Consider the following 58,594-nt stretch of genomic DNA (forward strand, 5'->3'; position numbering starts at 1 on the left):
TGACAGAAAATAGGTAGTGAGTACTAGGAAGTAGGGAGAAGGAGTTGACCATAAAGGGGAACTGGGGAATTTTTTGAAGTGATGGATCTATTCCATATCTTGATTATGGTGGTTGTTACACAACTGTATGCACTTGTCAAAACATGCAGAAATGCACACTAAAAAGAGAGAATTTTACTATATGCAAGTTATACCTTAATTAAAAATGAAAAAAAATAATCCTAGCACACACAGGCATACACAAACATACACACTTAGAAATGTATGAGAACAAAGGAACAAGAAGATTTTGGGGGGTGATGGACATGTTTGTTGTGGTGATAGTTTAATGGGCCATGTACATATGTCAAAACTCATCAAATTATATCCTTTATGCACAGTTTATTGTACATCAATCATACCTCAGCAAAGCTGTTTAAAAAAGGAGGAAGATATGTATGAGAAGAAAATATAAGTGACTATGTTTAAAACCTTGAAGTAGGGACAGCCTTCTTAAACAGACAAAAAAAGCAAAAGCCATAAAGGAAAAGAATGATATATATTTGACTACATCAAAATTTAAAGTTTCTATTCTAAAGACGTAAAAAATAAATACAAAAGAAGGGTAGATTGGGGGAAATGTTTGCAACATACATAGACAACAGATAACTAATATCCCCAAAATAAAGAACTCCTACAAATCAATAAGAAAAAACAACTCAATAGAAACATGAGCAAAAGATATAACAAGCAAATAATACAAGAGGAAATACAAATATTAATAAACATATGAAAGGAAGACATATAATTTGTCTAATAATCAGAACTATGAATCAAAACATCAGCTTTTGCCTTACAGATTTTTAAGTTTAAAAAGATTGATATCAATTGCTGGCAGGGGTATGGGGAAATAGGTGCTCTCATACACTGTTGTTGGAAATATTCAGCCTTTTGGTGAACAATTTTGTACCATCTATGAAAATGTAAAACGTGCATACCCTCCAACCCAGTAATTCTATTCTTCATTACCTACCCTAGAGAAATACTTGCATATGTCCACAAAAATATAAATTAGGAGTTTGTGATTAACATATACACAATACAATATATAAAATAAACAACAAGGACCTACTGTATAGCACAGGGAACTATACTCAGTATCTTGTAATAACCTATAACAGAAAAGAATCTGAAAAATTACATACATATATATGTATGTATATACATATGTATAATATATGTATTATACATATATATGTATATGTATTATACATATATATGTATGTATGTATAACTGAATCACTTTACTGTGCACTTGAAACTAACACATTACAAATTAACTATACTTCAATAAAAAAAGTTTTTTAAAGCCTTAAAAATGCAATATGCTTTGAGTCACCAGTAGCAGTTCTAGGAACTAATTCTAACAAAATAATCAGAGATGCAAAAAAAAAAAAGATCAACATACAGGGTGTTTATTACAGTATTGTTTACAATAACAAAAAATTCAAGTGTACATCAATAGGAGACCATGAGATAAATTTTAGACATGGATAGAAAAAAGATTGACATCTACATAATGACATGTTGTGTTGCTATTTCTTTTATTTTATTTGTATTTTCTTATTTTCTACAATAAAGATGTGTTATACTTCCATAAGAAAACAATATAAAAATTTTAGTAGTAAAATTTTTTTTAAAAGAGTTAATGGGAAAAAACCCAGAAAACTAGAAACTATCTCTCAGTGATTCTCAAACTGCATGTGGTAAAGGACCAGTAACACCTGTAACTTATGTAATATTGCACATCAACTACATTTCAATTTTAAAAATGAAAATAATTATTAAATGGTAAATGTTATGTTTATTGTACCACAATTAAAAAAAGGGAAGTGGGGCTTCCCTGGTGGCGCAGTGGTTGAGAGTCCGCCTGCCGATGCAGGGGACGCGGGTTCGTGCCCCGGTCCGGGAAGATCCCACATGCCGCGGAGCGGCTGGACCCGTGAGCCATGGCCGCTGAGCCTGCGCGTCCGGAGCCTGTGCTCCGCAACGGGAGAGGCCACAACAGTGAGAGGCCCGCGTACCGCAAAAAAAAAAAAAAGGGAAGTGGGAAATGCTATATGCATACTATAGAATACTATGCAGCATGTCTTGTATCAGAAACACTGATTTACCTCATTCCCTTAGGTATATTGCCAAGTGGAAAAGCAAGCTGTGGAACAGTGTGGAGTATATCACTTATACAGGAAAAAATAAACAAAAAATATATTTCTAGTTTTAAATACACAGAAGATGATCTGGAAGAACAAACACCAACCTGGTAACATTGGTTTCCTCTGGGACAGGGACCTGCATTGCAGGGGCTGGAAAGAACTATCTATAATGTTGACTTAATAAAAATATATTCATGTATTACTTGAAGAATCAAAATGCTTTTTATAAAAAATTAAAAGAATGGGTCAACTACAGAAAATATATAGTATGGTAAGGAAAAAAGGCACAGGTGCTGTGGGGATACAGAGAGACCTAAGTTCCCAGCCTGGGAAAACCAAGGAAGGCCTCCAAAAGGAAGTTGAAAGGAAAGCCTGAAATGAACCTTGAAAGATGAGTAGAAACTAGCCAAGAAAAGTGTGAATGGGAACAAAAAGATGGAGAAGGTATTATAAGCAGAGGGAATTGTATGTGTGAAGGCATGGAGGCATGAAAGAACATAGCTTTCTCTGGGAACTGGAAAGAGTTCATCAGGCTTGAAGCATAGAATCTATGTAGATGAATATAGGATTTGACTTTTACACTGAAAACAGTAGGGAATTTTTAAAGCTTACTGGAGTCACCTACCTGTTTTAGAAAGATCACTCTAGGTGCTGTGCAGAAAATAGATTGGACAGTAGTTGTAGACACAAAAAGGCCACTTTGAAAGCTACTTTAGCAATCCAGAAGAGAAATGATAAAAGGGATTGGGAGTTGATGAAAAGGGGCAGGCAAGGAGCAACAAAGTGTTATTTAATAATGGACATTTTAAGTTTGAGAAGGATTTCCAAGTGGACATGTTCAGTAGGAAGTTGGATTATACAGGTCTGGAACTTGAGAGAGAGGTCTGATTAGAACCACATTCAGGAATCAGGTTACTGAAACCATGAGAATTCAGTCCTTTCTGTATCATTAAACCTTACCCTCTCAACTGGGTCCTTTCCATCATCATTTATAAGTAGATGCAAGTCACTCACCTTTAAGAGGGGAAAAAATCCTTTCTCAACTCCATCGTGCCATTCTCTACTGTTTCATAAAAATATTTGAAAACTTTTTTATATATAATTTTTTAACTTTATTAATTTTAATGATTTTTTTTCTTTTTTGCGTGGGGGGCCACACCGCACAGCATTCAGGATCTTAGTTCCCTGACCAGGGATAGAACCCGTGCCCCCTGCAATGGAGGCACGGAGTCTTAACCACTGGACCACCGGGTAAGTCCCTGAAAACTCTTAAATGAGCTCTGTACTCAATGTTCTTCCCACTTCCCATCACTCCACGGAAATAGCTATTGCAAAGGTCACTAAATCTAACAGATGCCTTTCAGTCCTCGTCTTACTTTACTCTCTCAGCAGCATTTAATACAGTATTAAATGTAACCCCTTCCTTCCTTTCAATAATACTCTATTCCCTTGGTTTTCATGACACCTCACCCTCCTGGTTTTCCTCTTACATCTCTTCCCATTCCTCAGCTTCCTTTGTGAGCTTCTCCCTTCTACCTCGTACTGCCTCTATAATCCAACCAAAGGCAGATAGTATATGACTGGGAAATTATTATGGGAGGGTTACAAATTCTGTTGCGTATAATCCTGCAAGCCTAAAAGATGCTTCTCTACCCACTATGAATCAATATCAAATGAATAAGCATAGCCTTCTGCTGAAGTAACCCACTGTGGTAGGCTAAATAGCCAAAGATGTCCATGTCCTAATCCCCAAAACCTGTGAATATTTTACCTTACAGGGCAAGAGACTTTGCAGAAGAAAAAAACTTTGATGATGTGATTAAGTTAAAGATTTCAGTGATTTAAGTTAAAGTTAGGGAAATTATCCTGGTGGCCTCTACATAATCACAAGGGTCCCTATAAGTGAAAGAAGGAGGCAGGAGAGTCAGAGAAGGAGATGAAAAGACAGAAGTAGAAGTTGAAGTGGAGATTGCTGGCTTTGAAGATGGAATGGAACCATGAGCCAAGGAATGCGGATATCCTCTAGAAGCTGGAAAAGACAAGGAACGGATTTCCCGGAAAGCCTCCAAAAGGAACACAGCCCTGCCAACACGTTGATTTTAGCCCCGTAAGACCTATTTGGACTTCTGACATCTAGAGCTGTAAGACAATAAATCTGTGCTGTTTTAAGCCATTGAGTTTGTGGTAATTTGTAACAACAGCAATAGGAAACTAATATACCCACTTTAAAAGGAAAAAAAATAGAGGAACAAACTGAATCCTAAGGAAAAGATGGCTGACCCCAAGAAACCTCTTAGGACTTTCTATCATGACAAGAAAAAACTCAAGGAACCTCTTCTCCAGAGTAAGTCTAGAGAGACCACCTGGTGATTTTTCTTCTATCTTGCCTTAAGGGCTGTTTGTCTGGATAGGCTAGGTACTCTCCCACTCCCACCCTCCAAAAGATACCTGGAACTGGGCTGCTTCTTCCCTTCCCTTCATCCCAGATGAGGATTTCTCTAGGAAGATGTTAGCTCACCTATAGACTACCTCTTTCCCAGCATGAGGGTAGAGGCCAGGAAAGAGCCACTGCCATATAGGAAGTTCCCACTGATTGGCAGATGAGAGCTGGGTGTGGGGATGCTGGACTCTGAATAGGATCCTTCTTTACAGGAAATGACCCCCTCATCAGGTGTCCCATTGAATGCAGCCAACTACTAAGGTCAGAAAACATCATGGGGCCTCCCTGGTGGCGCAGTGGTTGAGAGTCCGCCTGCCAATGCAGGGGACACGGGTTCGTGCCCCGGTCTGGGAGGATCCCACGTGCCGCGGAGCGGCTGGGCCCGTGAGCCATGGCCGCTGGGCCTGCGCGTCCGGAGCCTGTGCTCCGCAGCGGGAGAGGCCACAACAGTGAGAGGCCCGCATACCGCAAAAAAAAAAAAAAAAAAAAAAAAAAAAAGAAAACATCATGGACAAGACTTCAATTGAGGAACCCTGGAGATTCACAATCCTAAATTCCCTTTATTCTTTGCTGTATTCTCTGCTGTATTCTCATCTATTTTCAAAGATGGTCCTTTGAAAATAAAGAACAAAAAAATATAAGTCACTCACACCATCCACAAAAATAAATCCTAGCTGTATCAAAGATGTAATCAAACACACAGAAACCGCTGTACAAGAAAACACAGAGGAATGTTTATGACCTTGGCATATGGAAGACCTTATTAAACAAAACACAAAAATCAAAAGCCAAAAAACAAAAGATAAATCTGACCTTGAAATTTAAAACTTCTACTCAGTAAAAGATACCATAGGGCTTCCCTGGTGGTGCAGTGGTTGAGAGTCCGCCTGCTGATGCAGGGGACACAGGTTCATGCCCCGGTCTGGGAAGATCCCACATGCCGCGGAGCGGCTGGGCCCGTGAGCCATGGCCGCTGAGCATGTGCATCCGGAGCCTGTGCTCCGCAACAGGAGAGGCCACAACAGTGAGAGGCCCGCATACCACAAAAAAAAAGAAAAAAAAAAAAGATACCATAAAGTTAAAAGGCAAGAGATTGAGAGAAAATATTTGCAATATATATAAAACAAAGGACTAATATTTTTCTTTATTTATCCTGGATAAGAAAAAGACAAACAATATAGAAAAACAGGTACAGGATATGAGCAGGCACATCACAGAAAAAACACAAATTGCCAATAAACATATGAGTGGATGTTCAACTTCCCTCTTAATCAGAGTACTACAAATAAGCAATGAGATTCTATTTTCTACCTATCATATTGGCAAAATTTAAAGTTTGATAATATTCAGTGTTGGGAAGAGTAAAAAGAATTGAGACCTCTTACACTCTGCTGGGGGGAGCATAGACTAGTACAGCCACGTTGAAGGGGCATTTGGTAATATCTACTAAGATTACAAATGCATATAGTTTACGATACCACTCCTAGGTATATGCCCTAGAGCAGATGTTCAGATGTTCTCAAAAGGTGGTCCACAGATACGTGGAAGCTCTCAAGATCCTTTCAGGCGGTCTATGAGATTCAAAACTATTTTCATAAAAGTATTAAGATGTATTTGCCTTTTTTACTGTGTTGACATTTGCACTGATGGTGCAAAAGCAAAGGTGGGAGAAATAGAAAAAGCAAAGGTAGGTAAAAGGCAGTAGCACCAAACTGTACTAGTAGTCACTGTATTTTTTCACCACTGCACACTTAAGAATGTCCTTGATGAAGCAGTAAAAATTATTAAATCTCTATTGCTGAATACATGGCTTTCTAATATTTTACCATGGCTATTCGGACTTGTGTTCTTGGCAGGCATTTTCTCACAATGGACAAAGTGAATCTGTCACTTCAAGAAAAACAACTGACAATATCCAGTGCTGATAAAATCTGAGCTTTCAAGCAAAAATTAGAACTTTGGAAAACTTGCACCTCCACCATAGGTTTGACAGCTTTCCAATACTTAAAGACTTCTGATGAGAGCAGTGGTGATATGAATGTGATTTTTTGACACTGTGTCAACATTGGAAAGACCTGCATAACTCAGTGAAACCAACATTTTCTAAATTGCCAGTGCAGGGCTTCCCTGGTGGCGCAGTGGTTAAGAATCCTCCTGCCAATGCAGTGGACAAGGGTTCGAGCCCTGGTCCGGGAAGATCCTACATGCCACAGAGCAAATAAGCCAGTGCGCCACAACTACTGAGCCTGCGCTCTAGAGCCCATGAGCCACAACTACTGAGCCCGCGTGCCTAGAACCCATGCTCTGCAACAAGAGAAGCCACCACAGTGAGAAGCCCACAAACCACAATGAAGAGTAGCCCCTGCTCGCAGCAACCAGAGAAAGCCCGCGCACAGCAGTGAAGACCCAACGCAGCCAAAGATAAATAAATAAATGAATTTATTTTAAAAAAAAGACTCTTCAGCAAAAATAAATAAATAAATTGCCAGTGCATGTTATAAAATCATGCACCCGATAAAAATCTATTAAAGTACAGGGTAGACTAATGGATTTTAATGCAACAAAATATGAAAAGTTGACTGATATGGTTTCAAAATCCACATTAAAGTAATCTTTAAAAATGTAATCTTTAAGAAACTACCACTTGTTGAGGATTGATGTAGTATTAAAGAATATCCACAATTATCTGAAAAGGCTATTAAAATACTGCTTGTTTTTCTAATTACATCTGTGATATACTTCAATGAAAACATCATAATAGATCAAATACAGAAGCAGATATGAGCATCCAGATGTTTCATATTAACCCTATTAAAGAGACTTGCAAAAAATGGAACACAATTTTACTGTTCTAATTTTTTTTGCTTTGGCAAAGTTATTTTTCATCTAAAAATATTTATGCTAACATGTAATGGGCTTATTGCTGTTATTTTTAATGAAAAATTTTAAATTCTCACTATTAATTTCTTTTTTGCGGTATGCGGGCCTCTCACTGTTGTGGCCTCTCCCATTGTGGAGCACAGGCTCCAAACACGCAGGCTCAGCGGCCATGGCTCACAGGCCTAGCCGCTCCGCGGCATGTGGGATCTTCCCGGACCAGGGCACGAACCCGTGTCCCCTGCATTGGCAGGCGGACTCTCAACCACTGCGCCACCAGGGAAGCCCACTATTAATTTCTAATACATTGAATAGTGATAGATATAAACCCACATAAATTCTCTTAGTAGTGTAAAGGGGTCCTGACATCAAAAAGTTTGAGAACAGGGCTTCCCTGGTGGCGCAGTGTTTGAGAGTCTGCCTGCCGATGCAGGGGACGCGGGTTCGTGCCCCGGTCTGGGAGGATCCCACGTGCCGCGAAGCGGCTGGGCCCATGAGCCATGGCCGCTGAGCCTGTGCGTGCGGAGCCTGGGCTCCGCAGCGGGGGTGGCCACAGAGGTGAGAGGCCCGCGTACCACAAAAAAAAAAAAAAAAAAAAGTTTGAGAACCACTTCCCGAGAGAAACTCTGACAAAAAAGTCATGTCAGGAATGTTCATAGCAGGACTCCTTGTAAAAGCAAAAAAATTGGAAAAATCTAGTAGCCTATCGATAAGGAATGGTTAAATAAACCATTTAGTAGCCATTCTATGGTGTATTATGCCACATTTAAAAAAATTTTTTTTTAATGTTTTTTATTTTTTTACTTTTATTTATTTTTTTGCTGTACGCGGGCCTCTCACTGTTGTGGCCTCTCCCATTGCGGAGCACAGGCTCCGGACGCGCAGGCCCAGCGGCCATGGCTCACGGGCCCAGCCGCTCCGCGGCATGTGGGATCCTCGCGGACCGGGGCACGAACCCGTGTCCCCTGCCTCAGCAGGCGGACTCCCAACCACTGCGCCACCAGGGAAGCCCTATGCCACATTTTTTTAAAGTGAAGTAAATCTTGATGTAGTGAAATTAAAATGTTTCCAAAACATTTAATGAAAAACTTTCAGGATATGAACAGTATGGTATACTTTTTGTAGAAATAAAGACACGACACATTTTCTTAAAGAAAAAAACCTGGAAGGCTACCAGGATACATACCAAACTGCTGACCTTTGGGAAGGGGAAGAGGACTAGGATTGTGGGTAATGGCCAGCGTGTACTTTAGCACTATCCTTGTATAATGTTTTGAGGGTTTTTTTCCCCCCAAGGAAAATGTACTAGTGTAATTAAAAATTATTGGGGAAAAGGAATAAAGCAACGAGGTCAGGTCCATTGACACTGAGAAAGAAAGGGCACTGGCTCTGAATCCAGGCTGAGAGGGCCAGTGTATTTGCTACAGGGCTTCTGGAGCTGATGAGTCTAGGAAGAAGCGACGAGGGGTGAATCAGGCGACGGAGGGAATGGATGGTTCAAACGGTGGTGACCGCCTGGATGGCGGAACTTTCTGAGTCAGGCACCTCCTGCTCCCTTCCTGGGATTAATTCAAAGGCCTTCACCGCCACACAGCCCAGCCTCTCCCGCTTCCGGCGTCACAAACCTCTTCCTGTTGCCAGCAAATTCTTGCCCCAGTCCGGGTCCCCGACCCCCACTCCCTGGGCCGCATCAGAGGAAGAGCTCCGGGCTGGCGGTGGTGGGAGCCCTGCAGGCTAAGTGCTATACATGGAGACTACAGCCAGAGTCGCGGCGGCACACCCGGAGACACTCTAAGACGCCGAAGCGTGACAGGGCCTGGGGTGATGGGGTGGGGGTGGGGATTAGAGGGTAGCTAGGTTGCGGGGTGCAGGCAATTACCAAACAAGCCGAAGGAGCTCCGAGGCAACCCCGCCGACTCTTCCAAGTGCCGAGAGGAAGGCTTTGCTTTCGAAAGCAGCGCCACAGGGTCCCCATTGGTCTTCCATTCCAGCCAACCAGCAGGTCTCCCTCTGGCCCACCCCCTCGATTAAGAAGCCAATCAGAGGAGAGTATGTGCTTCCCGTTGCGTAAGACCAACTAAAAGTTTGCTCATTTCTGACTGACGTGTGGGTAGCCAACCAGAAGAGCCAAGGCCTGGTAAGTCGGCTTCCTATTTCAGTCGCCGTCTCGATCTACGTCACTGTCCTTGTCCCGTCCCTACCTGTAATCTAAGGTTTGGATCTGGGAGAAATAACCGAAAAGGAGATCCAAGCTGGAGGAATCGTGGCCCAAGAGGCAAAGTGATATCTCCCCGAGTTTCCAAGAAGGTTGGCCCTGAGGTCAGATGAGCCTGTGGTTGAGCTGTCAGTGCTCCTCTGGGATTGGCCTCAACGAGTGCCAGCCTGAGAAAAGTATTGGTCATGAGAATGCCTCAGATATGTTGCTTTGCCACTGGGCTGGTTGTTTCATTTCCCCCAAATTTAGGTGGGAAGAAGGCTAGGAACATCCAGGGCCTTTAATTGAGATTATTGGTTTTTCTATAGCGAGAAGTGTAGGGATACTCAATTAGCAGTAATAAATACTGCTTCTAGAACAACTAAAATGAAATGTGTGGAGAAATTTTTGAAAACCTGATAGTGGTATCATTACAACTAAATATGCCAGAAAATGCAGATTAAAACTAAGAAATACCACTTCCACCAACTAGTTTGGATAATTATGAATTGTTTAATATTTTCCCACTTTTGGCAAAAAAACTATAGGGAAACAGGAATTTCTCCACTTTTGGGAAGAAACAGAAATTCTCATTTGCTGTAAGTGGGAATCTAAACGGCACTTTTTTTTTTTTTTTTTTTTTTTTGCGGTACGCGGGCCTCTCACTATTGTGGCCTCTTCCGTTGCGGAGCACAGGCTCGGGACGCGCAGGCCATGGCTCACGGGCCCAGCCGCTCCGCGGCATGTGGGATCTTCCCGGAGCGGGGCACGAACCCGTGTCCCCTGCATCGGCAGGCGGACCCTCAACCACTGCGCCACCAGGGAAGCCCTAAACGGCACTTTTCAAGAAAGTAGCTTAGTAGTACCTATCAAAATCTAAAATGCACACATCCTTTGACCCAGGAATTCCTTCTCTCAAAATCTATCCTACAGAAACACTTAAAACACACGAGCAAGGTTATATGCAGCGTTACTTGTAATAGTGGCTGATGATACAACTACACTATGAAATGTTATTTAAAAAATGAGGTAAATTTCCATGTACTAATGTGAGAGGAAGTCCACACTATATTACAAAGTGATAAAGTTGCAAAATACTACATAAAATATCCCATTTTGTTTTCAAAAAACTATATTCGATGATTGTATGTGTGTATGAATATACGTATATATTCATATACATATATTTGTGCATAGAAAAAAGTCTAGGAAGACACATACCAAATTAAGTTATTCTTGAGGAATGGGAATAGGATTAGGGAATAAGGAGAAATCTCACTTTCTACATATTTATATTTTGTTTCAATTTTGTCAATTAGCATTAATTACTTTTGAACTTTATCACAATAAAACATTTTAACAAAATAGGCACTTTTATAATCAGATCAAGTTATAATTTATAATACTGTAATTTTTTGTAATCAGATAAGTTATAATTTTGTAATCAGATCGTTATAATTTATATATTTTAAATCAGATCAAGTTATAATTTATATATTTTATAATCAGATCGTTATAATTTATATATTTTAAATAAGAATAATTACATATAGTTATGAGGTGACTATTTCATTTAAAAATTTCGGCTAGGGACTTCCCTGGTGGTCCAGTGGTTAAGACTCTGCCCTTCTACTGCAGGGGGCGCAGGTTCGATCCCTGGTTGGGGAACTAAGATCCTGCATGCTGTGTGGCCAAAAAATATTTTTTTTAATTAAAAAAAAAATAATAAATAAAAATTTCAGCTAGAAGACCTATGATAAAATTAGGGCAGCTGTAAATCAAATCACCACGGAGATTCAATGGGGGTACTCATGATTTGACACAACAGGATATAGGCAAACAAAATCTAATCAGGATAAGTGAAGAGTCTTTCATTTCTGGGAGAGAAAACTAACTGCACTACAGCAAATTCCATCACACAGGGAAATTGTGCTTTCACCTTTTTGGTGGCATCACCTCCAGGGTTTCTCAACTCCTTGGCAAGGGTTAGAAATCATAAGCATTAGAGATTTAAGGTACCTCAGATATCATTTAGTCAAATCCCCTCACTTTAAAGCTGAGAAAACAGGCCCAGAGTGGTGAAGCAATCTGCCTAAGGTGCTATAGCCAGCTAATAGCATAGCCAGCTCCAGAACCCAGGTTTCTATTCCAGGCCTATTACTCTTTCTACTACTTTTCAGATTTTCCTGAGTCTTTATTCTGATGACGTATTAGGGAATATTTTTTAAGTCTTATGAATATCAGACATCCCTATATTTAAATTTTAGAAAATGCATAACAAAATAAAAAAGTATATCCCTCTACTAGCACAGATGATCAAAAGTTGACTGTATCTAGATGAAAGAAATTATTGGCATAACAATTTTCTTGAAAAGTAATGCATAAATTTCTGTGAATCTAACTATTTTACTGTTCACTTAAGAACTACTGTTTTATCCAATTTCTGATTGTTCTTCAATTGGCAGTGCCTCTTAATCCTTTACCTTCAGTTTCTCTACATTAAGTAGTTGTTGATCTATATACAAACACTTAAAACCACCATAGGAAGCACCTATTTAAAGAAACCCTGTCATGATTTAAAGAATCCTTTATTCTGTATAATGTGAATAATTACCCCCATTTTGTCTGTTTTGTAAGGAATGACTTTCCTGTTCTCAATAGCAGAGACAGACAGATAGATAGACAGGTAGACAGACAGACAGGAGGGAGAGAGAAAATAAAAGTAAAATAGGGAACAATTTTTTTTGTACAAGGCAAAAAAACAGATAAGAAGAATGAGGGGTGGTGGGTGGTCGGGAAGGGAGTGGCAGAGAACCACAAGCTAAATTAGTCACAAAGTGTTTACATTTTAAAAGTAAACTTGAACACTGCGAAGTATAAATGGACTAACAACCACCTAAACTTCAGGGTATAATTAAAGTGGTGTCCAGTTTTAGACTCTATGACTTAGGGACATATGAGGACCTTGGAGAGATTTAAGAATAATAAAGATAAAAGGGTTAAAAATGAGTGAAGTGAGGAAAACTTAGAACTGTTATTGTGTCTAAGAAGAGAAGACCAGAGATGACTCAACAGTCCTCAAGGATGGGAAGTGAGCAGCTGGTCTGCATTTCCAAAGCAAAAAAGTAATTTTACTTAAATTATTACAGCATGTATTTGAAGATGGAAGTGTCTTAAATAGGACACCTCATCCAACAAAAACTCCAGAGAAGCCTGAATGCTGTCCACCTCTCCCACCCTTTACTAGCTCAACTCATCTCAAAGAATGGTTCAGAGGGTGGATAAGGCACCTGTGGAATGTGAGGATTTAGACTTCTTTTGGTTCTAGCTACTATGTTCAAAAATTTTTGTTAGCCTCTGTCCCCCAGGTCCCAGTGAAAGGTTGAGCTGCTTTCTGTGCTATGGATAAAGGGGATTAATTAGTAGTAAATGCCTAGCTGCATGCATAAACTTGAATTCCTTATAAAAGTATGCTTCTCCTTCTCAGTGTTGATGAGCTTGGATTTGGGGTTCTTTCAGGACCCAGTTACATTTGACTCCAAAGAGGGAATTTACCTGATATTTAAAAAGTTTAGACAACTAACTAGATGCATCTGGACCTCTTATTTTGTCTCTAGCATTTTTTTGTCTTGTTTAGATATCTCCTGAACTAAAGTATAAGAAGTATAAGGTCTCTGAAGAAAGAGAATGTAATCATTTTATTTTACCTCAAGCACCCCGCCCCATCACAGCCCAGCTTAATATTTTATTTTACAGCTGCTTTTTCTAGTTACTCTCTATTCATTCTCCAACACTGCTGCCTGTGAAGGTTGCATTTCTCTTATTACTCTTCCTTTCTCTTATCTCACAGAAACGGCTGTTCTTCCCTATCCTCTCATATATCTTTAGTCATCTAATTCCTGAACTACCAAAACCTCTTAACTTCTTCAATTCAGCCCCCACTCTTCTACTTGTACCCAAATACCATTGTTAAGTCATCTTAATTCATAATGTTTTGACCACATCACTTTCTATACCTTCTTTCCACACTCAACTACATGATTAAAACTACCTTGGACTCCCCAAATGTCAAGATTCCTACCTAACCTCTCATCCCAAACCTTTCCCAAAACCCACTTTGTGGATGAAGCCATTTCAGAATCCACTGGTCAAGTGAAAATATCCATCCATCAAAAATTCTCAGAGTTCACTCACCTTTCTGCCTGCATCAAATCTATGTGAAAGAAAAACAGCTCAATTGAGGTAAAAAGCCTATGAAAGAAATAGTGTTTGTAAGGGGTGTGAGGGTGTGTCGGAGGATGAGCGTATGCACAAACGTATTTATGTACACAGATAGCATATACATATACCTATACACACACACACAATAAATATATTTTGCCCAAATTAGCACACACCCACAAGCTTAAAAACCAAATCTACTAAATCTGACCCAAACCACAGTTACTGAGACCTATGGCTACTTCCTGCAAGCAGATGCATTACCTCTGTGACAAAGTCAATTGCATGTTGCAAGAAAGATAGGTAAATACTGCTACAGGCAGCTAGGATTCTGCTTTTTTTAAAATCTAAATGTAAAAATTACTTATCACTTCAGGACATTGACCATGTTGTATAATTTCTGCACAATACCCAGAATATCCTAGAAACTAAAAAATACTAAATTTACAACTTAAGCAGGAAACAGAGGCTTGCTTCACAGTGGTTTAATATGAACAGAGTTGAATATGACATTGTCTGACAGAAGAATGAACATTTTGCTGAATAAAAGCCCCGAGTCAGGATATATACACAGCAGAAATGGGGCCTCAGGCTCTCAGCACTTGTGCACAATGAAAGGAGAAATCTTTTTTTAAAAAAAGTCAATAACAGAGGATACAAATGAAAAAGGCAGCAACAACACCGACACTGGGAAGGTGGGAAAGGGAGCAGAGCCTCACTCTAGGGGCTGCTCAGCCCCTGGCACAGGCCCGGCAGCTGAAGAGCTGATCTGTGTCAGGGAACTTCAACATTTAGATGGACTCCAAACCCCATATCAAAATCCAATCCTAATCTCTCCGATCAGGGTCTTGTCAGAATCAGTAATCCTTTTCCTCAGGACCCTATATAAAGAATTCCAGTCCTTCCATGATAGGGTGTCTAAGCAAAGAGCCCCACTTTTGACCTGACACCAGAGTTAACCTGCTCCCATCCCACCACCTGGGACAGATATCGGGCCCCAGCAAACAAACCACTACATCCCAGACAGAAGCCCAGGAAAGTCGCCAGCCTCAAGAAGCTGCCTCAGACTCTAAGTTTTAAGAAATCTATACCCAGGTGCTAACCCTAGCTCAGCTTCCGGGGAGAATGCTGGGGTTCCATGGGAAACAAGTGCAGGCAGTTCAATAACCCTGTGACCAAGCTGGGGAGGGCAGCGACAACTCTTGCCCCTAAGCCCCATCAATAGCTCAAAGTGCTTAGGAGAAGTCAGAGACTGTGTGGTTTGTTCATGTGTTTTCTGTCTTGTGGCAGCACTAAATGGGATGGGGGGAAGGGAGAATGGAAGGAAGAGAGTGGTGATGCCCTTCCCTACCACTGGGAGGTACCTAGAAAATGATCCACTCCCACCCTTCAGGGAGTTACCTGGCAGTGGTGAGTTTCCCCTAGCCCTCAAGCCTCCAAATCTGCAAAGCTAACCCATAAAAGTAGCAAGGGCTTGGGGAGGGAGAACTGCCGGCCCAGCCCATTCTGACTCACCTGCTGGTGAGCGAGAATAGGCAGCCAGAGTGGGGAGCCACAAAGGAAAGGGGCTAGGCAACAGGAGCTCCCCAACTGCCCTATGGCTTTCTTCTGACTCTGAAGCAGCCATGATGATGGGCCTAGAAAACCCACACACCTTGCTCCACACAACAGACTGCTTAGACTCTAGAATTACTGCCATGAAAAGCAACAAGGGAGAGAGAAAGTACAACAAAAGAAACTCTTGAGAAAACTGGGAACGGGCCTAGAGAAAACGAGAGCTTTTCGGTCTCTGCCACCTTCCCCACAAGGAAAAAAGTTCATGCAGGTAGGAAAGGCAGGGTCTTTCCCTGCTCAGTGTTCCTGGTTAAACCTAAGAGTAAGAAAAATCCCCTGGACTTGCAGCATCAGTATGTACCCAAGTGCCCCACCAGCACAAGACCCGCCCCCCGCAAGGTTAGCCTTCTGGCATGGGTAAATGCCCAAGAAATTGCCTTCCAGTCCAATCCCCCCACCCACCCCCCAACCCCAAGCAAAGGGCATCTGCCTGTGGTTTCCCACCTCTCCTCAGAGGAGAGGATCCTAGCAGAGTGCCCATGGTATAGTCAGGTACCAAGGAACACAATGCCAGACAGTCTATCAGGCCAGGGGATGGAGAGCCAACTTCAGATCAAAGAGAGAGAGAGAGAGGCTTAGTGTAAAAACCAATGTCATTTCAGCAGGAAAGTAGAGGGCAAGTGGTGAGAGGGGCTCCTACTGGCGCACCTTCCCAGGGACGTAGTTCCTGTCAATTGCCTCCTCCTGCAGGAACATGTGTAGGCAGCGTTCGTTCTGAGCCAGTGGGTGCCCAGCAATTCTATAAAGAGACCAAGATGGTTATCAGTTGTATCTGGGATCAGAGAGAATTTGCAGAGGGACAGGGCTGTGGATGTGGACAGGGGAAGAAGGGCAAAGTCAGCCCTGAAGTTCAAGCAAGCAGAGGACAGCAGCAGGGTACCACTTCAACCCTAATATTGCAGAAGGGAAGGGGATAGAGGTGTAAGGTGGGGGAAATCCCTAGACACATCCAACATGCAGCGCTTTCTCAGGCCCTGAGGTACAGGATCGGAATTCTGCTCAAAGGAATGGAGTTTTACTGTCCAGTGAGCCCAGCACACAATCGGCACCACATCATATTACCCATTACAAAAGAGGAAAGAGACGAAACATATAGAAAGACCAAAGTGGCAAAAGTAGCAAAAGGAATCCCCAGGAACTTGGCTTACTTGTTAATGAACTGTTCGAGGCCCTGCCTCCTTTCTTCAATAAAGGACTCCTCAAAGATCCCTTCATCTCCTCGAAAAGGGAGCTGCCGCTTCAAGGCTTTCCCAGGCAGTGGTGGTACTACAATCTGTAGGCAGACGCAAAATATCAGTCACACGGGAGAGCACAGAGACGAAATAAGGTGGTAAAGCACTACACACTTCATTTCCTATTAGGCATAGGGTCCATCCTATGCCATAGTTCAGCAACTTGTAAGAACTGAGGTCATAAGAACAGTCAGGGGGTGGCTCAGGTCAAAAATTAATCCAGTTCTGTTTCTGTGGGAGGACAGGTTTACCATCTCAAAAGAAAGGAAGTAAACTCCAAATATTCTTCACTTTCTTTGACAGTCCACTACCATCCAAAAATTTAGCTACACTTTCCATTTTTAGCACCTAAAGGAATTAAGTTGTATGACTTTTCTAGCCACTAAGTCAACTAATAGCTTTTCTTTACAATTTCTCCTGAACTTACCACTTTCAAGTTTCAAAGGGTATCACCCAGATCCAATATATTGGGATTTGGTAGACAGAGTGTGTTCACCCTCTCTGTTGCCTTCAAGATTTTACAAACCTATGCAGATCTCCTCTCCCAAGGGTGCCACACAGGAAACAGGGCCATACCTTACTATCTCGCTCCAGCTCATTTTTTAGCCACTCGAAGTCACTGTAGCGCCGTCGTACACAGGACTCCTTCAGCTTGAAGATAGGTAGGTTTGTCTACAGGGAAGAAAGAATGTGAGAGAACAGAGATGGTAAGAAATGTCAGCCTGTGATGGCCACCTATCACCACCACTTGGACAGGTCTTAAGAAAGAAACAGCTCCTATGGACCATGTTCCTAGAACCCTTTCAAACACCACCAGGTGAATACCAATCCTTACCACATCCAGCCTTGTCACAGGTGGTGATTAGAAGTCCCTTGCTGCTTAGAATTTATCCACAAATAGACTTGAAGTTGTACATAAATATGTATGTACAAAGGTTTTCACTGAATTTTCTCATTTGTAATAATAATAAATGTCTATCAACAGATAACTGGTTAAATAAATTATGGTACACTTGTACAGTGGAATACAACTATGAAAAGAATACAAAAGATATATATGTCCCAGTATGGAAAGATATTAAGCATTAAAATCAAGGCACACGACAGTATATACAGCCTGCCTCTATTTGTTTTTAAAAGGGATATGTAGATGTATATATATTTATGAATTAAATATTTATGAAAAAATACTGATAACAATGATTGACTTTGGAGAATAAGACTAGACAACTGGAATGGGTAGGTCACATTTTTCATTGTGCAATTTGAATTTATCATATGCATGCATTACATTTTCAGTTGAAAAGTGAATTTAAGTTCCCTGGAAACAACAAGAGATAAGCACCTCCAAAGTATGCTTTCCTCTGCTTTTCCTGTCCAAATCCTCTCCATTCTACAAGCCCAGCTCAAGTCCCACTTCATCCAGGAAATCTGTCCTGACAACACCAGTTTAATTTATTGGTCTCCCTCTCCTCTGAACTCCTATGACACACAGACTTTAGTACTGCCTGACACACCACTGTTTCAAGCATTATGTTAGTCTTGCTACCTAACTAAATTATAATTTCATTGAAATCGGGAGCCATGACTACTGCTGCATCTCCCTAAGTGCAGATTATGCAAGTTACTCAGTAAATACTCAATTGATTAATAGTGGCCCTATGTATCTGTTTACCCTTTCCTTATCCAGAAAGTGCAGCAGAAATAGCACTTACGTTAAGTTGGCTTACCATGGCTCGCTCCCTGATATAAATCGGCTTATTCCCACATCTTAATCACTGAGAATTTTCCCAAGGCTCCAATGGCAACAGGAACCTCCGACAAACAAAAAGCCCTGATCCTTACTCCTATCTACAAGTTCTAAGTAGAAATGGCCAAACAAATGTATTAATACTGACTATATTTCCCACCAGTCAATTCAAATCAGTAGATGGGAAAAAAAGGAGCTAGTTTCTCTCCTTTCTCCACAGCTAACTCAGAGCAGGTAAAGAGCATTGGAGCTATGCTAGAGCTTCACACATTCCTCACTATGTCATGCTTTGTAGTCCTCAAGTCTGGAAACTGTCTTTTCAGGATCTAGCTCTAGGTATAGGGCATCAAAAGCCAAATAACTGGCCAACTTACATTAGTTACAACTCTACTCAGGATCAAGGTCCCAGGAATGTCAATAGGTTGAAGTGGAGTGAGATATATGTAAAGTAATATCTTATTACCTAAACTATTTTTTAGAAGAATAAATAAGAAAATGGAAACAGCGGTTTCTTCAGAAAGGGGAACCTCTGGAAGGCAGAGGGAGAGAGGGAGACTTCATTTTTACAGTACAGTTGACACTTGAACAACACAGGTTTGAACCGCATGGGTCCACTTATACACAGATTTTTTTCAATAACTATAGTATATCATTTTTATACCTTTTGAATTTTGTACCATGTGCACGTATTACCTATTCACAATAAGCCATTATAGAGAACATTCTCAGAATCCTGCACAAAGTATATATGTGTATCAAATCATCACATTCTATACCTCAAACCTACACAAAGTTATCTGTCAATTATATCTCAATAAAGCTGAGAGTAAAAATAATCATTCAAGTAAAAAAGCCCTTCAGTATCATGAGATTCCAGGTTTCCACCAGAGTTCATTACAAATACTGTGATCCTCAAACAGTAGAACCTTAACCAGTAGGCCTTTACAGAAGCCAACAGAAGGATCTAAGAAAAGAAAAAAAGTGCTGAGTAGATTCTTCCAAGACACAGCAAAACCACCCACTGCCATTTTGTGAACTTCCTCCTTTGACTTACAAAAATGCTATTCTTTCCCCACCCCCACAGGATGGTGACAGTAACGGCCTTTCACCTCAGCACCTAGCCATCTAAGGAAGGGGATACTATGTACTAGGATACTCTCTCAACTCCAACCTACAAAATTATATGAGGGAGACACGATTGTGTAGCACAGCATATAGAGTCCTTTGGCTCTGATCAACACAAAATCAAGGGAAAGGGGAGAAAGAAGCAAAGTTCAAGTCCACAGGACAACTGACATTTGAAAAGTTCCATACATATCTTGTTAAGCCACCAGAATACCTCTCCAGACTCCTTATTTCTTGGGGTGGGTATTCCTTCCCTGAGCTATTATACAAAGAAACAAGGCAGTGCCATCTGCTTCTACCATACACAATGCTTAATTCCCAAAGCCCATTCTCTTGAGTCTCATGCTCCCTGTAATGCCTACCGTGATCAGTCACTTAAATTAGCAATTTCAAACCAAATGGTTTCACCAATTTTCCCCAAAACAGAGTTCAAGAAAAATATTAAAAGCCTATATGGCCATACAAAATTAACATAAATACAAATTAACTCAAACCCACAGAATTAGGAACTGCCATCAACCCTATCATCAATCACTATACAATTAGTAATTGTGGAAAAGACTGATGAAAAACTTAGTGGGTTAAAAAAAAATATTGCACACTAAAGTTTTGCAACTAAGCATTGCCAAAGAGACTAAAGTGTAGTGGAAAGAGTATGGTGGGCTTTGGAGTCAGATGGACCTGGGTTCAAATCTCAACCATGACACTTATTAGCTATGTGTACTTGGGCAAATTACTTAAACTGCATTCCTCCTCAGTTTTCTATCTGTAAAATTTTGTTTTTGTAAGGATTTAGAAACTAAAACCTAGCTCAGTGCCTGGCACACAGTAGGCACTAGATGAACAGTTCCTGTTTTATTAGAATGCCTGAAGTAGAGAACAATTCCATTCATAATCCCTACAGCTCTTGGGTAATACATCAAGACAATGTCTCCAAAACCCCACAGCAGAGAGTTCTTACACTGAACAAGTTATGCCCAGGATTCCTCGGGTAATTAAGTTCTCTGCCATTAACAGTTCCCAGCTTTTATCATATTTTGAGGGCTCTAATGTCCATTCTTCCCCAAAGAGATGATTTCAAACAGTTCTTATATAGACAAGTTTTTCTCATTTTTTTCTATTTGCGTTTCTTTCTTCAGTTTGGACTTTGCCAAACTTGGAATTTGGAGATCATCGCTTCTTAATTGGGTTTCAAAGCCCAGGTGGGAGAGCACACTCATTCAATTCATTCATTCAAAAATAAAAGCACATACACTCTTTTAGGTCTTCAAATGCTGTTTGAGCAGCATGCTGTCCATAGAGAATATTCTGGCCCTCTAGTCTGAGAAGAAAACATAAGGAAAATTAGGAAATGGCTCTCAAACTTTTTTGCCTGTAACCACTTCAATGGGGCCAAAGAAACTGCAAACCATGTACTCTGCACATTCCATCCTTGCATCGTGGACTAAGAACTAGAGAATAAAGTCCTCTGTAATGCACACTGGAAGAAACCACTCCTGGGGCAGTCCTGAAATGTCATATATTAAAGTTAACTACAGACTAGGGACTAATATAATGAATCCAAAAGGTTAATCTAGGGCAGAAAGAGCAAATGGCCATTCATATACAGAAATGCCAAATGAGAGCCAGTAAATACTGAAATAAATATTCTGGATACTTCAAATCTAAAGGGTCAGCCCAGGAGGAGGGTAGCGACTGATAATCCGCCAATCCGAGTGCAAGGTCAGGTTTTCCAGTGAGCATGTAGTACCTGAGAAAACTTAAGCATTAAACACTTCTCTCCTTCAGATGTTAATTCTACATAAGTCTGGGAAGCACTCAGTCTCAAGGAGACTCCCCTTCTTATTTCTGCTCCACCAAGCCCACTGTCCTGTCTCCCGTTCCTGGAATCTCTCTTCCCTTTAATCTAGGCTTTGCTCAACTCCATCATCCACAGAGACCTCATTAAGAAGAAGCTCCTCTGGGCCTTCCTGTCCCCCTTCTTCAGACTGACTTCCCACAGCCTAGTTTAGTTATGGGACCCTGCAGCATATCGCCTTGGCTCTCCATCCCCCAGCCCTCTTCCACTCCTCCTTCCCTCCTTCTGTCGCTGCAGTCCTGATTCCTATTTCCTGGGATTCCTCACTCTAATCCTCTCCATCCTTCCCCACCGTCTCCAGCCATGCTTCACTTCTTGCTCATGGGTACTTGTTTTCCCTCACGCCGGTCCGATGTCCCCCCTCAGGAGTTTTCTGTATCCTCGGGCCACAACCGAGTGGGCAGACCTCTCTGCAAACCTATTAAGCCCCTAACCCCCAAATGACCCCTCCAGCGTCTTCTCCACCGTTGGCCTTCCCTATGGCAGCCTCACCCCCCGCCCACCCCCGCCCTCCCCGCCCAGTCGCCCGGTCCTCCCTCAGCTGTCTCCCTCACCCCGTGACTCACCCGCATGCGAACCTCATAGGTGGTGAAGCGCGCGCGGCCCACGCCCACCGTCTGTGGGTTAAAGATGTCGATCTCCAGGAAGTTACTTGGCGGCCCGTAAGCGTCGGTCAGGTCCTGCGGCTTCGAGTTAAGGCGCCGAGTGTCAGCTACTGCCGTGTCCGACATCTTTCCGAAGGAGAGACCGGGACCGGGGAAGGGGGGATGGGGGACAGAGACCGAAAGCAGGAGCGCGCACGGCCCCTCCCGCTTGCAAAATAACCAGCCAACCCACAGACTGCGGCGCCGCGCACGCGCGCCCACGCACGCACGCGCGCACGCGCACGCCGTCGCGGCCCGGGGCCCGGCACCCTGAATAGCGGCGAAGCGGACGGCTGGAAGTCCTGTACCGAGGAGGCGTCATTCAGACTTCCGGGCAGTGTTTGTGGCCGCCCCGGAACCTGCGTCTCCAATACGCACTCCCAGTATCCTAGGAAGCACTACAGGGGAGATCCGCCAATCGCTGCTCCTCAAGCCAAGAAATTGTCTTATACTGTGCATCAATCAGCGGTGGGCACTGCCCCGCAAGCTAGGACCGGACAGTGATAGGCCGAAGCCCCGTGACCTGAATAAGTCCTGGTTTTGCGCGAAAATAGAATGGTGGTTTCCCGACGGTGGGGTTTCAACAATGGTACTAAGAACCTAAAACGCAGCCCGGCCACTTGTGCCACTAGTAGTTTCAAGTCATCTCACACACAATTGAGCACTCAGTGAGCGCTACTTATGGTGTCAGGAAAGCAGCGAGGATGGGGTATACAAAGATGATTTCTCATTCTCACTTTTCAGGAAAATTTGGGCATATCTTCATCCTCCACTTGTTACCACATAAAAGCTAATTTCAGGTGTACTCGGATATTACATTTCTCAGCAAACTGAGGGCATTTATTTCAACACCTTCTGTCGCTACTCTGCGAAACTCCAAATTTGGCGCTGCTCTGAGGTTGCTTACAGCCCATAATGGAGATAGAATATGTGTCTACATGAGAATATCTATAGAAATACTAATATTTGTATGACTAATTTGCACATGGCCCACATGAAGAGGGTAGTGCCCACAGTAAAGGTGGTGATTTTAGGTCATCCTTTCTCCTCCTTGCACCAGCCCTCTTCTGCTCAAAAAAAAAATTTCCCATATCATTGATGCCTGAAATTCTTTCAACGGAGTACAAGGCCCTATAATTTCACAGTTAAGTTATTTAATTCAATTTAAGTGATATCTCCTAAGCAACTACTTACGCGTCAGGCACCATGCTAAACACTAAAGACCTAGAGTTCAATAAGAGAGTCCCCGCCCTCAAGGAGTTAATGTTTTAGAAAAGGAGACGAGTAAATAGACCAATATAATGTGACAAATACAAAATAAGTGAATATTCCAAGCAGCACATAGGACATGAGTAAGTGGAGGAATTAAGGAAGGCTTCCTGGAGGAGGAAACATCTGAGTTTGACAGACATGAAAAGACAAACTGGAATGGAAATGGGGAAAGGTAATTTCTTGCAGAGGGAATAGCATATGCAAAGTCATCCAGATAAGAAACAGCATGATATTTTTAGGCAATTATCACCAATTCAGGTTGTGTAGTGGAAGTGCTTAGAGAGGTAGCCTGGCTGAGGATGGGCAGATGAGGATGATCCTTCTATATTAAGCAAAGGATCTTTGGTTTTATAATGTAGACGATAAGAAGCCACTGAAGGATCTACAACACACACGCACACACACACACACGCAAAGGCATGATCAGATTTGTGTTTTAGAAGGATTATTTTGCAAGCAACATGGAAGATGTACCTGAGTTGAGTGTGACCAATTATGAGTATCTATTGATACAGTAGTACTTGGAATCAGATGATGGTGGTGGGAATGGAGAAAAGGGAAGAGAGAAGGCTGAGACTGAGGAAATAAAATAGATAGGAGTTGTATCTGATAGATATGGTGGTAGTATAGTGTAGGGCTTAAATGTGTGAGCTATGGACTTAGGCTGCCTGGGTTTAGATCATTGCTTCCTAGATGTATAACCTTGAGCATGTTATCCAACAAGTTTTCCTCCTCTGTAAAATGGAAAGAAGACTAAAAGCTACCCCGGGGCTTTTGTGAGAATTCAATGAAATAAAATATGTGCAAATAGTAAGTCCTCAGTAACTATTAGCTATTATTACTATTTGATGGGAGAGAGAGAAAATAGATAAAATGACTCCTAGGTTTCTGAGGTAGGTAACTATGTGGATTGCTGGTATCCCCAATCAAAACTGGAATTACAGAAAGAAGAGTGAGCTTGGGAGGGAAGACAGTGAGTTCAATTTGGATAAATCTGGGGTGTCTGTAGGACATCCAAATGTCCAGGAGGCAGCTGGAAATACAGGCCTGGAGCTCGAGGGTGTGACTAGAATTAGAGATTTGGGAATTACTAGCATACAGTGTAGACAGAAAAATGTGAAGAGGCAAGGACAGAATATTTAAAAATTGATGAAGGCATGCAATGTTGATGAGAGTGTAAATCTGTACAACCTTTCTGGGAAGCTAATTGGCAGTATGTATTAAAAAAAACAAACAACACCTTTGACCTCAGGAAACTTGTAATACTGGTTGTCTCTGGAGAGCAGAACTGGAGAACAGGAGTCAGGGACAGCAGGGAGAGTTGTTTTTCATTTTCATTTCATTTATGTTTAAGTGCTTTTGTATTGTAAAAATATTTTAAATGGGAATTCCCTGGCGGTCCAGTGGTTAGGACTCAACTCTTTCACTGCTGGGGCCCGGGTTCAATCCCTGATGGGGGAACTGAGATCCTGCAATCCATGGGGTGCCGCCAAAAAAAAAATTAATGTTATTTGTCAAAACTTTTGGCTCAAAATTTTCACCTTGATCATAAAACTCAGTGTCTTGTGTAAATGGCCAAATTCAGGGTTCTCCTATGTATCCATGTAAAATAATGTTCTTATATTCGTTGATATGGAATGATGCCCACAAAAAAAGTGAAAAAAAGCTGGTAAAAAAATACTGTACACCATGGCGGTCAGCAAGAACAGGCGCCTTACAAAAAGCAGCAAAAAAGGAGCCAAGAAGAAAGTACCATGATTGAAGCTCACGTTGACGTCAAGACTACCGATGGTTATTTGCTTCATCTATTCTGTGTGGGTTTTACTAAAAAATGCAACAATCAGATTCGGAAGACCTCTTATGCCCAGCACCAGCAGGTCCACCAAATTCGGAAGAAGATGATGGAAATCATGACCCAAGAGGTGCAGACAAGTGACTTGAAAGAGGTAGTCAATAAATTGATTCCAGACAGCATTGGAAAAGACATAGAAAACACTTGCCAATCTATTTATCCGCTCCATGGTGTCTTTGTTAGAAAAGTAAAAATGCTGAACAAGCCCAAGTTTGAATTGGGAAAACTCATGGAGCAACATGGTGAAGGTAGTAGTTCTGGGACTTCCCTAGTGGCACAGTGGTTAAGAATCTGCCTGCCAATGCAGGGGACACAAGTTCGATCCCTGGTCCGGGAAGATCTCACATGCCGCGGAGCAACTAAGCCTGTGTGCCACAACTACTGAGCCTGCGCTCTAGAGCCTGTGAGCCACAACTACTGAGCCCACGTGCCTGGAGCCCGTGCTCCACAACGAAGAATAGCCCCCCACTCTCCGCAACTAGAGAAACCCCGCGCGCAGCAACAAAGACCCAACAGAGCCAAAAATAAATAAATAAATAAATAAATAAATTTTAAAAGGGGAAAAAAGGTAGTAGTTCTGGAAAAGCTACTGGGGATGAGACAGGTGCTAAAGTTGAATGAGTTGATGGATATTAGCTGCCAGTCCAAGAATCTGTTTAAAATTCAGACTTTTAATGGTGACAAATAAAAGATCTTATTTGTGAAAAAAATATTGTAATATGATACCATTTGTATTACTGTATATGATATATATGATAATTTTTAAAGACTAGAAGGATATAAATTAAAATGTTAGTGGTAGTTACCTCTGTGTGGTGGTGGGGTTTCAGTTTTATGTTTTTATTTATAATTTTCTAAAGGACCTGATTTTTAACAATAAACATGTACCTTTTTTTAATCAGAAAAAATAAAACTATTTCCATCTGGGAAAAAAACTAAAGGACAGGCACAGGAAGAGAAGCTTGTGAAGGAAACCCAGGAAGGAATTTTCGGAGAGGTAGAAAGAGAACCAGGAGACAATAGTGATCTGAAGGAGTGGGATAAAAAATGTTTCCAAAAGGAAAGTAGGTGGTTAACAGTGTTTAATACAGTAGAATGGTCAAATAAAACCTGGGAAATGTACACTCAATTTGACAATTACCTAAAGGTGAGAGGTTGGGTAGAGCGCTGGGAGTAGAACCCAGATTGCAGCAGATTAAGAATTGAATCAGGGCTTCCCTGGTGGCGCAGTGGTTGAGAGGCTGCCTGCTGATACAGGGGACACGGGTTCGTGCCCCGGTCCGGGAAGATCCCACATGCTGCGGAGCGGCTGGGCCCGTGAGCCATGGCCGCTGAGCCTGCGCGTCCGGAGCCTGTGTTCCGCAATGGGAGAGGCCACAACGGTGAGAGGCCCGCGTACCCCAAAAAAAAAAAAAAAAAAAAAAAGAATTGAATCAGAGGTGAAGTGGAAACATTTAGTACAGACTATTCTTTAAAGAAGCTTGCCCAAGATTTGAGGAATGTGGTAGCTAGAGAGCAATGCATTGACAAAGAAGCATTTGTTTGTCTGTTTGTTTAAAGAGAAAGGAGGCTTGAATATGTTTAACGACTGGCGTGGGGGGGAAGAATTTCGTAGAAAGAGAGAAGTTGAATATACAGGTAAGTAATAGGAAAAGGCTTAAAATCAAATAGCCCTTGGAGAATTGCGAAAGTTAAATTCACAATGAGGTGTAAATACATGGTCTTTTTTTTTTTTTTTAAGAGAAAGATTTGATAAGGTGGAGAGGAGAGTAGCAGGGTACTGGGCTACTTAAATGTTTTGCAGTAATAATGCAATTGACAGCTGTTATCAGCTGGCTCCTATACACACACACACACACACACACACACACACACACAGAATAGAATAGAAAAGGCAAATCTCTTGGCAAACAGGTGACATCAGAGCATGATGTGAGAGCAATGCGCGTTTTCCTCTCATTGGATTTCTCTATGTTCATTCTTTGCCAAAAGGAGTCCAGTGTTGGGAGGGGAATGAGAGAGAGAGATTTAGGATCCTCAAATTGGAAGGAATCTCATTAGTTCATCCTCCTGCCCACAGGCAATACTGGACCTTAAACATACATCTATCCATCTTTCTGTCTTTAAATTTTTCCCAAAGGAGATTGCACAATCTCCGAATCAGTCATACGCAATCATACTGACAAGAACTTCTTTCTAGTCTCTATTCAGACTGTCCTGAGGAATTGGCAAATCAAGAGCCCCTATAATTTGGAGTGTTTGTGTTCTTGGGAGCAGGGGTCTGGAACTGCAGGGAGGGAGTAGGGGGAGGGTCTGAGTGTAAAAGAGGTAGTGCAGAAAGGAAATCCAGAGAGCAGGGCTCATGACATACAATCTACTCCAGGGAATGTTGATCCAGAGTTTACCTGCCTTTCTATGGAGCCCCGCTCTCTTTCTGCACACATCCATCCAACTGCCTACTACTAGTAGTGACTTCTCCTCTTGAAGTTCCTTTAACTCTAATTTCACCTGGCGCCTCCCTAGGGATCATCTCTACTTTAACTAAATCCCTTCTGAAAGTTGGATGAAATGTTAATGAAACATTTCCAATGTTGATGAAAAGTCCTTTAAATAGTCAACTTGTCTACTTAAGTTGGTGATTGTATTTACTTTACTAAAGAATCTCTCGATCGCCTAAGGGTGAGGGCAATCTGAGGAAAAGTGGTGTGGCCAAAGTGTGTGAGTATCTATGCATGTTTATCAGGTGTTGCTAAAGACCTAACCCTTTAGCTGACAAGAGTTTGGCCTCCAGCTTCCATACAGGTGTTTGTTAATTATATAATGAATCATCTAGCAACAATAAGACCTGGAAAGCTGATAATGTTGCAATTAGCCAGCTTTCTTCCCTTAATAAAAGCTAACATTTATTGAACACTTACTATCTGCCAGGCACTCTTTTAATCACTTTATGTATTTTAACTCAGTTAATCCTCAGAACAATCCTATGACATAGGTGCTATTTTTATAGCTGCATTTTACTAATGAGGCACAGACAGATTAAGCAATTTGCCCAAAATCACACAGCTAATAAGTGGTAAAGTCAGGATTTGAACCCAGCCAGTCTGGTTTTGGAGCCCAGGTTTTCAACCTGCCTCCCAGAGAAGATCCTTTTAGCCCATACAGGGCTAAAAAGGAGTCATCATAAAGGGTGTAAGATGGAAAAAGAATTAGGAAAGGAAAAAAGGAGAGAAATAAAGACCAAAAAAAAAACTGTTTAAGGGGTAGAATGTCACTAACAACAGCTTAGTAACATTCTGCTGTAAGTTGCCTGCTCCTGCCTAGATGTTCTTCATCTGGCCTTTAATCTGAAACTTTTTGTATTGAATTCTATCTTCTTAATACCTATGATAACTTCAAGCCTATTTAATTTCTGCCCATCCTTCAAAGCCCAGTGCAGGTCCCACCTCCTCCATAAAGCCTCCATATTCATCCAGTCTACAGTAATCTGTACTTTTGAAATTTTTTACAGACTTCTTGTCTGTAGTGTTCATTTGGCTCTGACTCGCATTTTTAATTAGTCTTGTGTACATTTATGTCTCATCTTACCAACCATACCGTAAACTCCCTAAGGGAAGAGACTATGACTTTTATTTCTCTTGCATCGTGTATCCCCCATAATGCCTAGCATGGTGCATTGCAAATAATAGGCGCTCAGCAAATATTTGTTGGTTGACTAATTGATTGGGAAAGGTCAGAGACTACATCAAATCTTGGTTAACCCCTGAATCATTAGTGAAGAACTATGCACTCAATGTGTACTCAATAAACATTAATGATGATTACAAAATCATTCAAAGAGTTTTTATAGAGCTTCTACACTGTGCAGAGAATGGTGTGTGGGGATAGAAATTAAACAGAGGATACAGCTTCTACCTTTGAATACCTTAGCTTAGCCTTCTCTTACTACTTCAGTGCACGCTATCTCCTTTCTCTGAATTCCTGCTGCATTTGAAGTCAGGACTAGCTATCACTCAGTTGTTGTCTCCCCTGATTCAATTGCAAGCTCCTTGAAGGAAATGGACAACACTGTGCTGGGACCATAATGGAATCACAGAATTAGAAAGGACTTTAGAGATTTCCCTGTTGTCAAACTTCCCACCCAATGCAAAAATCCCTTTTGCAACAGCCCTGATTCAGCTCTTATTTAATTATACACTTCCAGTATCAAAATTAATCAATATAGGAAGCATAGGAGGAAGAATAGGTTCAGGAGCTACATAATGAGTTGGATCCTGACTACGTGCAGTTTACTGTGATTGTTAGACAACGAAGTGGAGACAAACAGCTGAAATTCAAGTCTCAATCTCAGGAGAGATGTCAGGACTGCAGACAGAGACTTGGAGTCTTGGGTATGTAAGTAGTAGTTGAAACACTAAGATTAAGACTACTAAGGACAAGAGAACAAAGCAACCAAGGACAAAATCTCCGAGAATTCCTCTAATTGGAAAATGAGAGGAGAAATCAATGAGGTGAGAGAACTGGAAGATGAAAAAGAGAGTTTTAAGGAGAGACTGGTCACCAGAGTCAATGGAGGATGGATCAATGAAGTTAGAAAGGATAAGACTGAGATAAGGTTATTTGATCTGGTGATTAAGAAGCCAGACGTTTGATGACCTTGAAGAGAGAGGTCTCAGTGAAGTAGGGTCTATTTTGACTTACTCTTGTTACCTATAATGCCTAGTTCAATGCCTGGTTCAATATATATTTGTTGAATAACTGAATAAATGGTTGGAAGAACTGTAGTTCCTGCTAAAAATAGGAGGTGATGGGGAAAAGTAAACAAGTTAGCCTTTTTCTCTGAAGCAAGAGGAGAATATGGGTAATAATATAGAGAAATGTTAAGGTGAAAAAGAAAGGGGCAATGATTTTCCCCCCAAAATGTGAAGTAAGCTCATCTGAGATTCTCTCACAGGTTTGATGGAATAAACCTGTAACAAATAGGAATAAAGTTGGTAACAACTATAAACTCTGGACAAAATACACACACACACACACACACACACACACACACACACACATGAAAGCTCCAGAGAGTAAACAAAAGTAGGCAGATATTGGATGGAGGTTGGAACTTAGAAGAAGGGAACAGCAGGGGCCAGGGTTCCTATTTTTATGGATTTAGCCTGAGGGCAGGCTGTAGTCATCAGCCACATCGCTAAAACTACAACAGGAAGCCCTCATCTTTCTAGCCTATAGAACCAGAGGACAGGATCTGGGGAAATGACAGTCTCTAGAAAATGAGGGGATATATCAGAAAGACATCCTGAGGAGGAACCCTAAATTATCTGTATAAATTTCTCCCAAGACTTATCCTAAACCATGCATGCGCAGGGTGGACTGAAAACAACTTTCATCTAAGACTAAAAGAATGGAACTGAGATTTGAGCTGCCACCCACCACAGGCAAGGCAGGGTTTTTAGTTTGAATCTAACCAAGTTAATTGCCTGCTGAAACAAATGCATCCTCACTCTTCAGAGAAGATAACAGTATCCAGAGACTCCACAAGATAGCATTCACAATGTCCAGTAAACCCTCTAAAATTGCTCACTATATGAAGAATCAGGAAAATGTGGCCCATTCTCAAGGGAAAGACAATTCATGGAGGCCAACCCTGAGATGATGATGCTCAATGAGGAGAGGAAAAATGCCCTGGTAATGAATGAAGAGATAGGAAACTTCAGCAGAGAAATAGAAAATATAAAAAGGAACTAAATGGAAATTCAAAAACTGAAAAACACAATATCTGAAATTTAAAAAATTAACTAGATGCACTTAATAGCAGAATGAAACACCAGAGGAAAGAGTAAGTGAACTTGAAGGTACAGCAATAAAAACTATCTGATCTGAAGAAGAGAGTTGGTTGAAATAAAATGAACAGAGCCTTATAGACCCATGAGAGAACATCAGTGGTCTAAAATATGTGTGATTAGCATCCCTGAAGGAGAGAAAAGAGAGAATGGGGCCAGAAACAGTATTGGAAGAAAAAATGGTTGAACACTTCCCAAATTTGGTGAAGGACATATATTTAAAGATTCAAGCTCAGCAAAGCCCAAACAGGATAAATATGGAGAAAATTGCACCTATGTGTATCATAGTCAAACTGCTGAGAACCAAAGATCAAGAGAAAATCTCGAAATCAGCCAGAGAAAAACAGCACATTACATACAATGATTCAAATAACAATGGACTTCTCCTCAGAATCTATGGATGCTAGAAGACAGTAGAAAAACATCTTTAAATTACTGGGGGAAAAAATCACTGGCGACCCAGAATTCTATGTTCAGTAAAAATATTCTTCAATAACAAAGGCAAAATAAAGACTCTCTTCAGATAAAGAGAGTCTCTCTCATGCTTATAATCCTTTATTCTTGCTGTTCCCTATGTCTGGAACACACAGTCTCTCCTCTAGTCCCCTCCCTATCTTCAGCCTGCTAACTCCTACTCATCCTTCACAACTAAGCTTAAACGCCACTTCCTCCAGGAAGCCTTCCTGATCCCCCAAGTCCAAGTTAGGTGTCCCTCACTAATACATCAATAGCCCCCCACATTTCTCCAATCTTAGCATTTATCATGCTGTATGTAATTACATGAGTTGATTGTGACCTTCACTAGACTATATGTTCCATTAGGGCATGTACCATGTTTTCCTTATTGGTGTATTTACAGTGCATGCAATAAGCACTCAATTAATATTATTGAATAAAGAAAAGAAAGTCTGATTCCAAAGTATTTTTTCCTTTCTACTATGCCAGGCTGTCATCATCGAGAAGGAGGTCCTGACACTACTATAAGATTGACTACTATTATACTCTCTTAAACTTTATGGAGAAATCTACTGTGCTTTGAAAAACTGAAGCTTTCATTGAACTATAATTTTCCTGTGATTTCATGGGCAATTACTGTTTGGAGGCTATCCATATGTGCTTAACATAGATCCTTGGTAATCAATGCTTGTGAAAATCCTCATTCAATACCACTTCAAGATAAATGATGAGTAACGTGGAAATGATTAAACTATGGTGCATCCAACTTATAGAATATTATGTAGGCGCTAAAATTATATTTATAAACCTGTGTAATCATTTGAAAACACACTTATATGTTAAGTGGGAAAAAGACAAAACCAAAAATACAAAATTGTATGTATAGTGTGATTACATTGTTTTTGTAAAAAAAAAAAATCTATGTGGAAGGGAAAAATAATGCTGGAAAGAAATGTAGCCAAATTATTGGCTGTGGTTTTCACTGGGCGATGGAACTACAGTTACTTTAAACAATTCTTTTCTGTATTTCACAATTTTTCTTTAATAAACACATTATTTAAGCAGCATTATTCCTATAGTGAGTGTGGGGGGACTTTCTTTTTTAAAAAGTTTAAAATAGAAAGTCTAAGGGTAGATAGAGGTCCCCTGATACACCAGACGACAATCACAAGTAAAACAGGACTGTGTTTAAGCCTCCTTTCTCTTTAACTTGTACCTTAATGGCCTGATACCACTCATAGATTAACTAAGTGCATGACCTTGTTGAAGGATGCTATAAGACTGGCCTCAGGAAAAGAAGAAAGGGGATCAGCAGTGGAAACTGCCAGAGGCAGAAGGAGAAAGAGACTAAGCAAAGAGATCAGAGAAAGTAAACATAAAAGAACAGGAAACGGGAGGGGGGAGGGAAAGACAAGAGGATAGGTATATGTATATACATACTTTCATACATTGGCACCCGCATGAAAAAGAGGAGCTGAGCTGGTCATGGATTTTTATTACAGGCATAGCTAGCATATTTTTCATGTTATTTTATTATTATCTGTATTAAGAGTATGTGTGTTTGTGCCTCGTGCCTCACTATTCCCCAGGGGCACACTATGTATTTCTTCAGCCCACATGTGCTGTCATATCTGCCTGATGTTGCCAGGGAAGATCAACTGGACACTAGGTCTGGACATTCTGGAGCCTACTCTGGGAGCAAATTGCATAACCACGTGCCTATCTACGTGAGCTATAGATTTAGCAGACTATGTGGGACAGTCGGGAACATTCTGGGTGATAAAGGAGATCTGGATGGGGATTCGGGAAGTCCCAGAGGCATTTATGGCAAACAAGAAAGTAGATTAGTTCTCTCCGGGTCTAAACCCATTTATGACAAACAACTCGACAGCTCATAGCCAAGATTGTTTTTGTTAAGATATTCGTATTATTCTGTTGACTTTGTGTATTGCTTCCGTCATCCTTGAAACTTTCACTGGGCTAGTGGGATGGCTGATGGGGGGGGGTTCAATTATTAAATGTCATGCGAGAGTGTTGGAATTAGAAGTTAATTTCTACATGGTTTGGTTTGAGTATAGTCATTTCCCAGAAAGGATTTCCAGCAACCTTGTCTTTTCTGTATGATAATCCATCTTTTAACCCACCTGCAAATCAGGAACAAGGAGACTTAAAAGTAGAACATGTAAAGGGACCAACACAAGATCTTAGCATCATTCATTGACCTTTAGAGGGTGGATGCAATTGTCTTAGAGCTCCTGATGATATAATTTGTAAAAAACTGTGGCTTCCATTACCATACGCTAGAGTCTTGCACCATCCAATACAGTAGCCACTAGCCACATGTCACCAAATTTAAATTAAATTAAAACTTCAGCTCCTCAGTTGCCTGGCCACATTTCAAATGCTGAATAAGCACATGTGGCTAGTGGCTACTGTATTGAACAAAGCAGATATAGAATATTTCCATCATCATAGAAGGTTCCATTGGACAGCACTGTGAATCTAGACTCACAGGATGGTGATCTGAGGATCAGGCATCTCTGCGTCTGCATGTAAAGTGACTTTTAAAAAAATTTTATTGATGTATAGTTGATTTACAATGTTGTGCTAGTTTCAGGTGTACAGCAAAGTGAATCTGTTATACACATAATATATCCACTCTTTTTTAGATTCTTTTCCCATATAGGGCATTACAGAGTACTGAGTAGAGTTCCCTGTGCTGTACAGTAGGTCCTTATTAGTTATCTATTTTATATATAATAGTGTATATGTGTCAGTTCCAATCTTCCAATTTATCCTCCCCACCCTTACCCCCTGGTAACCATAAGTTTATTTTCTACATCTGTAACTCTATTTCTGTTTTGTAGATAAATTCATTTGTAGCCTTTTTTTAGATTCCACACATAACTGATATCATATATTTGTCTTTCTTGGTCTGATTTACTTCACTCAGTATAACAATCTCTAGGTCCATCCATGTTGCTGCAAATGGCATTATTTCATTCTTTTTTATGGCTGAGTAATATTCCATTGTACATGTGTACCACATCTTCTTTATCCATTCCTCTGTTGATGGACATTTAGGTTGCTTCCATGTCCTGGCTATCGTAAATAGTGCTGCAATGAGCATTGGGGTGCATGTATCTTTTTGAATTATGGTTTTCTCTGGGTATATGCCCAGGACTGGGTTTGCTGGATCATATGGTAGCTCTATTTGCAGTTTTTAAAGGAACCTCCATACTGCTCTCCATAGTGGCTGTACCAGTTTACATTTCCACCAACAGTGTAGGAGGGTTCCTAAAGTGACTTATTTTTTTTCTTACTTCAGGTTGTCTCTTTGCATCAATGTGCTCCAAGTGACACCAGGGAAACTAAGGCAGTTTAGCAGACCTATTAACCCTCTTGCCACACACACACACACACACACACACACACACACACACATAAGAATTCTCCCTTGGGGAATGGCTAAATAAAATGTGACATATTCGTTAAATGGGATATAATACAGCAGTTACAGGGAATGAGCTAGAAGTATCAATAAAGGTAGATCTCAAAAACATTTTTGTGTGAAAAAAGTCAGTTGCTGAATGTAATCATTTATTGCACACAAAACAATACTACATTTTTCCTATGTAAGAGTATTTTTTTAAAAGGTCTGGAAGAGTACATATCAAACTAATGACAGTGCTAACTTCAAGGAGGGAGGAAAGGTGAATGGGATAAGGGACCAAAGGGATTTTTTTTTAAGGGATTTTTAGATTTTTCTGTAATGTTCTAAAATTTTAAAGAAAAATCTATTCATGTATTACTTGTGTAACTACAATTATTAAAACAGGACACAAATTTATATACATAACGTGAATATAAATATGTAAAAATACGGTGGTGAAAAAATAAGGGAAGTATACAAAATCCTAATGATAGTTGTGTTAAGATGGTGGGTTTGTGGGTAATTATTTTATTCTATTTCCCTATTTTTAAAAAGTTTTTTTTGTTTTATGGCTGTAATGTTAATACAATAAAAATTATTAAATAAAAAATGAATCCGGGGACTTCCCTGGTGGCACAGTGGTTGGGAGTCTGCCTGCCAACGCAGGGAATACGGGTTCAGGTCCTGGTCCGGGAAGATCCCACATGCCGTGGAGCAACTGAGCCTGTGGGCCACGGCTGCTGAGCCTGCACTCTAGAGCCCGTGAGCCACAACTGCTGAGCTTGTATGCCACGACTGCTGAGGCCCGCGTGCCTAGAGCCCATGCTCCGCAATACGAGAAGCCACCACAGTGAGAGGCCGCGCATCGCAACGAGGAGTAGCCCCCGCTCGCTGCAACTAGAAAAAGCCCCCGTGCATCAACTAAGACCCAACACAGTCATAAATTAATTAATTAATTAATTTTAAAAAATGAATCCACCTTTAGTCTGCTGACATAGTATTATCACACATTAGATGTAGTTCTTAAGAGGCAATGGGCTCTGGTATACAATTAGTGCCAGAAATAACAGCTCAATCTCATTTATGTAAAAAATTTCAATTGTCCTTGGTGACAGTCTCCAAGATTCAATTGGTCAATATAAAACCCCATTCTGCAGCTAATACATACTGGCAGACACACTGGGACCCTACAGTTCCTAAAAACAGAGGATCCATTGGAATATTTACGAGAATTCCCTTCTTATGCCCAGGACACCTGACTGGTTATGGGCTTTGAAAATTGTTCAGATCAAAAATGCCTCCTCTGGGGACTTCCCTGGCGGTCCAGTGGTTACGACTCTGCACTTCCAGTGCAGGGGGTTCGGGTTTGATCCCTGGTCGGGGAACTAAGATCCCACATGCCATGCGGCACGGCCAAGGAGGTAAAAAAAAAAAACCCTCCTCTGTGGTGTGGAACTCAGTTCCAAAAGCTGTTTCCTAAGAAAAATCTGGCTTCACCTGCACCCTACTTCCATGGGGATGCAAGGTCAACTTCCACGCAGGCAACAACACTGGTCAAGCTTCTCAACTTTCAAGCCAGAATGTTAACCCTGTCACCCAACCACCTGTTCATCTGGCTTCCAAAACATATGGATCCTGCCTCAGTCAACAACAGAGCATACCAACTCTTCTGAGCTTCATCAGAGAATAAATGTAGTCAGCCTCTGAGGTCCTGTCAAAAGCCTGGCTGTGAGAAGAGATATTTATGGAATATATTATAAGGGACATTCTATCCATCCACTTCTTTAGGTGGCATTTTAAGTTGTGTCCTCAGATCAAGTTAGAGCACCAGAAGGTTACATGCCTGAACCATATTAGCTCGGCCCCTGCAGAAATGCTCTAATGTTATACCCTTGGCTTTTAGCCAGGGTAGTTACAAGAAAGTAATATGAAAATCTCTTCTGTGTGCATTATAAAACTGTTACTGAGGACATTGTCCCTTATGGTAAATCCCACATGAGAAATTTCTTATGGAATTTAGTGTCAGTGATGAACCATTATGTAGCTGTTAAAAATTGTAATTCTGGAAGACTAAATATGAAAACATGTTTATGATATGTTCATTGAAAAAAAACAACACAGAATGGTACATGGGGTCTAATTGCAGCTATGCAAAATTATTTGTGTCTGTGGACAAGGACGGAAAGCTATAGGCAAAGATGAAAATTGCATGAGGGCGATGGGATTACGAATCTTTTATTTTTTTCAAAAAATTTTGTTTGCTGTAGCCCTGTCTTTTCAAGTGAGGGAAAAAAGAATTTAGTGACGAAAATCTCTATCTCTCTTGAGGAATTGCCACGTGTCTTTCTTTCTGATAAGGAGAATTGTGTAATTTACTGTGTTTTCCCCGTTCCCCTGGGCGGCCCAGAAGATTAATTTAATGTTCAGTCATCGCACATTAGCTGCTTTTTCCTCTACATGCCTCTGATGTTCTACTTCTATAATCTGATGACATTTGTACTGTTTTTTTTTCTGGTAAAGTGCCTCAAATCCCTTATAGAAAGAGCAAAACATAAGGCATTTCCCACATTTTAAAAGTTATACACAAAGAAAATTGGAAAAATATAAGAAAGTAAAAAGAAAAAATAACCACTGTTAACACTTTTGGGTATTTCTTCCTATTTTTTTCTCAATGTATTTTAAACAAAATTATGAGCATATAGCATATAAAGCATCACATCTAGCTCTTTTCATGCAATTTTAAAGTACAAGCATCTTTTTGTGTATTGGAAGCTCTTCTGGTAATAAGCCTAGTAAGTATCATGCCATTCGAAGGTTGAAACCATAGAGGCCTATAGGAATGGTTAATGAGAAAGCTCAAAGGTCAGTTCAAAGAGCCAGAAACGTGAGAGATGAAGCTTTGTGGACCTTATTCCTGCAGGGGACCAGGACAGAATTTGTGTGGGTGTGAGGTGTAAGCTCAGGGCAGTCTAAAGCCAAAAGGGCAATCTGGAGTCTTGTACCCATATCAAACATCACAGAAAATAGGATTTTAGACCTAGGAGAGACTTTAGAGATCACCTAATACAGTATTCCCATTTTACAATGGAAAAAAACAAAGCCAAAGAGGTGAATTGATTTGTGTAGGCTCTGGAGTCAGATGGCCTGGAATTTCACGTCTGCCCTACCACTTAGTAACTCTGGATCTTAAGTAGGTCCCTGTACCCTCTCTAAGTCTCATTTTCCTCTGTGAAATGAAAATAGCAATAGCATTTAATTTACATGCTTATCGTGTGGATTAAACCAGATAATCTGTGTAAAGCACTTAACACGGTGCCTAATACATAATAAAAACTCAATAGATGTTACTTATTAACAGTAGTGTAATTATTATCATTATTCAACTAGTTAGTGACAGAACAACGACAAGGACTCAGATCTCCTGACTCAACCTAGTGCTCTTTTTACTACATCAGACTGACTTCCAGGGTTTGGAAAGGACTGAAAGCTGCCTCGATCTTAGTAGTGGTGCCAACTCAAATCTACTTGGGGCTAAATCTTAGGACTTTAGTCTGGGGTGTACTTTATGCAAAAGCACGTAGCCTGGTGTCTGGAAATGTAGGCTCTTACGAAATGTTTATTAACTAAAAAGATTTTTAAAAACAACGACAGGGTTGGGAGGGTGTTGTTGGCTTCTACGAGAAGAACAAGAAATCTTTCACGGAAACACATAAAAGAAGGATTTAGGGAAGAGGGCTACAAAAACATGGATGTTCCATACACGTCTGTGAAGACCAGGGACAAGCTGAGGTTCCTTGAGCTTCCTCATCGTTATTTTTGTTAACCCCTTCATCTTTCTCTGTAGTTACTAGCAAAATCCCTATGCAAACCCTAGATGGGGGGAGGGGTGTTTTCAAAGCTGGGCAGGGTAAGAAAGAAGTGGGGAAATGTCTATCTCAATTCAAATGAATAAAGCCGGTTTGGCAGCAGGCTTGGGGGGTGGCACCCAGGTAGAAGAGTGGGTGGTGGCGGTGAAAGAGGCAAGAGAGCCAAACATCTTTGACCTTCAAGAGGAAAAAAACACGTGGGAATGGGGAGCCAGTTGAGATCATAAACTCTGGGCTTGCAACTGGGAAAAAGGCCTGTGCCCCCCATATCCTACCATATTTCTGTTTGTAACTTATAACTATAGCAGTTTTCTGGGGGCCTGCTGTTGGTCCTCTTTTTTTTTTAGTTTTATCGGAGGATGGGTGACTTACAATGTTGTGTTTAATTTCTGCAGTACAGCAAAGTGACTCAGTTATACATATACATATATTCTTTTTCATATTCTTCTCCATTACGGTTTATCACAGGATATTGAACATAGTTCCCTGTGCTATACAGTAGTAGGTCCTTGTTGTTTATCCATCCTATATATAATAGTTTGCATCTGTGTTGGTCCTCTTTCATGACCAATGTCTCTTCTATTTTCCAAGGCCACCATGCTGACTCTCTCTCTTGACTAATGTATATTCCAACACTGCCACAGTAATAAAGTGCATAATTCTGACCTCTCTGGATGCATGCTTTAAAGTCTTGGTGTTCTTACCATTCCATCAATCCTTCAGCTCACCCTCCTAAAGCATCTGGAGGTCCTATGGTTTATGGTCATTTTCATCTGTCTGGAGTTACAAGGTATACCCTCATCTTAACAGTAAAGGCTCAATAAGCATTTGTGGATTGACTGAAGAATTTATACTCTAGTTGGGGAGACAATATGCCCTCATGAAATGAAAAGCCATGTAACCCCAAGCACAAAATGAAAGAATACAAACTGCGTTCATAGAGGCTCAGGAGATGCAAAGTTGTTAAGTGATCTGTCAGGTTGGGCTAGTTGGGGAAAGTTTCCAAGAGCATGTAAGTTTTGAGCTTTGAATTGGAAATTTAAGGTGATGGACATGAGTTGGTAGAGAGGAGGACCTTTTCAAACAAATGCACAAAGGGAGACAACACAAGATATAACTCAAGCCATGACAGGTGCCTGCTCCACCCTGCCATTTCCCTGTCTCAGCAGCTCTTCATGATCTGCCACCACACCTGTTTCAGTTAGAAGAGAGCTCCTTGTGACCTAGTGCCCACCAGGCTCCCTCTTCTACCAAATTCACTGCTCGTGCAGCACTTTCTGAGTACTCCAGGCTGTTCTGGAAGAGGCGTAGGCAGGAAATGTTCGCAGACATTGTGAGCAACTATCTCCTGTCCCTCTAGCCTGGACCTCAGGTGGGAATACACAGTCTTCTGTTTACCCTCTATATGACAACTGCGTGTTGGAGTAGAAGAAGGCAGGAATATGTAGAACCAAGGTGGTTATGTTACCATGAGCAGACTAATATCACTTTGAAGGTCTAATGTGCTGCGGCCTCTGAAAAACTTCAGGTGGTATGGCTTTACAACCGTGATGGGAGGAAAGCCTGGTCATCACAGAGCACGTATCAAGCAACACTGCCAATGGTATAATGCTAGGCACTATACAGATAAGTTAAATTACAGTCTCTACCCCTAGGAGCCTGTCGTCTAACAGGAAAAATGGGACATGGCCAGGCAGTTAATAAATATGATACATTTATTAAAATGTTGTCAAATGCACAAGTACAATGGTCACTCGATTCCTGACCTCATTCATTTGACAAACATTTATCGAATGTCTGTTATGTGGGCTCACAGAGATACATAAAACTTGTCTCTGCCTTCAAGGAGTTCACAGTTTAGTGAAAGAGACATGCATACACATAAGCAAATAATTACAGTATAATATGGTTTATGCTATATAACATAAGCCTGCACAAAATGCTTGGGAATGCATAAGACAGAGAACTAACTGTACGTGAGGGAGACCAGGAAGGCTGAGTAAGAGTTTTCCAGAATAAGAGACTTGGGGAAGGGATGATGAGAGGGAGGACATCCCAGGATGTGGAGGGAAAGGTATAAAAGGGTATGTATGGCATTTCCAGGAAATAGTGCGAAACTCGAACTGGTCAGAACTTAATGTGCCCAGTGAAAGAGGAAGCAGGAAAGGTGGCCTGAATCTGAAGAGACCTGTATGCCTTGCTAAGGAGTTTGAACTTTATCACATAGGCAATGGGGAAAATCAAAGGAAGTTTTAAGCAGGGAAATGCTATGATCACATATAGGTGATATTCCAGTTCTCCTGCCTCCTAGCTATGTGACTTTGGGCAAGTCACTAAATCTCTGAGCATTAGTGTCTTCGTCTGGAAAATGGGGATGACAGGGGTACCTACCTCACAGGGTTGATTTGAGGAGTAAAGGAGCTAGTTTATATAAAGCAGTCAGCACAGCGCCCCGCACATAATAAGTGCTCCATAAATTTTAGTTATTACCAGGAGTGTCTCTTAGAAAGGTTACTTTGTTGACAGCACAGAACATAAACTGCAGTTGGGAAAAGATTCGTGGTGGGAGGTCTGATTAAGAGGATGCTGTAATTTAGTCCGGTGATAAATAAGATCCTGAACTGGGATTTGGATGTGGGAGGTTAGGGAGATGAAAAGATGAAGGGTAAATCTAGCTTAGGAGACTGGGTAGATTAGGACAACCATTAACCAAATTCAGAGATAAGAGTATCCAGAGGATAGGGGTGTGGGTGCAGGAACAGATAATGAGTTCTGTTTGGAACCTGTTGAATGAGAAGTGAAGCCGCCGAAGATGGGAACCTGGAGAATATCAATATTTGAGGAGAGGCCAGAAGAGCCAGTGGAGAAAACTGGTTAGCAACCGCACTATCAATGGGAACTGCGTATGGGGAGTCGAGAGTGGTGGGGGAGACACCATCATCAGCTAACCATTTGTTTATGTTCCCCAAGCCCTCCGCCCATCTCCTCAACACGAAAACAAGCCTATTCTTTAGCCAGTTCTTTGCTTCGTGTTTCTCGGTTTTCTGCTTCTTGCAGAGACCGCATTTTTTCCTTTTGCCCTCTTCTGATGGAAAGACGGAACGGTCCACGCTCATCTAGGCGATCCCGAATCACAAGGGAGGAGGGGGGAAGGGGAGAAAAGGAAGAAAATGATTTTTAAAGAAAAGAGAAAGTCCGCGACGACCTCTAATAATTAATGTTCCCCCTCTCTATATCCTGCCACGCCGCTCTCCTGCCACCCAGATCGGGCTCCTGGCCGCGAAGTAGGACGGGAGATGTAGTCCCCAAGTCCGACCAGGCTGGCACGACTAGAGAACTCTGTTTCCCAACCCGCTCTCCAGGCGCGTGCGCAGATGGCTGCTCCGGCGAGTGGTAAACAGAGACGTCAGGCGGGGGCCGCAGCTTGGAGCAAAACAAAAGGGAAACCCGGGGGGCGGGGGGTGGGGGGGTTTGATAGGGGGATTGGTGCGGGAATTCGAGAGGCTGGGGCCGCTGGGACGTGGACCCGAGTAAGAGCTGGGGGGAGGGAAGAGGCGGGGGGAGGGGGAGTCAGGGGAGGGGCGAGTGACGCGGGGGAGCGGGGCGTGGGGGAGGGCAGTGATCCGGGTGGAGGAAATTCGGGAGGAGTGTCCGGGGGGCAGCAACTTAAAAGGGGGAGGGAACTGCGGCTAAAGAGACGTTCGGTGATGGGAGCGCGATTTGTGAGGGGATACGGTGCCTCAGGTTTAAAAGAGCAGGAAGCTGAGTGAGAGGTTGGGGAAAAAGTGCCTTCGCTAGGCGAAGGTTACAGGTGGTGTCTCGGAAAGAGCTCCGAGGCTGCAGGCTGTAGTGGAGGAGAGGATCAGAGAACTAACTGTGTGCAAGGGACAGCTTAGGGGCTAGCGTCCAGGGGCGAGGGGGAAGTTCGAGACTTTCTGAGGACTGGCAGGAATGTGCCTCCTGGCCCTCGGTGCTTCCCCCCTGGGGGGAGGCATCGCGAGGGACTGTGGCAGGCTCCTCTGAACGCTGAGCGGCGGAGGTCCAACTCCACGTATGGATCCAGTGAATGAGAACTCAGCCAGAGAGGCTGCCGCGCTCGTAGACCTCGATCCCGACTTCGAACCCCAGAGCCGTCCCCGCTCCTGCACCTGGCCCCTTCCCCGACCAGAGCTCGCTCCCGAGCCGTCCGAGCCGGCCGAGGTGGAGTCAGGTCTGGGAGAGAAGGTACACACGGAGGGGCGCTCGGAGGGGCGCTCCCAGCCGACCCTGTTGCCCTCCCGGCTCCCTGACCCGGCAGGGGGCCCCCAGCCTGGGATCCTGGGGGCCGTAACAGGTCCTCGGAAGGGAGGCTCCCGCCGGAATGCCTGGGGAAATCAGTCATATGCAGAACTCATCAGCCAGGCCATTGAAAGCGCCCCCGAGAAGCGACTGACACTCGCCCAGATCTATGAGTGGATGGTCCGCACAGTGCCCTACTTCAAGGACAAGGGTGACAGCAACAGCTCAGCAGGATGGAAGGTAACTATGACCCCCTTACCTCCGTCCCAATACCCGTCTGCTCCTGGTCCCCCCAGTCTCCTTACCTCTACTCTGGGGCCCCTTTTACACCCCTAGCCCAGAGGTCCACCTTCCGTCGTCATTTAGACAAACATTTACTTAAGACGTAGTATATGCCGCTGGGTGCTTGATGCTGGAGGATCACAGATGAATAAGACACTGTCCTTGCCCTGGAGAAAATTGAATTCTCTGCTCACTGCTCAACACTCCCAGCACTTTGGCTTGGCCTGCCCCAAACACTTATCCCCACAGAGAAGTCTTTATCCTATGTACAGCAGGAACTGTGTGGATTCCCCACAGGAACCTAGCCTTCCCTCCTCCCCCACCTCCCACCCCAACACCTTTTCTCCCATTCCTGTGGGATCACTTGGATTCCCTGCTTGCCTCCCAATACCTCAGGGTAGAAGTACTGTTCTAGGACTCTGCTACCCAAGAAGATGGAGTGAAGTGGCGAAAGGTAAAAAGAGTGATATCCATGTGGTAAGGTAGCAGATCTTATGCACTGAGAAAAAAGGGTGGGCTGCCTCAGTTTACCCTATATAATGCCAAGAAACTCTCCTTAGTAAAGGGCTATCCAAGTTGTGGGGGGAAGTTTTCATTTACTGTTGAGGAATATTTACAGAAAAACTAGATAGGGCTCTGACTTCACAGCACAAGGTTGGGAGCTCCCTTGGCCTTCCACGAGGAAACTGCGAGGAAAGATCTCGCTAGATGCTCTGAAAGCTTGTCCTGAGAAATATGGGACTCTAATCACAAGATTTGGGAGCTTTAACTCCTATTGACGCCTTGTGCCCCCATAGGTGGTGAGATCAGCATGCAAGGAAATGCAGAGGGTTGAGTGAGCAGAGGAGGGTCTTCTCCTAGGTATAAGAGATCAAGGGATCGGATCCGCAGTATCCCTAGGGGTTGGGCAGAACAGAAAGCAGGACAGCTGACTGAGACCCTTGGCACTATTTCTGGGTAGACTGCCACACCACAGTCTCAGCTCATACAGAGCTCCCCTCCTTGGACCCAGCCTACACAGCTGTTTTTCTTTTCTCTTAGGTTCATTTTCCAGGGTAGAAGAAATAACCATGAGTTGTTAGTTATGCTGTGGTAGTGTAGTCCCTCCTTAGAATTTACACTTGTACGGGGTTTTTTAGTTTACAAAGTAATTAAAAATTTTAATTTCATTTATCTTCACAGCAATTCTGAGATTCCACATTTTACATATTAGGAAACTAGGGTACAGAAAGGTTAGGAAACTTGCCAAAATCGATAGAATGAGGACTTGAACTCAGGTCTAACTATAAATCATATGCTCTTTCTGCTAATCCATGCTGCCATGGAATGATGGCAAAGTCAAATCAGGCCAAATCTGGGGCCTCCAAGGCCCTCACCTCCCACTCCCCACCCCCCACACCACTCCAAGGGGGAGACCTCAAGACTGAGCTGGCTTCCCTGGTGATGTGCCAAGGTTACTACCACTCCACCAGGGGGCGGCACTCACCTAGAACAAGAAGGCTTAATTTAGGTGGCTGGGGGAGCAATTAGCAGTCACCCCCCTTCCAACAGGTTAGAACGGTAGGCTTCTAGGGAGCCGACCTCTCCAGGTAGGAGGCTGTACAATGTACTAGTTCCAAGGCCTAAAGAAGAGAGGATGAACAAATGGCACTCGTGGGTACTGAGTAGTAGGGAAAGGAATGAGCCTTCTCAGTAGACCCAGAGTTAGAGGATGGGAAGGCAGGGGGTGCGGGGCGGGTGGGGGGAAATCACAGTGCCAAAAGTCACTGTGGTTCTCAGTTACTAAGAGCCCAGGCTGGATGGACAAGTGTGATTCCTTGAAGGAACCAAAAACATTAACGCAGCCAGAGGAGTTGGAATGCCATTACTACAGACAGTGACTTCTAAAGAGCCCTGGAGCAAGAGGCTGCTTAAGCATCTTTCCCCAGGGAAAGGGTCTCCTTATCTAGAGCATCAGTCTGAAACACATGAAGTGATTTCTGACTGTCCATAGCCTCAACCTGCTAGTTGCTCTAAGCCCTTCTGGGCTCCTCCCAAGTTTCTAAACACTAAAGACCTTCATGTGGGAGGTCAAATGCCTCTAAGGCTGGAGATCCTATGCACAAATTCCTGAGGAGAAGTGGGGAAAAGGAGGTAGGAAAGTGAAGGGAGGTTCCTGGAGGGTGGGGTGGGGCGGACACAAAAGGATGGTGTAACTAGCCTGGAGCAGCCAGTAGAAATAAGCTGCTCTGGGGGCTCAAGAAGCTGCCAATCTCAGCTCCCTGGGCCCCTGGAGAAAAAAACTTATCTCTAGCAGAAAATCAGCAGCGAGGGAGGAAGGAAGAACACAGCTTCTAATACTCAAGGCACTCAAGAGCTGACGGAGCCTCAAGGGGAGATTCACCATCCGTCACCAGAGGGCCACCCACCAATCAGGCAACAAATATTGATTATGTACTGGGAGATTGGCACTCTGAGGGGGGCACTGCTGGGGGCTGCCCACCTGGACAACATGTCCTGGCGTTTACACTTGATAAGACAAATTACTTGAAACCATAAACAGCATAATATAGATTGGGGAAATTTGCGTGGAACAGATGAAAAATGCTGTACAAGAAATTTGGCTGCAGAAGTCAAGCAACCACTTTAGAAAAGAGAGAGGACTTCAGCTTGATCTTGACGAGCTAGTAGAATTTAGAGAGCGGGGAGATCCTTCCCCAGACAAGGAGGGAGGGAGGGGAGGGATGGGCCTGGTGTATTTGAGGCACAGAGAGAAGCCTGGCCTGAATGTACTTGAGGGTGTGTGTCCAGGAATTGGGAGAAATCAGAAAAAAGGAATCTGCCGATCCTATAGAGAGTCGGGGCCCAAATGCCCTGTACAGAGTGGAGCACCAGCCTTGCTGAGGTTCCAGCCCCTCAGCCAGTTCCGAGGACCGGCTCAAGACAGGGTGGGTCTGTCCTGGGCTGCTGTTGCGCCACTGTCCTGTAAATTCCACCCAAGCCTGCACTCAAGGAAAGGGGTGGAGCTGTGGAACGCTCTTTCCCACTTGAGCCTAGTTCTTGCTGAACCAGGAGTGCGTCTTCTCAACGCCTACAAGCCCCAGACAGCCACCAGAGACTTGGGAGGGGTAGAGTGCTGTGAGCTCTTGGGGGGGGGGGTGCGGGGAGGGGGGCACGGTGCCCTCTGAGTAGCTCATTGCTCGGGTGGGAACTGTGTGTGGTCTCATCCCCTGCCACCACCCCCCACCCCTACCTTTGCCTCTTTTCCCCCTGGATTTGACTAGCTTTGCGTCTCCAGGAATGCCCCCGCTGCATCCCAGCGTCCTTTTAGACTGCGCTGCCAGCCACTGACCTTCCTTTCCTGTTGCCTCTGCCCCCTCCAGAACTCGATCCGCCACAACCTGTCCCTGCACAGCAAGTTCATCAAGGTTCACAACGAGGCTACCGGCAAGAGCTCTTGGTGGATGCTGAATCCAGAGGGAGGCAAGAGTGGCAAGGCGCCCCGCCGCCGGGCAGCCTCCATGGATAGCAGCAGCAAGCTGCTCCGGGGCCGCAGCAAGGCCCCCAAGAAGAAACCAGCTGTGCTGCCAGCTCCGCCCGAAGGTGCCACTCCGAGGAGCCCTGTTGGCCACTTTGCCAAGTGGTCAGGCAGCCCTTGCTCTCGAAACCGCGAGGAAGCTGATGTGTGGAGCACCTTCCGTCCACGAAGCAGTTCCAATGCTAGCACTGTCAGCACCCGGCCCTCCCCCAGGAGGCCAGAGCCTGAGGTGCTGGCGGAAGAGGAAATGCCAGCCTCGGCCAGCAGCTATGCTGGGGGTGTCCCTCCCACCCTAAAAGAAGATCTGGAGCTGTTAGATGGGCTCAATCTCACATCTCCCCATTCCCTGCTGTCTCGGAGCAGCCTCTCTGGCTTCTCTTTGCAGCATCCTGGGGTTTCAGGCCCTTTACACACCTACAGCACCTCCCTCTTCAGCCCAGCAGAGGGGCCCCTGTCAGCAGGAGAAGGGTGCTTCTCAAGCTCCCAGTCCCTGGAGGCCCTGCTCACCTCTGATACGCCACCACCTCCTGCTGATGTCCTCATGACCCAGGTAGATCCCATTCTGTCCCAGGCTCCGACACTTCTGTTGCTGGGGGGGATACCTTCCTCCAGTAAGCTAGGCACAGGGGGTGGCCTGTGTCCTAAGCCCCTAGAGGCTCCAGGCCCCAGTGGTCTGGTTCCCACCCTTCCGATGATAGCACCAGCACCGCCTCCAGTCATGGCGGGTGCTCCCGTCCCCAAGCCCCTGGGGGCTCCTGTGCTCACACCTCCTACTGAAGCTCCAAGCCAAGACCGAATGCCTCAGGATCTCGATCTTGATATGTACATGGAGAATCTGGAGTGTGACATGGATAACATCATCAGTGACCTCATGGATGGGGGCGAAGGACTGGACTTCAACTTTGAGCCAGGTACGGCACCTCCGAATCACGGTAGCATCTCACAACCTATACCTCCTCCTAGGTGTCCAGCTAGTCCTGTGATTGAGCAAAGGAGAGCTAGAACAAGGGGTAGCTGGAGGTCCCGGGGAATTGGAAGGGCGATGTCATGTTAGAGTGGCATAGTTTCCAGGTGGGACCTCCAGGCCCCTCAGCAGTGCTCACCCCTACAAGGTGGCATGTGAGAGGTGGGGAAGGGGCCGTCTCTGTTTTCCTTGGTGTGGATCTTGATGGTGGAAAGTTGTCATGCCCCAGATGAGCCTCTTACGTTGTCCTCCGTTTTCTCTTCCCACAGATCCCTGAGCCATTGGCTGGCAGCTTTATTCCCTGCTTCAGAGACGGAGCCAGGCGTGCCCATATCCACTCTTTACCCTTGACCCCTCCCTGGGAATTTAGGACCCTGCTTTAGAGCTAGGGTAGGGTCTGCTCACCTGGGTGTTGAGGAAATTATAAAGCTGGGGGTGGGGAGGGAAAAGGGAGGGGGAAAGGGAGAGGGTTTATTCTCACTGTGCCAATTAGGGGGTAAGGCCCCCCTCTCAGGAGCCATCCTTGGGCCCCCCCCCATAGGTTTTGTAGCAGGGGCGGGCAGTACTGTTGGAAATGTGAAGTCACCAGTGGCCTTACCCCTGCCTTTGGGAGCAGGATTTTTTGTAGAGTCTTATCTGAGCTGGTCCAGGCTGGGTTGAGCCTGGGATTTTTATGCAGTGGCCCCTTGGGCCAGTGGTGTGGGACTGGGGGCGGGGGTGGTGGTGGTAATGGGGAGCTGGAAGGGCCGAGGTCTGAAGCCTGGAGTGGCTCACCAGGCCAAATCACCCTTGGACGGCTACAGATAACAGAAAGGCTTTTTATAAACTTTTAAAGAAATATAAACACAAATATAGAGATTTTTAACAGTGGCAAGGTGCTAGTGATGGGGAGAATGCTTTTTTCTTTCTGAAGGCTTTGTCATAGTGACCTGATGCAAACACTACAGACATTACCCCGGGAAACATGGGGGAAATAGGCGAGAGAACCCCAGGTCAGCAGAGAGCAGGGGGCAAGGGGAAGAGCTCCCGTGAGGACCAGGTGTAAAACATGGCCTACACGGAACTAGCTTGGAGTTTCCCTAAGCCAGGTCCCCTCACTCTGTCACCTTGTGCCTGGGAGTGTGGTGTTGGGGCACAGTCACACTCTCGTGTGACCCCCTGTGGATTCGTGCTATGGTGGGAGAGTGTGTTGAGGGCCAGGAATGAGTTTGTGGCCTGGGAAGGGGGTGGGAGGGGAGAGAAGAGAAGGAGGGAAGGATTTAGGGTGGTAAAGTTAGGCACAGAGACCTCCCTGTTCAAGGCCCCAGACAGCTGTCCCTGCCCTTCTTCCCCTTGCCTGACTGCAGGGGTTATGTGGAAGTGTGTGCAGTAGCAGGCAGGGGGAGGGGCGGAACAGGGAAAGGGGAGCTGGGGAGCTTGGCTGAGGGTCTGGGAAATGAGCAGGGATGGAGGGGAATGTGGATCAGGTTTACTAGCACCTGCTAGGAAAGGCCATCTGGGGCTCCTTCTCCACCCTAGCCCCCAAAGCAGCCCCTCCCCCAGTCCCCTTTGCATTGTCCCCTCCCCCGCCCCTGCTGTGGGTTCCCATCATTTCCTGTGTCAGCGCCTGGCCTACCCAGATTGTATCATGTGCTAGATTGGAGTGGGGAAGTGTGTCAAATCAATAAATGAATAAATTCAATAAATGCCTATAACCAGCTCTGGTTTCTGCTGCCTCGCTGTTCCCCGCGGATAGCGGAGGGGGAGGTAGGGACTGCCCAGAGGCAGACTGATGGGGGGTGGGGGAATTTCAGACGGGGACTTGGTGGAGTGTGGCGGTGGGGGGGGGATGCCCATCCGTCACCTAACCCCAGCAGGAGTAGGCGGGCTGTGATAGGCCTCCCAGGGGGAGGTAGTCTGGTTGGAGAAGACCCCACCCCCCACTCTGTCCCTCAAAGGCTCATTGTGCTAGACTTCGCTGTCTTTCCTCACCCCCACCCATGTGCTTGCCCTCGCTGCTCCTACCCACCCTGAGAGCCTCCACAATGCCTGGCGCAGACTTAAGCCTTGGTGCAGATATTGGGAGAAGAAGTCTTTCTTGAAAAAAGGAACCTCACATTAAATGCCAGTAATTTCATACCTAGTATTGCTGCTCTCACTTGGTTACTTTATTTTGCTGACGACGTTTATCCCTACTATGGATTAAGTTCGCTCTGGTCTTAACGAGTGGACCACTGCGAGTGGTCCTTTCTCTGTCTGAGTGTCCTGATGATTTGGACTGGAAAAGGATAGGGTCAGTAAGTAGAGAAAGAGGCCCCTGCAGGGAAGCTTTCTACAAACTAGGACCGAAGGCAGGACAAAAGAGGTGAGAGGCAGGTCTTGGGCATGGATGTTGGATTTGGAAAGGAAATTCATCCCAGAGGGCCAGGGTGGAGGAGCCTTCGGTAGACTGGCGGGGAAAGGAGGTTGCTGAGACAGACCATGTTTGGGAAGGCTTACTGGGAGTTTCACTGACGATTTCACTGACGATTTCACTGACGATTTCACTGATGATTCACTTGGAGCGACTTTCTTGGCTTCTTGTCTTCTAAGCATTTTTATTTGACCCCTCCGCAGGAGGTCACATTGTGTATGCAAGGCATCTAGGAACCAGGAAAAGGCACCCTCACCTCTGAGGACTGGAGAACTTCCCTTCCCATCCTGTCCCTCCCATCATTCAAATGATCACTTGGAGTAACCGGGCCTAAAGCTAGGCTGAGGAGTGACCTGAAGGTGCCCAGGCTTTGCTCTTTTCAGTGGCAATCAGGACACCGAGACTCCAAGAGCGAAAGGTGAAGGGAAAGATGGGAATGATGTGGTGGGGATAGGGAGATGTACTGAGGAGATGGCTGAGAAACAGCGAGGAGGGATGAGTGACACAGGCACACTGCACCTGGTTTGAGCTAAACATCCCTTCTGAAGTGGCCCTAGACCCTATTCCCCTTTTCCTAGGATCTTGTGATCCTGCCTGATGGACTACACCAGCCCCACCCTATATTCGCCATCACCCACCATTATACAGTACCCTCCATGTCCCTTCTTCCTCCATCATGCTCCTTACCAATTAGCTTGGGTTCTGGGTTCTTCAGGAGGGGCACAAAAGCTCTGTAGACATTCTCAAATACAGTTCCTGTGAACACGGCAGTGCACGATCCCCAGCCCCCGTCACCCAGCCTCCACCCTTCCAAAGCCCAAGATTTCAGGACCCTAACACTCAATACTACCTTGAGCTGGTGTGACTTATTTTCTCCCCTCTGGTCCATCCCTAGGTCAGGTCAGGGGAGGGGGGGAGCGGTGCATAGAATGTGCTAACCTAACCAATGTCATAGAGGCAGTGCCCTTCCTTAGGCTGACTAGAGACGGTCAATTTGGATCTGGTTTAGGGGCCCTATTTGAAGGACCAGGTCCACAGTCCATCTTTGGGGCCTTGCTCTATCTCTGGGGAACGCTCCCAAGCCGCTACCTGCTAACCCACGCTCCACCCTGCAAACGTAGTAGGTGTTTCGAGCTGTAAGGAATTTGTTGGCATAGTCTCCAAGGGTCTTCTTCAGGAAAAACAACTGCATTGTCCCCATTGCATCACACAAATCGATGGTGTCTGGAGGGAGACCACAGGGTAATTGGGGCAGCTAAGGAGGGAGAGAGGGAGCAAAAGAGGCCAGTGATCCTATTCAGAACGTGTTGGAGGAAGCTGTCTGGATTCAAGGAGCTCTCTTCTTGGCAGGAGGAGGACTTGACGGCTAGAGATGACCCTGCTACTTCTGATCCTTGGCCATGAGTCTCCTCCCCACACTCCTCACCTGTTTTAGGCACCCCCACTTCATGATGGACATAATGCAGCAACAGGAGGACAGAACAATTAGTATTGGCCAGAAACTGCTGATTATCTGAGAAGAGATGGCACGGGGTATGCGGTCCTTCCGCAGTTATACCACCTCTGTGATCTCCACTGCCCTCCAACATCCCCAACCCTACACATAGACATCAGCTATGTGATACCCCTCACCTCCATGTTTGATAAAGATGAACATGCTCTGAAGATCTTCTCATTCTTCAGAGAGTCTTAATAAGTCATGGCAGAAGAAGGGTGTTCTAGAGGCCTTGGGGGGCCAAGTGGGCCCATAAGGTCGGGGGACTGGAGAGGAAGATGGATTAAATTGGCTGAGGAGGTCCAGACTGTGCAAACAGGAGAGAGCTATGGGCAGTTGTGGATAAGCAGCATCCCTAGGGTTAGGGCCTGAGGCTGCAGCTGAGGGATTATGAGGTCAGAAGTGGTATGTGTGACAGAAGGTGAGGTAAGGCTAAGGAAAGAAGAACCTGGGTGGGGTCTATAAAAGATTTGTTAAAATGGGGGCAACGACAACAACAAAAGAAAATGGGAGCAGCATGGTATATCTAACTCTAAACTGGCCCTTAGAAGGAGTGTAGGACACCTAGAGAAAAGTCCGTTTCTGGAACAGCACTCTTTTCGAGTGAGTCTGTAGTGCCGCTGCCTCCGCCGCATGAGTCCACCGTGCCTCTTTCCTCCCCTCGGCACCATGCCTCCCACCCGCATTGCACCCCACGTTTCCATTGCTCCCCCCCCAACAGCAGACTTCCTTGATGATTATCAACAGAACTTTTATTTCTCATTCGTTTCTGGAACAGTTGAAGGGTAGATGGAAAGGGGGAGGGAGGGAGGGACAGCAGAAGCAATGCTGTGAGGAGGAAGGGCTGGGCTGGGGGAGATGAGAAACATGGACAGGGCAAAGGGGCAATTCTCAAGTAGGAGATATTGAATGAGAAGGCAGTTATAGGGGGCACAAAATTCCAAATCAGCCACAGGGGGGCGAGGTGAGCCCTGGACCCAGGTTGGTTGGACGAGGGCAAGTTAGTAAAATTTAGGGCTACAGGGCCCTGGGGTTCTGTCAGGGTGTCAGGGCTCAGGTTTCAGGGTGTAACATGGAGGAGCCCAGTAGGGGCTATGCTGGCTGCAGGGGGAGCCCCCAGGCCCTTCCCCTCCTTTTGGGGGGATCTCACTGACGTGGCAAAGCCGTTCACTGTAGTCTGGCTGCAGACTTTCTGCCAGTCCCTTAGACACACCACTCCAGGCCTAAAGACAGATATCTCCAGGTCAGGGCTCAATTAGGAGCAGGAAGTAGAAGACCCAGGCTCTGTGCCAGGGGAACTCTCCCAAGATCTGCAACCACTGTGATTACAGAAGGGACACACACACTCCTGGGCCCTCAATACCACTGTTTCCATCTGCCTCAACCAATCTAGGATCAGTTCTTCTGGGTGTCTCTCTGCGTCTAGCCTATCCCCCAACTGGTCGGCCACATCCTGTTAGTGCAGGCCTCCCTCCCCTCCCCTCTGCCCCCCATGCTCTGTCTGTCTAGCTGGCAGGCAGTTGGCCATTGACAGACTGCAGTCTGCCTATGACAATGTTCTCACCGAAAAGTTCCCGTGGTATTCAGTAACCAGATCCTCTAGGTTCTTGAGGGTAGGAATTCGGGGCATCGTCCTGAGTGGGGAGAAAGAGGAAGCAGGAACACATCGGTTACGCTCTTTTATTACCCTTCTCGCAGTTCTCCCACATGGAATGAAGCGATTCTGTGTTGTCTGCGCCTGCATCTTCCTTCCATCACCATGCCCACTTGGGTGATCCCTCATTCCTTACTGTCCCGCCCTCTACTCCTGGAGACCCGGTAACAACCCTCTTCCCCTATTCCCAGCCCCCACCTCATTTTTCTGGGATTCCGAATTCTCACCGTTCCAGCCAGCAGTACAAACAGATGAGGCTCACGATAAATGCCATGGGGACAACGGGGATCAGCACAGTTTTCCACGCAGACAACGAAAGAGTCTCAGGATTCTCAGGATTCTCTATGGAAAAGAGGAAAGGAAAAGAGACCGAACATTTGTAGCGCCCCTACTACGTGCCAACATTTAGAGCCCCAGCTTGGTGCCAGACACTGTGCCAGACGCTATCTGTATACTTAATCCTCATAACTCCTGAGCGGGGCGGGGAGCAATTATTATCTCCATTTTACAGATGAGGAAACAGAATCAAAGAGGTGAGTGATGTGCCCAAGGTCAAAGAGGTAGGAAGTGGCAGAGGCAGATTTAAACCCTAGATTTGCCTGATTCCAAAGCCATCTTTACCATGCAGGCTTTCCGGGAATGCTGCAGGGAAATTTTATACATTCTGTATCCCCTTTGAGGACCCCCTCAGCCTCCTTCCCAATCCACCCCCCTACTGTAACAACACACTGATCCAACCCTACACAGAAAAATCCTGCTTCCTGGGGGTTGGAGTTGAACAGTGAGGGGAGATGAGCCACCAAGTTTGGGGGCTTAGGGGTAGGGAGGTAGGGCAAAAGACAGTGGTGCTAGAAAGGTTCCTGGGCTCATGGTCGGGGTGATGCATTAGGCCCATTTTACCCTTTGAAGTATTGCTGCCCCAGTGAACGGGGCAGCTCCAGTCACTCCATTGCTGAGCGCTTCCACAGAGTGGGTTATAGCGGCTTCGAACACGGAACGTGTAGAATTTCTGTGCATCCACGCTAGGCAGAGAGAAGCTATGTCTGTGATCCACGGCTTGTTCCTTGAGGAGAAAGAGGGTGAGGGAAAGATGGGTGTCTATAAAAGAAGGGAGAATGGAAACTGCTGCCCCCCACCCCCACCCCAGGTCATCTTCTGGTTTTTCCCAGTTTCTCCCTCCTCTCTTGACTACTCAAGCCACACTGCTCCCTTCACTGCCTAGAATTTAATGCCTCCTTAAAGGCTTGCCTTTGTTTACTTGCCTTTCTGGCTTTGGGAAGAGCATGGGTAGGGAAACCTTGAGGAAAACTCACTGGTGATGAGAGGGAAAGGAGTCAGAGGAGGGTGGAAGGTGGGCAGGGGAACTGGGAGGCACAGAACAGGAGCTGGGGATCAGACCTTCCTATTGGCTAATTGAATCCTTCATCCCCACTTGCTCAGCCTGAGCTGCTATCCCCACTCACTCACAGTCCAGCTGTGGTCCCGGTCACTCCGGTACTGCACCAGGTGCTCCAAACAATGGTCCAAGTGTCTGTTGCTCCAGCTCAGTTCTAGCTGGAATTCACTCAGGTTGCGAAGTGTCAGGTTCTCCGGAGCCCAGGGGATCACTGGAGATATGTGTGCGTGTGTGGTCATTCCCCTGGCCTAGACAAGTCAGGATCCTGAAGGCAGTGCGCCTGAGCCCTCCTCCCTTCCCCATTCTATTCCTTGCCTCTTTTCTGCCCAAGTACCCTTATGGTGAAAGAACACTAGTTTATATACCCCTTTCCTCAATACCCCACAATATCCTTTGACCCTCCTTTCCAAATTACCCAGATCCTGCAGTTTTAGCAACTGTTCGGGCTGCCTCCTGTGTTCCCATGGGTCCTGGAGCTGGACAACAAATGTTTGGTAGAGATGGATCTCCTTTTTTCCAAACCAACAGCCAGAAGTGATCCCTTCAGAGAATAGATAGTGGCCACACTCTTGGAGTTTATCATCATCATTAAAGTTCTTGTACCTAGAGAAGGATTTCAAGGAAGAAGAACAGTGAGGTAGGTAAACTTGGGTACTCCGGATTTCCACAGCCCAGCCTCAGCTCCTCTGAACTGACTTATGACTCACCCCACGAGAAAACAGTGGGGAGCCTGGGATACTCTTGGTCCCCACGCAGTCTCTCACATCTAGCCCACCTCCTCTTCCTCCCCCTTGTGATTCCCTCTCCCCTTCTCATACCCATAATGCAGAGTCAGGTTGGTGCGCTGGGGCTCAGAGCTGCTGTTCCAGGTGCAATTCATGTACTCGACATTGAACACAAAACACTGAACCTTTGGGAGGGGCAGAGTGGAAACATTGAGGGTCCCAGCGGGTGTAGAGGTCAGGAAGAAGTCTAGGTTGGGGAGAAAATGAAGTGGGGGAGGGGAAGAGAAGACACGATGGTCAGAAGAAGCAGCGTGAGGCAGGGAACCCTTCCCCTTGCCCTCCCCATGGTACTCTTAAAACTCTGCCCGCATCCTTCTAATGTCCAGTGGCAGGTTCCAGAATTCAGTAGGACCCCTCCCCACAGCTTCCCTTCTCACCAACCTCCTCCAGTCCCAGGTTTCCCACCAGCTGTGATGTCTTCATTCCCATTGGGCGTGAGGACCTTTGGGTTCAGCCCCACCCCCAGCAGAGGCAGCTGCAGGAATAAGAGGGATCTGAGTGGCAATCGTGGCTTCAACATGGCGCTTACTCTTCGTTCCCTGGGTGTAGACTGTGTCAGGAACCTGGGCCCCTTACCCACTACCCCTCCCCACCCACACATTTCCTTCTGTCATAACTTCCGGTGGAAAGAACCTTAGAAGCCAGGGCTTTACGGATGTGTGCCCTGGTGAATGTGTGCTATGACACAGGCTAAATCCTCTGGGAGATTAGGTGTTAATCTAATCTGTAGAAGTAACACCACCACTGTAATGTGGTGTTAAGTAGAGACTAAAGCTGGGTATCCAATATTGTCACAGACCCAAGAAGCCTCAGACTACCTAGATCCTGGGAAGGATCTGCTCATCACCACCACCATTCCCGGCCACCTTCTCATCTAAATTATTTTATCCCATATAGTGGAGTGTCTGAACCTCCCTCCATCCTATGCTATGCTCCTTCCTTGGCTCAGTCACCCTGAAACCGCTATCAAAGCTCTACTGTCTTGGCTGGATGGAAATTGCAGTCTTGGCTCCCGTGGGCACATCTATAGCTATCTTTCCCCTGACCTTATCCAAACCAGAATAGCCACCCTTAGCTGTTGCGAGAGCTGGGTCCCCATTGTGACTGGTGAGGAGGTCTGACTTAGAAGTAGATTCTGGAAATGAAGGAACAACAATACTGGCTTCAAACTCCTCATCTTCCCCTGAATCTGCTTCTCTTCCTGTGTTCCGTATCTCAGTTAATGGTATCATCACTCTCTCAGTCACCCAGACTTCAAACCTCAAAGTCACCTTCGATTCCTCCGTCTCTCTCACCCTCAGAATCCTATCAGCTCTACTTCTGTTGTGTTTCTCCCAGTCGTGTCCTCCTTTCCATGACCACGGCCATGGTGCTAAATCAGCCTTTCATTCCCTCTAGTCACGATTGGTAGTAGAACCCACTAACTGGCCTCCCTTTCTAAAGGCCGCCTGCTCTCTAACCCACTCTTCATTCTGTTGCCAGATGTATCTTCCCCCAAACGCAGAGCTGACTGGAGACACTATTTACATGAATAGTTTATTTAGTAAACATTTATTGAGCCTTTAATATGTGCCAGGCACTGTGCTTATGTTCTAACCCACCCTAATTTTCCGTGGGTTTAAATTCCTCAGGGTTAGCGCAAATGTTACCTCCTCCAATATGTCTTCCTCTCCCCAATCAGAATTAATTTGTCTTTCCATTGTGATCCAATAGCATTGTGTTATTGTTACTTTTATTTGTTATGTGCTAGTTTTATTATTTTTTATGTATTGTTATTTGTTACTTTTATTACAGCACTCTATATTTTCTCTAAAAGGCAATACCATCATAGAAAGAATATCAAGAGTCAAGAAAAGTATGATATCACTTATATGTGAAATCTAAAAAAATACAACAGGGAATCCCCTGGTGGTCCAGTGGTTAGGGCTCTGCGCTTCCACTGCAGGAGGCACGGGTTCCATCCCTGGTGGGGGAACTGCGGAACTAAGATCGTGCGAGCCACGCGGCCAAAAAAAAAAAAAAAAGATAAAAAATACAACAAAGTAGTGAATATAACAAAAACGAAATAGATTCACAGATACAGAGAACAAACTAGGGGTTACCAGTGGGGAGAGGGAAGGGGGGAGGGGCAATATAGGGGTAGGGGACTAAGGTACAAACTATTATGTATAAAATGAGCTACAAGGATATATTGTACAACACGGGGAATATAGTCAATATTTTATAATAATTATAAATGGAGTGTAAACTTTAAAAATTGTCAATCACTATGTTGTACACCTGTAACTGATATAATATTGTACATCGAATATACTGCAATTGAAAAAGGCAGGAAAAAAAAGAACAGCAATGAGATGATACACTACTTTAAAGAGAGAGAGCGAGAGACAGAGACAAGAAAAAATCCTAGTCTCAGCTCTGTTACACAGTAGCCATATAATATAGGGCAAGCAAACTTCCACTCTTTGAAAATCAGCTTCCTCATCCACAAAATGGAGACAATAATAATCCCTAACTCATAGGAGTTCTTTGCGGATTAGAGGAGACAACGTCTGAAAAGCATCTGACACTCAGTAGGTGCCTCTTTCGATACAGCAAGGGTTCTTAACCTGGAGTTCATGGACCCTTAGGAGATATGTGAGTGAACTTCAAGAGGGGGTCTAAGAATTTCTCGGCAAAGTATCTAACATTTTGTATATCTTTACGTGCATTTTTCTGGGAAGAAGGGCCATAGCTTCCATCAGCATTTTAAAGGGACTGTGAAGCAGAAGAGGTTAAGAACCTCAGTGCTAGACCATAAAGACCTTGAGCCGACCTTTCAGGGTTTAATTGGTGCTTTCTTATGCATACATAGTTTCTAATAAAGATTAGAGCCGACCTTTAAGGGTTTAATAGGTGCTTTCTTATGCATACATAGTTTCTAATCTTCGCAACAGTCCCTTGAAGGTGTTAGTACACC

The 58,594-nt window shown here is 44.2% G+C and overlaps 4 protein-coding genes and 1 non-coding gene across 7 annotated transcripts; 2 read left to right on the top strand and 3 right to left on the bottom strand.

The window, feature by feature from the left end:
- The first annotated feature begins 11,298 nt into the window (after positions 1-11,298).
- Positions 11,299-11,371, top strand: TRNAR-UCU. The gene has a single exon. It is a non-coding gene; the product is annotated as a tRNA-Arg (tRNA).
- Positions 11,372-14,393: 3,022 nt separating this feature from the next.
- Positions 14,394-22,482, bottom strand: SNX12 (sorting nexin 12). 2 transcript variants are annotated; one of them, XM_032620654.1, is made up of 4 exons: positions 22,070-22,482; positions 17,347-17,442; positions 16,687-16,811; positions 14,394-16,277 (listed from the first exon to the last, which is right to left on the bottom strand). In XM_032620654.1, exons 1-4 carry the CDS (start codon positions 22,232-22,234, stop codon positions 16,175-16,177), a joined length of 489 nt encoding a protein of 162 aa, XP_032476545.1. In that variant the 5' UTR covers positions 22,235-22,482; the 3' UTR covers positions 14,394-16,174. The 2 variants fall into 2 exon arrangements, with proteins under 2 accessions (XP_032476545.1, XP_032476547.1); XM_032620656.1 differs by having other exon boundaries at positions 22,082-22,372.
- Positions 22,483-42,242: 19,760 nt separating this feature from the next.
- FOXO4 (forkhead box O4) lies at positions 42,243-49,612 on the top strand. Its single transcript, XM_032620274.1, has 3 exons — positions 42,243-43,390; positions 46,795-47,860; positions 48,183-49,612. The coding sequence occupies exons 1-3, from the start codon at positions 42,926-42,928 to the stop codon at positions 48,188-48,190; spliced, it is 1,539 nt and encodes a 512-aa protein (XP_032476165.1). The 5' UTR covers positions 42,243-42,925; the 3' UTR covers positions 48,191-49,612.
- A 426-nt stretch (positions 49,613-50,038) lies between these two features.
- CXHXorf65 (chromosome X CXorf65 homolog) lies at positions 50,039-52,178 on the bottom strand. The gene is made up of 6 exons (XM_032620539.1): positions 51,938-52,178; positions 51,732-51,818; positions 51,395-51,529; positions 50,993-51,061; positions 50,428-50,534; positions 50,039-50,170 (listed from the first exon to the last, which is right to left on the bottom strand). The coding sequence occupies exons 1-6, from the start codon at positions 51,960-51,962 to the stop codon at positions 50,048-50,050; spliced, it is 546 nt and encodes a 181-aa protein (XP_032476430.1). The 5' UTR covers positions 51,963-52,178; the 3' UTR covers positions 50,039-50,047.
- A 356-nt stretch (positions 52,179-52,534) lies between these two features.
- On the bottom strand, positions 52,535-56,196 carry IL2RG (interleukin 2 receptor subunit gamma). 2 transcript variants are annotated; one of them, XM_032619689.1, is made up of 8 exons: positions 56,017-56,196; positions 55,669-55,822; positions 55,266-55,453; positions 54,922-55,061; positions 54,355-54,517; positions 53,682-53,796; positions 53,365-53,434; positions 52,535-53,023 (listed from the first exon to the last, which is right to left on the bottom strand). In XM_032619689.1, exons 1-8 carry the CDS (start codon positions 56,153-56,155, stop codon positions 52,847-52,849), a joined length of 1,146 nt encoding a protein of 381 aa, XP_032475580.1. In that variant the 5' UTR covers positions 56,156-56,196; the 3' UTR covers positions 52,535-52,846. The 2 variants fall into 2 exon arrangements, with proteins under 2 accessions (XP_032475580.1, XP_032475581.1); XM_032619690.1 differs by having other exon boundaries at positions 52,542-53,023; positions 56,013-56,064.
- Positions 56,197-58,594: the final 2,398 nt, after the last annotated feature.

This window comes from Phocoena sinus, chromosome X, assembly GCF_008692025.1.
Source record: "Phocoena sinus isolate mPhoSin1 chromosome X, mPhoSin1.pri, whole genome shotgun sequence".
Classification (NCBI taxonomy): domain Eukaryota; kingdom Metazoa; phylum Chordata; class Mammalia; order Artiodactyla; family Phocoenidae; genus Phocoena; species Phocoena sinus.

What these genes read in the sequence shown, in the direction of transcription:
- FOXO4 (XM_032620274.1), top strand. Translation starts at nt 42,926, where the DNA reads ATGGATCCAGTGAATGAGAACTCAGCCAGAGAGGCTGCCGCGCTCGTA. An exon ending in ACAGCTCAGCAGGATGGAAG is followed by an intron (nt 43,391 to 46,794) that starts GTAACTATGACC and finishes TGCCCCCTCCAG; the next exon opens with AACTCGATCCGCCACAACCT.
- CXHXorf65 (XM_032620539.1), bottom strand. Translation starts at nt 51,962, where the DNA reads ATGTTCATCTTTATCAAACATGGAG. An exon ending in CATCTTTATCAAACATGGAG is followed by an intron (nt 51,819 to 51,937) that starts GTGAGGGGTATC and finishes ATCTCTTCTCAG; the next exon opens with ATAATCAGCAGTTTCTGGCC. An exon ending in AGTGGGGGTGCCTAAAACAG is followed by an intron (nt 51,530 to 51,731) that starts GTGAGGAGTGTG and finishes GTCTCCCTCCAG; the next exon opens with ACACCATCGATTTGTGTGAT.
- SNX12 (XM_032620654.1), bottom strand. Translation starts at nt 22,234, where the DNA reads ATGTCGGACACGGCAGTAGCTGACACTCGGCGCCTTAACTCGAAGCCG. An exon ending in AGCTGGAGCGAGATAGTAAG is followed by an intron (nt 16,812 to 17,346) that starts GTATGGCCCTGT and finishes GTCTGCCTACAG; the next exon opens with ATTGTAGTACCACCACTGCC. An exon ending in CTCGAACAGTTCATTAACAA is followed by an intron (nt 16,278 to 16,686) that starts GTAAGCCAAGTT and finishes GTCTCTTTATAG; the next exon opens with AATTGCTGGGCACCCACTGG.
- IL2RG (XM_032619689.1), bottom strand. Translation starts at nt 56,155, where the DNA reads ATGTTGAAGCCACGATTGCCACTCAGATCCCTCTTATTCCTGCAGCTG. An exon ending in GGGCAGCAATACTTCAAAGG is followed by an intron (nt 53,797 to 54,354) that starts GTAAAATGGGCC and finishes TCTTTTCCATAG; the next exon opens with AGAATCCTGAGAATCCTGAG. An exon ending in TTGTACTGCTGGCTGGAACG is followed by an intron (nt 53,435 to 53,681) that starts GTGAGAATTCGG and finishes CTCCCCACTCAG; the next exon opens with GACGATGCCCCGAATTCCTA.